Source organism: Prionailurus bengalensis, chromosome C2 (genome assembly GCF_016509475.1).
Source record: "Prionailurus bengalensis isolate Pbe53 chromosome C2, Fcat_Pben_1.1_paternal_pri, whole genome shotgun sequence".
Lineage (NCBI taxonomy): Eukaryota > Metazoa > Chordata > Mammalia > Carnivora > Felidae > Prionailurus > Prionailurus bengalensis.
In genome coordinates, this window is record NC_057350.1 from 114,249,194 (window position 1) to 114,321,282 (window position 72,089).

General features: G+C 42.8%; 1 protein-coding gene across 1 annotated transcript; it reads left to right on the forward strand.

The window, feature by feature from the left end:
• Positions 1 to 6,051: 6,051 nt before the first annotated feature.
• MINDY4B (MINDY family member 4B) lies at positions 6,052 to 42,536 on the forward strand. Its single transcript, XM_043593308.1, has 12 exons — positions 6,052 to 6,158; positions 6,394 to 6,421; positions 8,310 to 8,477; positions 16,564 to 16,683; positions 17,422 to 17,513; positions 20,282 to 20,447; positions 20,988 to 21,053; positions 25,398 to 25,468; positions 27,792 to 27,864; positions 28,462 to 28,623; positions 39,576 to 39,756; positions 42,394 to 42,536. The coding sequence occupies exons 1-12, from the start codon at positions 6,052 to 6,054 to the stop codon at positions 42,534 to 42,536; spliced, it is 1,377 nt and encodes a 458-aa protein (XP_043449243.1).
• The last annotated feature ends 29,553 nt before the right edge of the window (positions 42,537 to 72,089 follow it).

Here is a 72,089-nt window from a genome sequence, read left to right on the forward strand (position 1 = left end):
TGACTCCCTCAACAGAATCAGTAATTTGCTAGAACATCTCAAAGGACTCAGAAAGCATTTTACTTACATTACTAGTTTATTATAAAGAATATAAATTAACATGTAGGTGAAGAGGTACATAAGGTGGGGTTCAGAAGGGTCTCAAGTACAGGAATCTCTGTCCCTAGTGGAATTGGGGTATGCCACCTTCATGGCAAATCGATGCTTAGGAGTTTTACAGAAGTTTCATTACACAGGCATGATTGATCATGTCCTTGGCCATTGGTGATCAACTTGATCTCTGGCCCATATCCCCTCCATGGAGGTTGGAGGCTAAGGTTGAAAGTCCTAGACTTCTCATTAAGGCTTGGTCTTTCTGGTGACAAGTCTCCATCCCAGAGCCATCTAGAAGCCCAGCCAAGCCTCATTAGAACAAAAGATGGTCCTATCACTCTTGTTACTCAGGAAATTCCAAGGACTTTAAAGAGCTCTGTGCCAGTAACTGGGGACAATGGCCAAAAATGTATTTCCCATTACACTACACTGGTCTTTAAGGTCTTTCAGATGAGGAATGGGGCTCACACCAGTGACTAAATGACCAATCAAAGGCCACACGGACTGAGGGACTGTTTGGGACCAATATCTATATTTTCTCACTTTAGGACTTTGACTTCTGGCTCTATGATGCCCATGATGCCACTGTCAAAATATATAAAGCCATGAAAAAAGAAAATGTTTAAAGGAGAATTAGTTTTCAATTTTTTATTTAAATTCTAGTTAGTTAATATATAGTATAATATTGGTTTCAGGAGTAGAATTTAGTGATTCATCACTTGCATATAATACCCAGTGCTCATCCCAACAAGTGCCTTCCTTAATACCCATCATGCATCTAGTTCATCCCCCTACCCACCTTCCTTGACCAACCCTCAGTTTGTTCTCTTATTGTTAAGAGTCTCTTATGGTTTGTTTTCCTCTCTCTCTCTTTTCCCTTCCCATGTGTTCATCTGTTTTGTTTCTTAAACTACACATATGAGTGAAGTCATACAGTATTTGTCTTTCTCTGACTTGTTTCGCTTAGCATAATCAATGCTGTTAGCCTCATCCAAGTTGTTGCAAATGGCGAGATTTCATTCTTTTTTTTTTATTTAAAAAAAATTTTTTTAAACGTGTATTTATTTTTGAGACAGAGAGAGACAGAGCATGAATGGGGGAGGGTCAGAGAGAGGGAGACACAGAATCTGAAACAGGCTCCAGGCTCTGAGCTGTCAGCACAGAGCCCGACGCGGGGCTCGAACTCACAGACCACGAGATCATGACCTGAGCGCCGAAGTCGGACGCTTAACTGACTGAGCCACCCAGGCGCCCGGAGAGTTCATTCTTTTTGATGGCTGAGTAATATTACCGTGTGTGTGTGTGTGTGTGTGTGTGTGTGTGTGTGTATCACACCACATCTTCTTTATCCATTCATCAGTTGATGGACATTTGGGCTCTTAGTTTGACTATTGTTGATAGTGCTGCTGTAAACATCGGAGCTGTATGTACCCCTTCGAGTCTGTATTTTTATATCCTTTGGGTAAATACCTAGTAGTGCAATTGCTGAGTCATAGGGTAGTTCTATTTAAAATTTTTTTTTTTAAAGAACGTAATTTTATTTATAACATATGATGGTTGTGGTGGTGGTTTTTTTGTTTTGCTTTGTTTTGTCTCCCTTTCTCTATTTTTAACTTTTTGAGGAACCTCCATACTGTTTCCCAGAGTGGCTGCACCAGTTTGCATTCCCACCAACAGTATAAGAGGGTTTCCCCCTTTCTTTGCATCCTTGCCAATATCTGTTGTTTCCTGTGTTGTTAATTTTAGCCATTCTGACAGGTGTGAGGTGGTACCTCAATGTGGTTTTGATTTGTATTTCCCTGATGATGAGTGATGTTGAGCATCTTTTCATGTGTCTATTAGCCATCTGGATGTTTTCTTTGGAAAAAATGTCTATTCATGTCTTCTGCCCATTTCTTAACTGGATTATTTGTTTTGGGGGTGTTGAGTTTGATAAGTTTTTTATAGATTTTGGAGACTAATTCTTTATCAGATATGTCATTTGCAAATATCTTCTCCCATTCTGTAGGCTGTAAAGGAGTATTTTTAACATATAGGAAGTAAGAAAACATTGGTTAAAGATTAGGAGTTTTCACATAAGTCATATTCATTATGATTCCATGAAGTAAGTCAAAGGAGCCACAGCACATGAAGCTCAGAGAGACTAACTTTTCCAAAGTTATGAAGTCATGGGGGAGGCCTTGGAACTTGACCCTGAGCCTGACACCCTCTTCTCCTCACTACACCACCGAAGAACAAAAAGAGAATATATCAGCCATCTTCTAGTTTCTATGGATTGGCAGAGTTCTTTTAGGAAGGAATGTAATCAGGAAATTTCCATCTTCACAGAAAGTACAACCAAAGAGAATGAATGATAATTAAAGCATAAAGGATTTAACTTAATCCTAAGGAAGAGCTTTTCAGGGGTAAGGTTAATTAAACACTAAAGAGATTTTGCTTTAAAAAAAAAATCAAAAGGTTCTAAAAGTTTATTTCCAGATTTCTGTCTATGAATCATCATAAGAAAACAGCAAGAAGAAAGTCTGGGAATAATTTTGCCAGCTAGTCAAAACCTTTGCAAGCCCAGCATTTTCAAATTTGACTATAAGGCTGATTGATCAGTCATAGCTTTCTGGGAAACTACAGCAAATGTTAATAACACTAAATTTTTACATACTGATGTCTATGTTTGGAAGAGATACTAGCCTCTCTCATGAAATCATTGGTATTATTTTTTTAAATTATCCACAAAGAATACAAATGGATTCAGACCACAGGTTTCTGCATTTATGTAGTATACTTCCTTCACAGATGAGTGATTTTGGACCCTCCACCATCACCCACTGCCCCCACCACATGGCTGCAAAACCCTCCTTCTCCCCCAACTATCCTTGCTTTGCTCTTACTCCTTCCTTTTGCTGCTGCAGACCTCTTGCTGCCTGAGGCTCCGTATTCAGCCCCAATCCTTTGCTGCAGTGGGGAAAGTCTTGGAACAGGAGTTTTGGGTGATTTCACATGCCATGAGGTAGGGACAAAGGCATAAGACTGTAGAAAAGGACAATCCCAGATTCCACATATTTCTGTACCCCTCCCCTGCCCTGTCCCTCCAGCCTGGCCCAGGATCCCCCAGTCCCATTTTTTCTTTGTACTTCATTTCTTACACCCAGGCCTCCTGCTCTAAGTCTTGATACAATGCCCAAGAGAGTGGTGGCTTCCTCTGGATGTGGCTGAATCACATTCTTGACTCTTGGCATATTCCAGAGGCCAGCCCTTTCTATCCATAGAGCCCTAATCAGTATCCAACTGAAAATGGAGAGAATGGTAAGGAAGTAAAGGCAGCACTTTCTTTATTAAAAAGAGTAGAACCATGAATTCCAACTTGAGAATTAAAGGAATAAGAGAGGTTGAGCAAGGGACGCTTACAAACAACAATGAAAGTTGGAATATGTATCTAAAGTCTTTAAAATGACCGTGCCATTTGGGGTGCCCGAGTGGCTCAGTGGGTTAAGTGTCTGACTCTTGATTTCAGCTCATGTCATGATCTCATGGTTCATGGGATCAAGCCTCATGTCAAGCCTCTGTAACACAGAGCCTGCTTGGGATTCTCTCTCTCTTTCTCTCTCTCTCTCTCTCTCTCTCTCTCTCTCCCTCCCTCCCTCCCTCTCTCTCTCTGCCACTCCCCTGTTCATGCATGCATGCTTTCTCTCTCTCTCAAAAAAAATAAATAAACTTATAAATCAATCAATCAATCAATCAATCAAATGATCATAGCATTGGATTCAGTCATTCCACTTTTGGGAATTAAACAATGGGAAGAGAAATAAGGTCTAAATAAGTGGAGTAGTATACTATTTTCATAGGTTAGAAGTCTTAATATGGTAAAGATATGAAAGTATCCCGACTTCACAGATGAATAAACTGAGGTACAGCAAAGTCAAATAACTTGTCTAAAGCCATACAGATAGCAAGAGGTGAAACCATGACTCAAAACTAAGCAGTTGGGGCCCAGAGGCCATGCTCGTAACCACTCCACTGTCTTGTCCATCTCCTGTGAACGTACTGCCCGCTGAGCCTCTGTTCTCACAGCATTTTCCTCTCTCAATGTGTCTGTTTCCACCACTGGAGAGAGCAGGAACCTCATGTTATTTACCTTGGCCTTTCCAAGTGCCTGGCATATAGGAAATACCCAATATATGTTTATGAAACCCAACAGAACAGTTTATTGGTATGCTGTCTATTCACCGACAGAATTTTCTGTAAAGTAGGACATAGCCACAGACAAAAATACACAGATTTAATAATGATTCTTAAGAAAAAGGTAGCTACTCTCCTTTCTTGGTTTGGGGTTATTAAACAATTTAAATGGCAGATCCAGAATTTATTTTTTAATGTGACTTTCTAAATAAAAAATTCCAAGACATTTCTCATCATTATTTGAGAGCAAGGATCACATAATTTCTTTTTTTTTTTTTTTTTTCTATACTGGGACTGCCTAATAAATATTAAATACTGATGCTACCACTAAAACTATAAAATTATAAAGAAGGGAACAGTAAGGCTTAAAAAAAAGCATTTATGGCTAGAGAAGGGAAATAAGAAAGGAATTATTTATGCCTCTTATGTTTACAATAAAAATACAAAATCCGATATATATATATATATATATATATATATATCCCCTCAGCCCTGACTACTCAAATCATAATAAATCCAAATAGCCTCTTTGCCTTGACCTCTTCACATTCTCGGGATTTTACAAAACTCATGGTCAGAAATGTTCAGAGAGAAAAATGACCTCCTGAGATTCAATTTTGATATTCAACCAAATCAGAGGAGCCAAAAACACTTTTACTGGTAACCAGTGTTTGTTTTTGATAAACACTATTACTCAGGGTTCTCCAGAGAGAGAGAGAGAGAGAGAGAGAGAGAGAGAGAGAAGAGACCTTCCTTTTAGGGAATTGGCTCACAAAAGACTGGCAAGTCTAAAATGTGCAAGGCAGGCCAGCGGGATGGAGACCCAGAGAAGAGTTGATGCTTCAGTCTTGAGTCTGAAGGCTTTTTAGAGGCAGAATTCCTTCTTCCTCCGGAGACCTCACAGTCTTTTCTCTTAAGGCCTTCCAGCTGATTGGTTGAGGTTCAACCACATTTTGGAGGATAATCCACTCGACTCAAAATCTACCATGTAAATGTTAATCACATCAAAAAAAAAAAAAAATAACTTCACAGCAACATCTAGATTGGTGTTGGACCAGATTGGTGTTAGGCTGGCTTCCGTAGCCCTACAAGATGACACATAAGATTCACCATCACAACAATGGACATTCTCTATTATGCCAGTTTATTGCAGCTACATTTCATACAGCCAATAGCACGTGACATAATTTTAGACTTGTCCCTGCAATGAAGCAAACCGGCCCTTTTTCAAACTGGGTGCAAGACTTCTGCGTACTAAACCCTATGCCAAACATCTGTTGGACAGTTTCTTCCTTGGCCTGCATATTATCCAACAGTAGTTAATATGGTTTTTAGATAATCAGCAGAACGGCTCTTACCCAGCCCTTGGCTAAGTATTTCTGTACCACAAACACTTCCACAGAAGCACGACAGCACAAAGTACTATCACATTTCACCAGGATGGTATCCTTCATCAACTAAATTATCCCAATTGCTTTGATACAGAAAAAGTAATTGCAATCCTTTGGTTTATAAGCGTGTGTCTCAGGTTAAACGTTCATAGCATCTGTACAGAGAACAATACACAAAGTATTCCACCTCGAATGAAAGTTTAATCGTGATCTGATGGCAGGGGCTTACAGAGAGCCCAGAGCAGCATCCGTGTGGTGTGACCTCGATGGTCCGAAGAGGCAGAGCTTTTCAGCTCGCCGTCCGCAGAGCCAGCGTCCTTCGTCCCCTCTGCCAGACCTCTCTCTCCCAAGGAAACAACTCCCTTCTTCAGTTCCCCGCATTACCCAAGGGACTATGCAAGTCTCGGACCGGGAACAAAGCTCCCAGGAGCTGGATTTAGAGGAGATAACTAGGAAAATTTCATTTCTTGACAAATGGCGGGAGATCTTTAGTTACCGCGGGTAAGATGTTCTTGTTTTCTCGTTTCTCTAGAACCAGAGGGATTTCTGGTGTGTAAGCAAGCAATCAGCTTTTATGTTGTGCTACATGAGAAGTCTCCATTATGGGTTTACATTTAAGATGCTTCGGGTATAACCATTTGTAGAGAGACGCTGCCCTAGCGAGGTTGGGTTTGAGGAGGTTTGTGGGTTGAGTAAGAGTGAGTAATTTCCTTGATGTTTTCTCTTTCATTTACAGGTTGGGAACCAATAATGCAACTCCTCAGGTAATTACTTTTCTCAAAGCCAGTGTGTTTTCCTCTCGTTGCTTCTTCAAACAATCACATTAACAGCATAATCTGCATTTATCTTACGCACAGAATGTCACTCAGGCACCCAGCATTTAATGTGTGAACACATAAAACTAGAAAGCCCTTTGAAATCTTTTCTCATGCTTTCTTTTTTCACGAAAATCCCTTCCTACTTTTAAGAGTACTTTTCATCACTAAGAGCACCATATGGTTATTATTTTAGAAAAAAGTAATACTAGAATCGAGAGTTCTTAAACTTGTGAAATAACACTAGGTTCTGATAGCCAAACGCTTCAGTGTTCGCGAAGAAAAGTGATTTTGAAAGTAGCCATCATCTTTATTCCGCTTCTGAAAAACTGTTTTCCTTCATCATTTTCAAATAAGGGAAAGGTGACCGAATTCAGGTGTTACAAGGTATTTTTAAATCTGTTATACATTATAAGATGAAAGATATCTCGTGTAACCTGAAAAGGTTAGAAGGCAATGAACTTGGTATTTCAGATATTAATTCAGTCTCTGAACAAACACGGCACAAAATATTAGGGTGATTTTCGCATCACTAATATATGATATGATCAAACAACTGAATTATTAATATTTTAACGGTAACGCTAAAGCATCTTCCTACAAGTGACCCGTAATCAAAAGCCTTATTTGTGCTAAAACTTTCTTAACCATAGTCTAAATTAGAATCAGGGAGATAATGCTTCCATTTTAGTCCTGGAAGCATTAAATGGAAATAGCTACCATTTGGGAGAATAGAATATTCAAAAGATAAAACAATCTTTGAAGGGAAAAAAAATTATAAATGTCAAGTTATGCTTTATACAGGGTGAGGGAAACCCATTGCCACAAATGTAAAGATTTTCTGTTTGATTTACAAAATGCATCATATCCCAATAGTAGTCTGCCATTGGGATGCTGTGTTTCTGAGATAAGAGAGCATCTTTGCCTCTAGGAATCCAGAAAACTAAGAAGGCAGTTTCCTTCATGTTTTAGCTACCAACAGGGCAGATTTGTTTCATGACATTAGTATAGAAGTAAACTGGAAGAAGGGTTGATTCTAACATATTTAAATGCCATAAGAGGGGCGCCTGGGTGGCGCAGTCGGTTAAGCGTCGACTTCAGCCAGGTCACGATCTCGCGGTCCGTGAGTTCGAGCCCCGCGTCGGGCTCTGGGCTGATGGCTCAGAGCCTGGAGCCTGTTTCCGATTCTGTGTCTCCCTCTCTCTCTGCCCCTCCCCCGTTCATGCTCTGTCTCTCTCTGTCCCCCCAAAAAATAAATAAATGTTGAAAAAAAAAATTTTTTTTAAATAAATGCCATAAGAATCAGTCAAGAAAAGAAAAAGTAGATTTTTTTTTCCTTAAAGGGAGGGGATGGATTTTTTTAAAGAAAAAAAAAAAAAGATTATACTCACTTCTTAGGGAGCAGGAATCTGAGAGAATTAACAGGAGGTAGCCTGACTTCCTTTATCGGCCAGTTAAAAACACAATGAGAAACATCGCGTATAGACTGGAAAGATTCAATGTTTATAAAATGTTGTCTTCTCGAAATAAGAGACAGTGACATTTACATTTTTCTCTAAACATAATTTCAAGTCAAGGTCTTGATAGCATTAATTATGTTTCCATAGTTACATTTAACCTCTCCCAGCCACATAAAACTTGTGAGAAACCCCTTTGACACAGACACTGGGATTTTCCTTCCTCTTTTATTGCTATTTATCACCATTTTCAGATGTCTTTCAAAGGGAACACAATATTTTCTGAACACTGACTTTTCAGAGAAAAAGAGAGAAGAGAGGGAAAACAGGTCGTCACCAGCTCTGTTTGCTTTGTTTTTTGGTGGTGGCATTTTATACAGAATCATGACGGCAACCATGTATCAGCTGATGAAACTGAAAATGCAACAGGGATACCTCAGCCCAGGGGACAAGGACATTTGCCATCCAGTAGCCTTTGTTCTATCCCCAAACCCTCTATCATCTCTTCAAAATCAGCCGGCTCTCCTATCTCCCTGGCAATGGCCACGGTAAGTATAGCTTGTCAATTAAACATGAAAGGAAACGTAATCTTCCCCCAACAACAAGGCTGGGGAATCTTATCTCCTGTCATGTGACAGTATTATTGAAGATAAGACTACACACGGTTGTTATTGGTAAAGGGAGAATATAATTAAAATGACTTATTTATGGTGTTTTTCAAGGACACTGGTGATGTTACAGTCTTTTCCTCCCCAACTCTGAGAGTCTCTCTATTCACTTCCTTTGTGTGACAATTAAATTTGAGGTAGTGAGGGAGTTAATTTCAAATAAGTCACTCTATAGTGTGGGGTAGGGCAGGTGACGAGTGGTATAAACAACCATGCATAAAGCCATGCAGCTGTGTAAGGCAGGACCCTGTCTGTGCATGGGCAGGAGGGAGGGAGGTGAAGCCCTGTGCTGGGCCTGGGCCTGGGCAAGGAGCTGATCTCAGGAAAGAAATGTTTTCTGGGGCTGCCGAATAACATCCAGGTTTGAAAAGAACCTAAGGATCTGGAAGCTACCGATCGATCCCAGGGACCATTTGCTTAGTTCCAAACCTGATGAGTCGGAGCAAAGACCCCCACCAGCCGAGGCACAGACCCAGCTAGGAGGCAAACTAGCAGCATCTCATTGGATCAAACAGGACAAGGCTGGAGGCAATGCCTTGGCAAATGTCCGAAGGCCCAGCTGTCAAGGTCAAAGAGGCGTGATTGGGCACTGGGGAAGCTAAGGCATGTATCAAGCCAGGGGAAAAGTACCAGCTAGGGTGAGAGATTCCTTCAGTTAGATTGCACCCAAGATAATTCTTTCAATCATAGTGAAACTCACGGCTTTTCAGGACCGTTTTCCCACATTTATCCTGTTCCTTCAAACTTCACACTACATTCTGGAGCCTCAGGCAGAGACTTTTCCTGAGGACCCTAAGAACAAGAATTGGAAGAAGCACTTCCTTCCTGAGGACATGCCACCCTACACCAGGGCAACCTTGCAGAAACCACCGAAGACTAGCTTGGTCACATGGGTGAGGACCAACAACACTTGTCCTACAGTTAGGCCCGTCCTGTACATCCAGTTCCATAGTCTGTGCATTGCACACAGGGTCCCTGAGAGGGATGAGTGGGGACTAGAACCCCTTCTGGGGAAATCACACGGTCTCCGTCTTTTTTTTTTTTTTTAATGTTTATTTATTTTTGACAGAGAGACAGAACATGAGCAGGGGAGGGGCAGAAAGAGAGAGGGAGACACAGAATCCAAAGCAGCCTCCAGACTCCGAGCTGTCAGCACAGTACCCGATGCGGGGCTCAAACTCACAGACTGCGAGATCATGACCTGAGCCCAAGTCGGATACTCAACCGACCGAGCCACCCAGGCACCCCTCCGTCTGCTTTTTAAGTTGGCTCTGGCTGTAGTGTTTCCAACGCTGAATATAGCCTTCCCTTAAGGTCCTCACATGGGACATCATCCAATACAGGGTCCCACGTTCTTTTTTATCATGCATTTCCTCACAGGCTTCATAGGGCGACTCTCTTTCCTGTCATATTTGCAGTATAAATGTACTTAGGGGCCCACTGTTCTTTCTCATCACAAATCTCTCTGCCTCAATCCACCTTCCCTCTTTTGCTCAAATGCCAGATGTCACAGGAAGATAGGTCAGCAGGCCTCTCATGAGATGCTGCACCGGGTCATTGACCTCACAGCCCCTGGATAGGGCCTTAACTTGTGTCTCATGTATCTAGTGAATGGCTCACATTTCAGGGAATGAAGACAGGTAATGAATACGTAATCCTGTTAGAGTCTCCCTCCTCAGTGGTGATTCTGCCTAGAGTGGACTATAGCACCAGACGTTAGAGTGACTACCTGTATTTTAATGGATGAGATAATGTTTTTAACAAACAATCTGTAATAGAAATGTATTACTGGCTCTGTAATGAATTTCTACGGTCATTTTAGAATTTATACACAGTGGGACAGTAGGCCACCTTGTCTATGAATACAAGACAAAACTATGATGGCATATTGGCATTTGCCCATATAGGCTTACAGAAATTCTAGAAGACTTCAGTGCCAGGAAAGAGTAGGGCAGGAGACACGGTGGGAGGGAGTTTTCCCTCAGCATACCTTTTTGTACTCTCTGGATTTTGAACCATGTGAATGTGCGATCTATTTTTAAAAACTCACATAGAAATTTTAAAAACAGGAAAAAAAAAAAAAAAAGCATTCGCAGATGTTTCCAAAATCTTCTGGTTTCTCTTTATACTGTGGAAGCAAGAGAGTCTCGGTCTGAGACTTCTCTACCAACACAAACGTGGTGTGATTGCAGACCTCCCCCATAACTTTTCCAAGGTAATTCTCTCCCTCTGGAAGAGCCTGGGGGACAAAAGAATCAGACCACTGTAGCCTGAACCCGAGTCGATGGAGTGTTAAGGAAGTCCCAGAAGTGGAGATAATCGATTTTCTTCTTAAAAAAAAAATTTTTGAATTTATTCCCATTATGTGGGCCAGATGATAGTGTGTCCTTTAAATAGCAGTAGCATTAATTAAACACACCCTGGGATTTCGAGATGCTGAGCCTTGGGATTCTGAACACGTGGATTCCAGGGGGGCGATTTGGAAGCCTGACCAATTCTAATCGAGGACGTTTCAGCCGTGCAGCTGCCTGGCAAATTATCAGAGCTACTGAATCCTAATACTCACTTAAGAATGCCTTTTGTTGTCATTCTGCCATTCTCCTTTCCCTCCCTGTTGAGGGTAGGGATGCATGGGATTTCCTGACTTGAGCACACTCACTCCTTGCTGGGATTCTGCTGAGAAAGGAGGGGGTGGGTGGAGCACCCTATGAACCTTCTCCCTCCCCAGCTCTTTTATTTCTCACCCTTTGTTGCCCCATTTCCGACACTGCAGCCTTCTGCCTTCCCCCAACCTAACATCTTACCGTGAGCGAATGCCCGGCCAAGGCTCCCGGCCCAGGTAAGGTTGTGGAGAAGGTAAGCATCCTCCTCCCCTCTGCTCTTCCCCCAGCACCTCCCCGCCCTTACCCCAAACTGCCTGCCTTCCCTCCAGGGCAGTTTCCCACCCTCCTGCCCAACGAGGCCCTTCTCCAGAACCCAGCCTGGAACACAATCCCGGAGCCTCTTTTATCCACAGTCAATAAACAAACCCTGGTGTCTTTGCAATACCAGCCAGCAGGATGGTATTAAACAATGCAATGCCGGGAGATCAAAATATTCTGGCGGAGCCCCAGAGGAATGAAGCTCCAATGGAGGATGATAGGTAGTGGGGTGGCTTTTTGGAAGCCGGAAGCACAGCCTGGTGCCCCGGCCGAAGGCCTGGCCAACAGTCAGACCTCAGGAGATGTTTGCTTAATTAATTCACTGCTCTGGACAATCCCCTAGAGCCACATCTCAGTGCAGGGCAATGGGTATCATCCAGATGCTCCTTCAGAGGCACTCCACCCTTCCCCAACCTGCTTTCTGCCAAGACTGACCTGTAGGGACCCCATCACTAGGGCTCCCTCCTCCTCCGGCTTCCTACTGAGTTTGAACAATGGGAGCCTTGGAGGGGGCCTGGAGGGAGGAAAGGGAAAGAAGACAGGCTGTGCACAGCTGGCGGAATCCCTCTCCTCTTCTGGAAGCTCTTTCCCCAGGACTCTGTCCTTTCTGCTTCAGGTCCCCCCTCCTCCCTCCTAGCCCCTCCAGGTCTACGGGAGATACTGTTGCTAGCTGTGGGACCCTGCGCTGGCCACTGTGGTTTCCCCACATGCAGTCCATATCTTTGTAAATAGTCCCTGTTTTAAACTTTCCTCAAGTTAATTATCCTGACTTGAGCGTGCCATCTGTTTCCTGCTGGGACTCTTACCATACAAGTCGAAAGGCTTGCATTTGGGTGCTGGAGCTGCCATTTACATACACGTAACCGCTCTGTGTCCCAAAGCTTTTCATTGTAAAATGAAAGGGCTGAATTAGATTGTTTTAAAAATCAGCAACTACTTCTGGCCAGCCTGTTGTGCACCCGGCACTGTACCAGACGCTGAGGAATCCATGGTGAACATGATCAAGCCAAGAATCTAACCACTCTATTTGACAGGCTAGGAGAGAAACGTTTCTTAGGTTTTGCTAACTCGAAAGTCTGATTCCATGATGAGCCAGTAATTTCTAAGGAAAGAAATGATGTAGAGAAGAAGCTTCAGAAAATTATTCTATCTCAGGTTGGGGGTGCGGACAGGTGCAGAGGTGGGAGAGGACAGGATGGGCAAGGTTGTCACAGGGAAAATCTAAGCCCAGGGACCAGAAAAAAGGCAGTCAAGGCAAGGAAATTAAACACATCAGGAAGAATGATCCAGGACCTCTGTCTTCGGGGATGTATGTGTATGTGTGCGTGCATGTGTGTGAGCATGTGCAAGTGCATGTGTGTGTGTGAGTGCATGAGTGTGTGTGTGTGTATGTGTGGGCATGCGAGATAATGATCATCATTATCATCATCATAGCAATCAGGAAAGAGTTATTCATTACAAATCCTGGAAAACTAACAAAGTGAAAAGAGAAAAACTATAAACCGTGCTTGTGTTAAATAATAATGATCATTTCAGTCATTTATTAGGACCATTTACCATTTGTGTCTAGTTACCAGGCAGCACAATGACATATGCATATTACTGAATATAAGCCAGGCTAATCTCGTTAGAAATTATATTTGATATGAAAGTAAATGTTACATAGGTAAGATGAGTCACCTTTATTGTCACACTGGCCAGTGGGTCTGGCCTGAGAGGCCTGCCGCCTCTCTGTTCTAAGTCGGACACAGGTGCATCTGGATGGTGACACTCCCTAAGTTGGAAGTGACATCCAGCAACCAAAACAGGAGCTTGGTTTGGCTGGCAGAGTTGTTTTCATTGAATTTGAATTCTAAGCCTTCTTAGTCTCAACAGTTTTAGTCTCTCACATTTATACACGGCTTCCCCTCCCCTCCTCCTGCCAGGCTCTGGTCTTTTTTCATCTGTGGTGGGGCTCTGTTCCCTACAGCATTCCAGGGCAGACAGGTTGTGTGTTCATAAAGGGAGAACACCTTGCATTTAATCAGCACTTAACGGTCCCCAAAGCCCTTTTCCATATGTCTTCCCATTCAATAATAGCCGTGATGTGGGCCAAGCAAGGGTTGACCCCATTTCAGGATAAGCAAATAAAGTCTTACAGAGGATGGGCAATCAGTCCAAGTTCATGCGGTCAGTGAGGAGCAGAACTGGGCTTCTCAACACAGGAGTGGGGAGTGCTCAGTCCTTCTTCTGTGCTGTGCTGCCTTGATGTCATTTTCAGTCCTCTGCTGGGGATGGCCTGGGTTGGTGGCTCGTTGGCCATGATACACATCGAGTCTGTGTCTTCCGGGAGCCGACTCTATGCCCTTCTACTCCCTCTCCTTCTCTTGCTGTTGCCCTGAGCCACCGGACAAACCATTTGTCTTCAAGTGCACTTCTGGGCTCACACTGAAATGCACCTGCCTCTCTTTCTTTGTAGAGACAATCTTTTCTTTCAAGGGGGGAGCAGAGGTGGCCAGGAAATAAACTCCAGCCACGGAACCAGACCCTGGTCTGACAAGGGGAGAACTTTCCAGATGCTCACTCTCCTGCATCTGTCCTTATTAGAAACCATTAGGCTCTGGATAAATTGGGCTGATCCTTCCTTTTTGCCACAGAGTCTCCTCGTTCCTTTGAACCACCCCCTGTCCTTGGACACTCTGGGTGCTCTCTGTGTGTGTGCGTGCATGCGTGTGTGTGTGTGTGTGTGTGTGTGTGTCTGTGTGTTTGCAGGTCTTCTCTGTCCAGCCTCCCCTCCATTATAGGAAATAGGTCATTATGTGGTCTGTCCCAGAGTGTGGGATGTGTGCCTCTGCTAGAGCATGGCTGCTTTTAGGGATACGTAATTAAGTGACATTAAATAGACTGAGTCACCTTCTTCACTGAGCCCTTCTTCATGCTGGTAGGCCCTGAAGAAAGACTCTGTAAGTGGTGCACACGTTCACACCTCTTTAACACTTCCTACTTCCTTTCTTAATTAAATAGAATGTGAGCTCAGGCAAAGCTTTCATAGGCGATAGTTTCTAGCATAAGTCAATAACATTGTTTTATTTCCATTATTTTTTTTAAATATGGTGATTTATTTTTTTTAAATAAGTGATTTTTTTTTAAATTTTTTTTTCAACGTTTATTTATTTTTGGGACAGAGAGAGACAGAGCATGAACGGGGGAGGGGCAGAGAGAGAGGGAGACACAGAATCGGAAACAGGCTCCAGGCTCTGAGCCATCAGCCCAGAGCCCGACGCGGGGCTCGAACTCACGGACCGCGAGATCGTGACCTGGCTGAAGTCGGACGCTTAACCGACTGCGCCACCCAGGCGCCCCTAAATAAGTGATTTTGATTCCCACTTAAAGATGTGACAAGAAGTGTCCCTATTAAATAAGCATTTTTTAATTTATAAAAGAGTAGCTCAAGCTAATGAAAAATATTAATTAAATAATGATTGGCCCACAAAAAGGACAGCAATTACAGGATGACACATACTTGTTTTTAAATGTTTATGTATTTTTGAGAGAGAGAGAAAGAGAGTGTGTGTGGGAGCAGGGGAGGGGGAGGGGGGAGAAAGAGGATCTGAAGTGGGCTCTGTGCTGACAGCAGAGCCTGACGCGGGGCTTGAACTCACAAACTGTGAAATCATGATTTGAGCCTGTAAGATCATGACCTGAGCAGAATTCAGACACTTAACCATCTGAGCCACCCAGACACCCCAAGGATGCCGCATACTTAAAGCTGGGGAAGCAGAGAAGTAGTGTTGGAATTTGGATGCAAATTCCAGCAGTTTCTACCACTGGGTACTTCCCTGTGGAAGGAGGATAATAAGAGTACCTACCTCAAATACTTAAATTAACATAATGAATGTAAAGCACCTAGACCAGTGTGTGGTACATAGAAAACACTCAATAAATGCTAGATGCCATTGGCCAGGCTAGTTCAAGTGTAGCTCTTCCATGAAGCATTCCTGAGCTCTTTAGTCAGAAATTCTCCTCCCTCTGTTCTCTCAAGGTACTTTTTACTTTGGAACTTCACACATTCTATCTCGTACACAGTTGCGGGGTATTAGACTTTTTACATATCTGTACCCCACATAGGTAGGACCAAGCGCATGCTAAGCAATTACTATGCCCCTGATTGTGGATGGATTCCCCTTTCTTCACGTATTTGATTTATAAAGGCTTGTTTCTTCTGGGAAGCCTTAGAAGACCCTCTCCAATCTCAACGTGCTATAGGATATCCAGCAAAACCTTAAAAATTGGGGGGCAAGAGGACAGAGAATGATTGTTTAGTATCATTTAAAAAAAATCCTTTTAACGTTTATTTTTTAAGGAGAGAGAGAGACAGAGCGTGAGCAGGGGAGGGGCAGAGAGAGAGGGAGACACACAATCCGAAGCAGGCTGCAGGCTCTGAGCCATCAGCACAGAGCCCGATGCAGGGCTTGAACCCATGAACTGTGAGATCATGACATGGGCCGAAGTCGGACAGCTAACTGACTGAGCCACCCAGGCGCCCCTGTTTAGTATCATTTAAATCAATATTGTACTCAAGCTAGAAACAGAGTCCTGTGTGTTTCTCTTTCCTCGAGCAAGAGAGAAGGACTCAAAGCTGGGGGAGGCGAGCACTGCAGAGTCATGGCTGCAGATGGGTATCCCGGATGCCCATGACATGGATCATCAGTGACAGGAGGCAGAGGGGCAGAGCAGTGGCCCAGGCCGGACTGCAAAGCATAAAGGAGAGATGGCTGGCGATGGAAGGGGAGACAGACACAAGGGAAAAAATCAGATGGGGACAACAGGGCACAAGGTTAACACACTGAGCCTTCGGGATACAATAGTCTAAGGGAACCCGGTGTGAACCTTTCACACAAGACTTTACAATTACAAATAGAGGAGTAGGGTAAAATGTAAACCAGGCTGTAGGGAGGGGACAGGCCCACCTCCACAATCCCACCACCTTACTTAAGGCTGTTAGATGAAGAATGTGTCTAAGAAGAATCATCTTTGTTTGAATCATTTCTTTCCCCTCTTCTCAGAAGTTACGGCAGAGCCTCTTTGGAAATACTGTCCATGTCTTCAGCTATGACTGGAAAAAGGCCTATTTCAGGTTCCATGATCCTTTTTCTGACCTGGCTTTCACTTTGGAAGTGGGAAAGGTAATAGTAAGTAAAAATTTTTTTTAAAAAATCCTAATCCCATATTCCCTAGCCATGTTTCCTTCCATCTTTATCCATATGAATGTATGTTTTCACTACAGTCATTTGTCAAAGCATATTTCATGTAATTTAACATTTAGCCCTAAATGATATGAGACTATTTAAAATTACAATTTACTGTCAGGGTTATAGCAAAGTCTCACACTTCTTCCCTGCTGTCGCACACCCTGCCCTCCCAAATTCAAGGTTTCCTGGCTCTTCTCTCCAAGTTCTAAGTATCCCTGAGGATTTAGAAGGCAGGAGGAGATCCAGGAGCTTCTTTCTGGCTTGTTTAAAACCTCAGTAATTCAGGTCATCAATTACTAGTCACACAGAGATTTCAAAGACCAGCCAACAAGTTCTGTACATCCTACAAATCCAAAAGTTTGCTATGAAGCAGGAGCATAGCGAAGGTAGGGTGGAAGAGGACAGATGTCCCCAGGTGCTGGTCTACTGAAGCTGGTCAATGAAGATTCCGGCCCAGCCATGGCATCTGACCACAACCCACGTATGGAGTACAGTGCCCCTTCACTAAGCTAAGGGGATGCTGTATATACCAGGAGGGACAGGTCAGCAGAGAATAGGTCACATCCATTTCCCAGAGTTCTTCTTTGTCATATTGGCCCCAAGAGGTTCCATTACGGTTGTACAGCCTGCCCCCAGCCTCACACACCTCACCATTTATCTTCCCCTTTTCAGGGAGGTGCCCGAAGCATTCAGATGGCAGTTCAAGGATTCATCATCAAAGACTTGTTGTTTACCAGGAAGGGAAAGGACTGTAACTTTCACAGGTAAGAGGCCTAGAAGCACTTCTCAGACACATTCCTCATGTCACAAGAACTGTTATGTGCCAAACGGTCATTATGGAAAATCCCCTGGGTGACCTCAGGAAGTAGACTTGCCTCACGAGACGAAAACGGCTCTGGTTCTCCCAGACGGATGGGATTTTGTGATTGGGGAGGACTTTCCTGGAGTCACTCTCAATGTTTGGTTGCAGGAATAACGTTGACAGTTTTAGTGCTCCACTGCAGACCTTCCTGTCAGCTAAAATGATGCCCCTGGTCTCAGGTGGGCTTACTTGAAAATATTTGATGGGAAGCCCCAAACTGACAATTTCAAGGAGGAACAAAAGGGGTGATTTTTAAAAGCCCCGATAAAGCCCCGATAATTCTCCTATTTAACTAGGCTAACAAAGTACTGTGTTTGGTAGTTGCCTATTCAAGAAAATCGGTTCAGATTACTTTACTTAGAAGTCAAGTCCCTATCATGGGCAAAGCTCTATGCTTGATATTAGAAAAAATATAAATAAGTAAAGGTATATATCTGTCCTCAGCACGGTAAGTTATCACTCAAAACAGGAACTAAATGTATAATTTATTCTAAGGTCATGAATTGCCAGTTTCCTGAAAAGCAGAGCCAGAGATGAGAATTCTTTATGCAAGTGATTTATGAAGGGAAGGCCTTGTTGGAGAGAAAAAAAAAAACATTTTTTTTTTACCCCTCTAGCTTCTTTGGCTAGTCTAATAATTAACTTTACAGAAGACAGATTAATAGGAGGAAAACAAACACGAGCTTAATAACATGTATACCTCGGGGCGCCAAGGTGGCTCAGTTGGTTAAGTGTCCGACTTCAGCTCGGGTCATGATCTCATAGTTCATGGCTTAGAGCCCTGCGTTGGGCTCTGTGCTGACAGCTCAGAGCCTGGACCCTCCTTTGGGTTCTGTGTCTCCCTCTCACTCTGCTCCTGCCCCACTCATGCTCTGTCTCTCTCTCTCTCTCTCTCTTTCTCTCTCTCAAAAATAAACATTAAAAAATTTAAAAAAAAAATAACATGTATACCTCTTGTATACATGGGAGAGACCTAGGAAATCTCTGTAATTCCCCCAAATAGCCAAAGGCATCACGTTAAATACCATCTTTAGCTAAAGACAAAAGAAGATATTGGGGGTGGGGAGTCAGTTATGGGAGGTTACAGGGGAAAGTGCAGTGAACAAGCATAGGGTTGTTTTGCACATTAAGTCTGTGCCTTCTCCACTGATAGGAGTTTCTAGAGATTTAGAGCCATCCCCCTCTTCCCATGAGGACATCCCCTTACAAACGGAGATTTCTCCTATAACGTCTTTTACAAAAGGGCAACTTCTATTGAGTTTTCAGACCTTCTCTTGAGTCTGTAATTTTTTAAAAATAACCAGTTTAAAATAGTCCACATGCCAGAGTGGCATCTTGGGCTGGCAAGATTTGCTCCCCTTCGGGCCTCAGGAGAAACCTGGAAGAGTGAAGGACAAGGAGAGGGAAGGAGAAGCTGAGGAAGAATGTGGTCTCCAGTGACGCCCAGCCTCAGTCTGATCCCATGAGAGCTCTGAAGCCTCAGTGGCCCCATTTTCAAAGAACAAAGTGGGGGCCTTTATACTTCCCACCTCAGCCGGGCACTGGCTTTGACCTGCTCCATGAAACCTTCCAGAACCTTCTCGGTCCCAAGTTCTGTCTCCTTCTTCTTCACTCTCAGAACATTTTGTTTTATTCCCATCCACCTCCTCAAATTAGGCTTTTAGACTATGGATCACTCCTTGTTTCTCATTTCTGTGTTGCCACGGAGGTAGCGGGATTATAGAAATCATCGCTGAGTCCGTTAATAAACCCCATCACGTGTTTCTCCATCGGGACAACAGTTGTCAGTGTTAAATATTTAGAAAACAAGCAGAGCAAAGGTCTACCGCATAAAGATTGGCTCCCATTCCCTGGGAAATCCTGACAGCCCAGGATCGCTCCAGAGAGTATAATGCTTGAGGGCAGGGAGTCAGGAACCAGCCTGCCTGGTGTAAAATCACCACTCTACCACTTTCAAGGTGAACGACTGGGGACCAATTCCTCAACCCCTCTTTCTTTCTTCACCTCTGAATCGGCAGTAATAGTAGTATCTACTTCACAGGGTTGTTGTGAGGATTAGATGAGGGGACGGGTATGAAGTGCTTAGAGCAATGCTGGGGACAGTGAGTGTGCCTGCTATACAAGTCAGGATGGGCAACATGAAGCGGGCCTCCAGTGCCGCGTGGGACAGACATGATGGGGGAGCACAGACATGGCGAGCATATTAAAGGCAGACAAGGGCATGAGAAAAGGCATGGAGGGGTGATACAGAAAATACGTTCAGGGGACTGGTCCGTGCGGGGCAGCAGGTTTGCAGAATGGAAACCTGGGAGATAACACTGGACGGGGCTGCACTTGCAAAGGGTTTGTGTTCCTGGGTTAAAACGTTTGGATCAGTCTCTGCTGGAGTTCGGCGAGAGGACAGCGGTGGGGACTCCGGGGGGGAGGGGGTAACTCACAGGGTGGGACTGGCTAAGATCACCAAGAGAAATAGTACGCTGCTGTGAGGATGCCACTGCCAGTGACAGAGTGTAGACAAGGCCCTCTGCGACCGTCTCACGGGGTGGGTTGATGAAGGAAGCGAAGAGACCCATCTGGTATGCAGCAGGGGACTTAAAAGTGGAGGCACCTCACATTCAGCTAGGTGACTGTCCATGCCAGTGTTCTCATACCCAACCTCCCATATCGCAGTTTGTGTGCAGTCAGCAAACAGGAGCAAGAGCAGGCCCTGGCTGCGGCACTGGCTGGCATCCTGTGGGCGGCAGGAGCGGCTGAGAAGGCCACCGTCTGTCTTGTCACTGAGCACACTTATGTCACCTCCAATCCTGACTACTCGGGCGATGATTTCACCGAGCGGGTGAGTGCACCCCTGCCCGTCCTGCCAGACAAAGGGCCAATGAAACCTGAGAGTATTCTAGACTCAACATGGAAATGAAGGCGGAGCCCCATCGATGCTCCCAGAAGGGTCAGATGTGGCCAAAGGCATCTTCCAAAGAGGTAAGAACCAAGGGTTGGAAGTGCCTGCTGTGAATTTTTCCTTCCAGAATTCACCAGGATCAAGAATACCCCAGACCCGAAATCATCACAAAATGCATTTCCATATCCACTGTCTTCAACATTGCTGAATTTTACCTATTAAGAAAAAATATGTTTATGGCTTTACTGCTCAAGATATCACATTGGTTTAAAACTAAGGACTGTAAAAGGGAGGCCGGTAGCCATCCACTTTCACCATGTATGTTTCACATGGCCTTGTGTAAGATAATCTGTCAGGTTTCAGCAAAGTGATTTTGCAATGAAACAAAAAGCTCCCTTGAGGAAATAACAGTAAGTTGACATCTTATAGATGTAGCTTTCATCTTCCTTTTCATTTTTATCTTCTATTCTTGATTTATAGCTCCAGCTGTTTGAACTTTTAGAGAAAGAAGCCACTGAGAAATTCATCTATGATCATTTACAATGTGTAAGTGTTTAAGTGTTGAGATAATCCCTTTATGTTGAACCGATCTTACAGGAAATCTTCTTTCTTTTACAAAGTGTACTTCTAATGATGCTTATTAAGAAAACCAGGTCATTTTGAGAGCTAAGAAAGGGCCGAATGAGAGAAAGAAAAGCCCACCTCTCCCTCCCCACAGCCTAAAAAGAGGCCAGATCACACACAGGCCATTCACAATTGCCTCTTTGTCCTTGGCTAATCAAACCCAGAGAATAATACTATAGAGGGCATATGCCAAGATTTCTTTTGTGGGAAGAGAATACGTCAAAGCAGTCTTGCCTCATCTAATGGATAAAACACAAAAATGCTAGACAACTGAGGCCCTAGTCTAAATTGCCAAAATGACCACTCACATTGGCTCCAAGGAAATGACTTCTAGTCTGAAAAAGGTGGCCCTGTTTTACCTCTTCTATCAGCGCCTTCCACACAATGTCGTCCTGGCAATAATTCTTCCCAACCTCCCATGTGGGGACAGTGTCGGTGGAATATCTCAGGTGCTTTTTTAAGATGCCTTTGCAGAGAAAGGAATGAAAGCTGATTTCTAAAGAATTAGAACCCTACAGGGTAAAAGAAGAAGACAGTTAGCAGGGTAACCATGAAGCCATACAATGGTGGATTATATAGAAGGAGGAAATGGGGTCCATGAACCTCACTGCTCCATTCCTTCCAAAGGCTATAGAGGTAGAAAACTTGGGCATGAGTTCTCAGCCGCACATTGGCCATACATTCTTGGTTAAACTAGTCACCCCAGGACTACCTCCCCCACCATCTCATATGTCTGTGTGGTAGGCAGAGGAAAGCCCCCCACCCCCAACTGCCCTACAAGGATGTCCATACCCTACCTTGTGGAACCTGTGAATTTTATGCTTTATAGCAAAGGGGAATTAAGGTTGCTAACTCAGTTGACTTTTTTTTTTTTTTTAATTTTCAAAATTTGTGAGATTTAAGTATAGGTGACCTACAATGTCATATTAATTTCAGGTGCACAACAGAGTGATTCAACAACTCTGGGTGCATTACAAAATGCTTTAAAATAGGGCGAGTATTCCAGGTTACTCAGATGGGCCCAATGTAGTCACAAGGGTCCTTAAGAGGAAGACAGAAGAGGAAGTCAGAGTGTACGATGTGAGGACAGTGTTGCCTGCCGCTGCTGGCTTTGAAGATGGAAACGGGGGACACGGCCACTAGAAGCTATAACAGGCAAGGAAACAGAGCCTCTAGCAGGCCTGCTGACTGCTCCATTTGGGCTCAGTAGGAGCCATTTTGGACTTGTGATCTCCAGAACTGTAACATAATAAATTTGCATTCTTTTCTGTGCTTTTTTTTTTTAACTTTTATGAAGTTTTAATTCCAGTATAGTTAACATGCAGTGTTACATTCGTTTCAAAATTTCTATTATTTACAGTACTAAATTTATGGTTACTTTATAATATATATTTATATTTTTAATATAAATGTATAATTAATATAAATTATATATAATATAAATTTACAATAAACCTGTATAATGGATTTTAAAGACCTAGCATGAAATATTAAGTTAGAAGCCTGCTTAGGGACTCTGTTGTGGGCAGATATTGAATGAAGTCACACAGATAGAGAGGCCATGTAAGTAATGAGCCTTCCAGCACAAAGAGGCAAACCCTTTCCTTTCTGTCTTCCATCTCCTCAACTCAGACCTGGGGCAGTCTGATTCAAAAGGAAGGTCCCCACATCTGCAAGGGATTCCTTAGTGTCGCCGGAGTTGAGAATCAGAGGATCAGAGCTGAAACTCTACACAGGCTTGTTCTATCAAAGGCTAAGAGTCAAGCTGGAATAAGTAACAAAGGCCTTATGCAGAGATCGACTGTACGGTGTGGGTGAGCCTGACGTGAGAGCTGCCCGGGTCAAACAGACCCATGGTGACTATTGCCATAGCCACTCTGAGGAAGCGCTGGCACCGTTTCCTCAGTGACGGGGGCACTTGATGGCAGGTTCCATCAAGGGCACTTGATGCTCCTCTCAAGGGCACCCCTGACCAGGGCCCGCACATTATGATGTGCTTCACCGAACCTTTACCAAACCCCACTCACTCTCAAAATGCACCCATTTTGAGGTCCCATTCCTGTGTCCCATCTTAAGACAGAAATCCCAAGACAGAAGTCTGAGGGCTACATGTGGACAGTAGACCTAAGTTTATGGGTTGAATTTCATCCCCCCAAAAGATATGTCCCCATGCCTGTGCATATGATGTTATTTGGAAAAGAGGTCTTTGCAAAGGTAATCAAGTCAAGGAAACGTCACGCTGGATTAGGGCCGGCCCAATCCAGTGACTGGTACCTTTACAAGAAGAAGGACACTTAGACGCAGACACAGTCATGTGGGGAAAACACCATGTGATCATGGAGGCAGAGCTTCCATGATGGGATGTGTCCTACAAGTCAAAGCACTCCAAGGATTGCCAGCAGCCACTAGAAGCTAGAAGATGCAAGAAAGACTCCTTCCCTTCTGCCTTCAGGGAAAGCACGGCCATGCTCCCACACCTTGATTTCAGACATCTGGCCTCCAGAACTGTGACAGAATACATTTCTATTGTTTCAAGCAATTCAAGTTTCTGGTAACTTGTTACAGCAGCCCTGATACACCTATCATATGTGTGATCTGCAGCATTAGTCCACCCAGTGTTGCATTTTTAAACATTTGACGCAGCCACTCTTCAAAAACAACCAGAAGATTCCACATAAAAACCTGGATTTTTAGCTTTTTCCCAAAAGAATCAGAAAACCTGGCCGCACAGGGCCTATATGCTGGCACGTTCTCAGTTAGCTGACGTGGGGGCAGTGATTTCTATTGGACAAGTTGTGATAGGCTGAATGATGCTTCCTACCTGGTGAAAGGACTTTGAAGATGTGATTAAGTCAAAGACCTTGAAATAGGGAGATTGTCTTGAATTTTCCTGGGGGGGGGGCAATTAATAATAAGAGTCTTGTCAGGAAAAGTGGATGACGGGAGAGAGAAAGTGGTGTGACGAGGGAAGCAGAGAGAGAAGAGGGATCACATGTAGGGTCACAATTTGGGGTCATGAGCCAAGAATAAGGATGGGTTCTAAAAGCTGGAAGAGGAAGTGAAAAGTCTTCCCCACAAAGCCTGCAGAAGAAACATAAGCCTTCCAGCAGTTTGAATCAGACTCATGAAGTGGCATCCGTGTTGGGACCTCAAACCTCCAAAAGTGGAAGACAGAGAATTCATGTTGTCTTATGCCACCAAGTTTGTGGTAATTTGTTATGGCAGCAACAGGAAACGAATACACCAGGGTCCCCAACGTGCCTCTGGACCCACCTCTCCTCATTTCTCTGACACCCATTTGGGTTCCTGTCTGATGCCTGTGGCACTGGAATTTGTTCCTGCCTGAGGGTCCTGCCCCTGCCAGGTCACAGAGAGTGATGGGGACAGATTAATCCATAAAAGGGAAAGCACCTGCATTTTAGCAGAAGCCTTCCCAATACAAGGCCTTTAAAGGAGATGCTTTAACCCTGGGAACCTTGAAAGCCAGCCAAGGAGCTTCTTTTCAGCAGGCAGAATATTCATACAAAGCTAAGACCTGCTACCTGAATGTTAGTTGGGCAATTTGGATTTGATCCTGGAAATCACAGGGCACCTTTGGAAACTCTTGAGCAGAAAAATAGCCTTCCCAAGAAAAGAGAGAGGGGAGAAGCGCCTTAAAGAGGGACAGATAATAATTTTGTTGTGGTTCTAGCATGTTCCAAGAACTAAGGTAGGTACTGTGCATTATTTTCATTTAACTTTTGCAACAAAGCTGCAATTTATCCTCAATTGCAGATGCGGTGATTGAAACTCAAACAAGTTAGTAACTAGGAGTAATGGTAGAACTGGTTTTGAACCTAGATCTGTGTAAGTCCAAAGGTATTTCTAGAAATCAATGAGGAGGGAGAGATGTCCCAACCAAGGAGAGGCTGGGAAGGGGGCCAGCCAAGAGCACACCAAGGGTCTGGGCTGGGATGGATGCTGGAAAAATGGAGAGGAAAGATACACTACATCGTAGCCATGATTTGAAGACAATCATGAGATAGAAGTGGAGGAAAGAAAAATAGGTCGAAAAGCAAGAGAATGACAGCACCAAGGGCAGACCTTGAACAAGCAAGACAAATGCATTCGATAGTGAAGATGGCCTAGGGAAGCTGTACTATCAGCCGGAAAAAAAAAAAAAAAAAAAAAAATCTTGGGCTATAAATCCTCGAATTCATGCCTGGAGATATACATAGCTGCATTGCTTTTAGGCAAACATGCTTTTGTTTTGTCCCCCCCAAACAGTTCAAAGAGGAAGGAGGCCATGGTGTCATCTTGTTTCTTTACAGCCTGATCTTCTCCAGAACATTTGAAAGGTAAATTCAACAAACATTTGCCCAGGTATTTCCTATAGCTCTGCGATCACATACGCAGAGTACTCTTACATCGGAAAATATTTTCATGCCCTGTTGGAAACCTGAGTAGTTTTTCCCAGTGGCTGCTCTTCTGTTGATTCATCCTTTTCTGTAGTCAGTTTGGCCATATTAATGGGTGAGTGGATGTCGCCAGAAAGGTTTGAATCTGTTTTTCTCGTACAGTGGTGGCTTCCTTCTACTTGTGGTTATAAATATTGACGGATAATACCAAAATTTATTTGTATAACTTTCATAATAAAAGTATTTTATTATTGGGGCGCCTGGGTGGCGCAGTCAGTTAAGCGTCCGACTTCAGCCAGGTCACGATCTCGCGGTCGGTGAGTTCGAGCCCCGCGTCGGGCTCTGTGCTGACAGTTCAGAGCCTGGAGCCTGTTTCTGATTCTGTGCCTCCCTCTCTCTCTGCCCCTCCCCCGTTCATGCTCTGTCTCTCTCTGTCCCAAAAATAAATAAACGTTGAAAAAAAAATTAAAAAAAAAAGTATTTTATTATTTATATGCACAATAAAATATACCCACAGGTATTTATTTTGTCTCTATGATATGCAAAGCCCCTTTCTTGGCACAATGGGAAATACAAGTAAAAGAAGAGATGGCCTGACCTCCTTCAGGGTCCAATCTGGGAAAGATAGGAGTTATACATAGAGATACTGGGTATGTCACAGGGGGTACTTAATGTACCAAATGAGGTATAAAGACGAGGAGTCTGGAAGATTCCAGAGGAGGAAGGGTCACCAGTGGATAGACTAATCAAGGAAGGCTTCTTAGAAGAAGTAGACTTTCTTTTGGGCTCTGAAAGGAAAATAACCTTTCAGAGAATCACAGAGAGATACAGAGTCTCTAGAAAGGAAGAGTTACAAGCCCTGAAGCAAAAATCTCCTAACACTTGTCTTTTGCATAGCATCATCACATTTTTGTGGTCTGTATTATTAGCTGCTTAACAGTTTTCTTTAAATCAACACAAATTTAAATATTAACTTCTTCCTAAACATTAATATCTTTTAAATCATGTATTTGTTGTGCTAAAGAAGAATGTATTAAGCACATCCACCACACGGTTTTTTTCTTAAAAAATTTTTTTATAACATTTATTTATTTTTGAGAGACAGAGAGAGACAAAGCATGAGCAGGGGAGGGGCAGAGAGAGAGGGAGACACAGAATGTGGAAGCAGGCTCCAGGCTCTGAGCTGTCAGCACCAATCCCCACGCGGGGCTCGAACTCACGAGTTGCGAGATCATACCTAGGCCCAAGTCAATGCTTAACCGACCGAGCCACCCAGATGCCCCCACCATATGGTTTTTTAAATGCTCATATCTACACCACCTAAAATCATGCCACACTTAAGACAACACTGCCCTGAATTATATCTGATGCCACCAAGGCACTCACCATGCTGGACCCAAGCTTTTAGTTCTTACTCAGGAAGGGCATGACTCCAGAGGCGCCTGAGTGGCTCGCGTCTGACTCCTGGTTCAGCTCAGGTCATAATCTGACGACAGTTCATGAGCCTGAGCCCTGCATCAGGCCCTGCGCTGACAGCGTGGATTCTGCTTGGGATTCTCTCTTTCTCCCTCTCTCTCTGCCCCTCCTGCAGGCTCTCTTTCTCTTTTTCTCTCAAAATAAACAAACTTAAAATTTAAAAAAAAAAAATTTTTTTTTAAATAAAAGAAAGGCATGACTTCAGTCCTGTGAACAGGTTCCCTCAAGAACACTTTACAACTCATATACCAGAACTCAGCACCTCTCCCTAATCGAGAGCAGGAGCCACATCCTGCCTGGACTTTCTATCGCCTGGGGTGGGACCCCAAGCCCCGGTCCCTGGTGAAATAGTAGAGGCAGCCCTTCTGCAGTCAACAAATGGGCTTACCCCCCAAACTAGTATTTTCCACTTGAACAGTCTGTTCAACTCTGTCTTGAGCCAGGACTCTCTGTGCCACTACCCTAAGCCAAGCGTCCCTTGCCACTCAGAGCAGTTTCTCCACTGAGCCCAGCACCCACACAGGGATCCTAACATGTGAGATCTGTCACTTCACCCTTCTGCCTCACCACCTGTCAGCATCCCCCAACTTCACCCATAGCTTTTCCCATCACCTCTGCAGCCTGGGTATTAGAAGCTTTTCCGGTGAGAGACGCAAAGGTGCAAGGCACATGGGCGGGACAGTGACTAGGCAAACCTAATGTTGGGAGGTGGAAGAAGGAGAGGCCGTGGGTTCCTGGTGCGGTCACTGTCTCTGACTGAAGGCTGATGGCATCTTGCATCCTACAGGCTTCAGAAGGACCTAGATGCTTCCAGCACTCATCTGTTACAACCACATGCTGGGGGCTTCCTGTGCAGGCAGGTAGGTTGAGAGGCTTTGTCTTTCTATTATAGAATCTGAATTAGGCTTTTTTTTTTTCTTCAATTAAGCATATTCGCTCCCCAAGTGAAGAGTGATTGGATTATCTTTGAAAGACTAAGAAGATGCTAATGTGAGTTTGCTCTCAGAGTCTATGTTCCAATTTCTATTTTACCTCTGAGAGCCCCACACTCCTGACGTTTTACAGACCTGTTAGGAAATATCTTGACAGGACCTACCAGGAATCCCTAATCATGGAAAGAAAAGTACTATAAAAACATCTTCGCTTATTGCTTCTTAAATCACAAGTATGGAAACCAGAGTTTATAAGAAATGTAAAGGGAGGAAGGGCAGTCAGATCTAAGTGGGGCCCGTGGGGAGTTATTGTGTATGGCTCCAGAAACAAAGTCAACAAACTTCTGTTTTAATCCTACCAAATGTTTACGACATGTTTTTCCTGAATTATGTATTAGGTGATTTCCATTCTTTTAAGTAAAACTGGTGACCTTGCAGTGGTTATTAAAAAAAAAAAAAGAAAGAAATTAAGGCCTTTTGTCATTGCTACCTAAAATATAAATATTTGTAAAATGTGCCAACTAGGCAGTTTTGAACATGATTTTAACTGGAAGAGCAAGTCCGAATGTCTTCAATGGCTGTCAGAAAGGAAAGTCTCAAGAAATATTGCACGGGGTCCTGACCCGCAGTGACGTTGGATATTTGTGGTGGGGTAAGGACACCTCAGAGAATGACAGGCTTTCACAGGTGAGTGTGTTTTGATTCTCAACCACACAGCCAGAGTGTCAATATTTTGACTGTTTTTTAGGGTCATTATTAAGGCAATGAAAACCTGAGCTAACTTTTTCCTTTACTTATTCCTGCACATCTCCCACCCCCCACACATATGTACACCGAGAGACTTTCAGAATCTAAATGTAAATATCTAAGTCTACTGTACTTGTGTCATATTTTATTTTATACATTTTTATGCATATAGAGGACAGGTCATACAAGTAATATGCAAATAATTTTTTGAAAAACAATACTTGATATATAACAAGATAAAGGGAGGGTCCCCTTTATCCCCACCCAGCTTCCGGCTTCCTTCTCAGAAATCAATACTGTCAGCCACGGATGGGTATCTTCCCAATCCTTCATTTATGCAAATGAATGCATATTTTCTACCTATTGCTTAAAGATTTAAAAAAAAAATCACTGGGGAAAAAAGGGGGCCCCCTCCTCAGGAAACTCTTCTCAAGAAGATTTCCAACTCAAAGGATCGACAACCTCTGACAACGAGAAAGTAGAATGTGCTGTTGGAAAACATAACCAGAGAATTAAGTAAGATGTGATTCTGCAAAAATAAACAGGAGAGCGGGTGAGAAAGCAAATATACCCACCCCAAACCACAAATCAAAGATGCTCCTGTGATATTTTCACAGAGATCTTCATCCTAAAACCCAGGGAAGGCGAGGCAGGTTCTGTGAAAAGCGACACTTCTCTGGAGTGGCTATGAAATTAGCTAGGATGTAATCCAATATGATGGTGAAAACGTCCCCAACCTCTCCCAATCACCAGCACCGAATGAGGGCCCTGCTGCTCAGTACCTTCCCGTCCTTCACTCTGCCAGTTGAGCTCAAAATCCCTTTCGTGTGCACAGGACTCCACGCTTTATAAGATCCTTTTATATCCAGAGCTTTGCTAGTCTTTCCCACTACTGTTGGTTCCAGCCACGATGCCTTATTCATGAAATCCATATGCCGTTACGCCTACAAAGTCATGAGTCTGATGTCATCAGAAAAGCAGAGTTTGACCACAGCAGAATTAAGTACATTTTGCATACAGGCGTGTTTAAAAGTTTGCTTATCATTCCTTGAGTTTGAAATCTAGGCCTATCATAGAAAAACGAGAAGTGACAGATAAGCTAAAAGTAAAAGAAATGAACCCAGTCCCATCACCCAGGGGTCAATCCTTCCAGAAATGCTCCCTTCTCTTTTTCTTTCTTATATAAATATGTTCTATTCTACTCTTCTGAAATCTGCTTTTCTCATTTAACACAAATATCTGTACATACAGCCAGTGAATGTATGTCCTTCATTATATTTAATGGATGCAAAGAGTTCCGCCGTATGAATGTGAAAGGCCGTACTTTGAATATACCCTGGACAGAGACGGGATTTGTTATTGTTACAAAATTCCTAATCACTTGGTCCCAGATAATCTAGAAAGTCCCCTTAGAATTTGATATGTATACTAAATAGGAAAACTAAGCCACAAATAAGGGACTTACAGATTTCGTTTTACATATTTTTCTTCTTTTTCAACCACGCATGGTCACTTGATGTCCGTGGTCGGGCACTTTGTACCCATCCTAGCCCGATAATATGCCAAGACTTAGTTTGGAGAAAAATGGAGGGGTACACGGAGGACAAGTTTCAAGGAATGGGGGCACAAACACCACAATAGTAATTTTACTGCTTTGTTTATTATTACAAAGCTTTTTTCTGCTATGTCACTATATTCTTATGATCAACTACAAGAGTTAAAACAGTGTTTCTCACATTTCAGTCATTTGAGTAGGTAATTCACAGCTTTGTCATCTATCCACACTTGCTCCACACTCTATTACTTGATTAATATTGTTCTTTAAATCAACTCACTTTAAAATTTTAAATGTAACCTTTTCTGCAGCGGTAATACAAGCCACAGACTTGACGTATGATTTTGTTTCTAATACATTTTTTTTTTAATTTTTTTTTTTCAACGTTTATTTATTTTTGGGACAGAGAGAGACAGAGCATGAACGGGGGAGGGGCAGAGAGAGAGGGAGACACAGAATCGGAAACAGGCTCCAGGCTCTGAGCCATCAGCCCAGAGCCTGACGCAGGGCTCGAACTCACGGGCCGCGAGATCGTGACCTGGCTGAAGTCGACGCTTAACCGACTGCGCCACCCAGGCCCCCCTCTAATACATATTTAAATAAATGTTTTAAAAATATTTTTAATGTTTATTTATTTTTGAGAGAGAGAGCGAGCGAGCATGAGGGGGGAGAGGCAGAGAGAGAGGAGGATAGAGGATCCCAAGCAGGCTCTGTGCTGACAGCAGGGAGCTGATGCGGGGCTTGAACCCATGAACTGTGACATCATGACCTAAGCCAGTTGGACGCTTAACCGACTGAGCCACCCAGGCCCCTATATGTTTTGTTTTAACGCTCATCCCTGTGCCACTAACTTTCCTGCCACAGGCCACCAATTGGCAGTTTGCCACACTTTGCAAACCTAGCATAAGAGTGAAGGAGTTTCTGTAACATGTGGGAAACAGCTCTGACCAGAAACCCAGGAGACAGAGTTGGAGGCTTTGCCCCGCCATCACACGGGTGTCACTTGGACCAGTCACTTAACCCCTCTCTAAGCCTGTTTCCTTATCTTACAGTAGTGTCCCAACACCTGCTCTGCCACCACAGGACTGAGGTGAACAGCGAACAAAATCATGAATGCCAAAGCCTGTTGGAAAGGCAAAATGACCTATACACGTATAAATCTACAATAGGTGATAACAAATGACACTATAGTGTTTTCTTTGGCCACATTCACTCACCATCTCCTAACTGTGAAGCTCTGTGTCCAGATATGGTGATGAGTCCTACGTGAGCCAGTACCTGTATATACACTGATTACTTTGGGAAGGATATAGGCAATAAATGCTAGAGAACAGCGAGCTCAACACTGGTTGCACATTGAAATCACCTGGGGAGGTTGGGTTTTTTAACTGACTTCATTTTTTTGAGCAATTTTTTTTCTCAACAAAATTAAGCAGAAGGTACAGAAACTTCCCATATACTCCCTGCCCTCACACATGCATAGCCTTCCCCATTATCAACATCCCCCACCAGAATGGCATGCTTGTTACAACTGATGAGTCTACACGGACACATCATAATTATCCAAAGTCCATAGCTTATATTACGTTACAATACTGATGTTGTATAATATATGGATTAGGACAAACTTATAATGACATGTGTCCACCATTATAGCATGATACAGAGTAGTTTCATTGCCCTAAAAATCCTCTGTGCTCCAGCTAGTCATCCCTCCCTCCCCCAGCCCCTAACAGTAACTGATCTTTTTACTGTGTCTATAATTCTACCTTTTTTCCAGAATGTCATATGGTTGGAATCACACAGTATTTAGTCTTTTCAGATTGGCTTCTTTCACTTAATAATATATAAATTTGAGGTTCTTCCATGTCTTTTCATAGGTCAATTGCTCATTTCTTTATGGTGCTGGATAGTATTCCATTGGAATATTATAAATAATATTTAATTGACTAAATAATATTCCATTGATGCGTCACAGTTTATTTATCCATTCACCTACAAAAGACATGTTGATTGCTTCCAAGTTTTGGCAATTATGGGGAAAGCTGCTATAAACATCCATGTGCAGGTTTTTATGTGGACTTAAGTTTTCAACATCTTTAGATAGATATTACGGAGCATAATTGCTGGATACATGATAAGAGTGTTTAGTTAGGGTAGCTCAGTCGGTTAAGCGTCCCAACTCTTGATTTTGGCTCAGGTCCCATGGTTCATGGGTTCGGGCCCCGTATCAAGCTCTGAGCTGACAGTGTGGAGCCTGCTTGGAATTCTCTTTCTCTCTCCCTCACTCTCTCTCTCTCTCTCTCTGCCCCTCCCCTGCTCACACTTGTGTGTGCATGCACACGCATGCTCTCTCTCTCAAAATAAACTTAAAAAACACAAACAGTGTTTAGCTTTTTTAAGAAACTGCCAAACTGTCTTCCAAAGCAACTAGGCATTCTCATGTTCCCACTAGCAATGAATGGGTTCCTGCTACCCCACATCCTCGCCAGCCTTTGGTGTTGTCAGTGTTCTGGATTTTGGCCATTCTCATGGGTGTGTAGTCATATTTCTTTGCTGTTTTCATTTTCATTTCCCTGTCATGGCCATCTGTATATTTTGTTTGATGGAGTGTCTGTTAAACTCTTTGGCCCACTTGGAGAGCTTTTAAAACTACCAATGCCCAGGTCATCCCCAGAACAGTGTCAGCTTCCTGTGTATTGGAGCTGTGGAGACACACAGGGCCCCGCACTCAGAAGGCCTTGCCCTTGGTTTAATGCTTTGCTGTCACCACCCTAAAATTCTTAATGATTTTTTCAATAAGGGTCCCTGTGTTTCCATTTTGCACTGGGCCACAATTGCCTAGCCAGTCCTAGCCAATGACCTTGTTCTGTTTGGTCTAGAGAGCATCTGAGCTTTGGAATTTTTAAAGCCCACAAGTGATTCTGACGTGCAGCCGGGTTTAGAGGCCTCTGTTCTAGAGCAGGGCTGTGAAGCCTCAGCGTGGACATTTTAGACGGATCATTTCTTTGTGGTGGTGGCTGGCCTGTGCATTATGGGCCGTTTAGATGTGTCCCTGGCCTCTACCCACTAGATGCGAGTAGCTCTGCCCTTCAATGTGACAACCAAAAAGGCTCCAGACATTGCCCAATATTCTCTGGGGGAAAAATTGCCCTGGTTGAGCTGATATTTAAAGGAAGGGGGAAAAAAATAATCTCGTTAGACTTAACTGATTAAATCCACGTGTGTAGAATTGGAAAACTAGTTATTGCAACTAAAATTACAAGAAAGAGTCTTTTCTTTCAATCGGTATCAGAAAGGTTGACAGGTTTCGCCTTCTCTGCAAGGCTTTGGGGACAAGTCTCAGACCTCATCTTAAATTAAAATTAAATAGATGTTTGCTAAATAGCTGCTCAGCTGCTCTGAGAAAAGGGACTATGTCAAAGAGTATGCCACAAAAAGACAGAGGGAGACCAAGAGAAAGAGAGTGTGTGCCTCAAAGGGTCAAGAATTTACAGAGATCCCGTGCTACCATTTTCTCTGGATCCTATTTCTCTCTATACAAGTCGGCTCAGCTGCTAAATCATGCTCTAAAGAAAATTACCTGCAGAGCCTAAAATATCCTCCAATAATAAAGTGGATGTTCTCAGGGACCTTAAAGTAAGTCAAAAGGCCAAGGCATAAGGTAAAAAAAAAAAAAAAAAGGTTTTCCCACTGAGAAGAGGGCAAAATGTGCCAGACACGGGACCACCATCCAAATGCTTGCTCACAAATCGGAAGTAGGACAAAGCATGGGAACTGCGCAGGTTAGCTTTAAAATCTACATAGAAATCAAATCTGCAATGCTTCTATCTTTTCGAAAAGTGACTCATGTGACTTTTCATCCTTCCTTCTTGGACTCAGTGTTCTCTCCCCGGGGAGACTCCTATGATCCTGCCCTCAGTGAAAATTGCCTGCAATTGTACCCTAATGGCTTGAAACCCTGAGGATGTTTATTATGTTGTCTCTGTCATGCACTTGGAAGTTTGGTTTCAGAACAAATGTATTAAAGGGCGAATCCTGGCTGGCGGTTAGTTTTCTTACTTGAACCACTGAGATATAGGACTATGTTAGACGTATACACATATACATGTAAACTTTTTTTTATCAGAAGGTGCCTGTTTTATTGTGTATATCAGCTCATTATTTGGAGATAAAAGCAATCCATAACTCGTCATATTATTAAAATAATTATACATACATACATATGTATATATATAATTCTACATATATTTTCACATCCCTGAAGATGGTAACTAAAGTATATATATGAAGCTCATTTACTCATTGGAATGCTAACAGCCTCTTGTATAGAGCACACACTATGTGCTAGGCTCTTTCTGAGCCACTGCAATGATGCCTTATTTCATTTAATCCTCACTCCTACTCAAAGGTGTAAGTGTTAGGTTTAGTCCAGTGTCTGTTGTTTGGCCATTCATTTTAAATACGAGAAAATCTGGGCTGAGAAAGGTGTGGGAACTTGCCCATGGCCACCCGCTAGGCATCAGAGCTGGTGTCCGCACTCTGCCCACTGTGCCATGCTGCCTGTCGTTATCTTTTCTCATCTTCTGATAGAGTGATAAATACAAAGTGCCAGTTGTTAGAATTATATCCCATCCTAAGTGCTTTTATAATCTATCGTATCTATGTACTTACATATAGATGTAGACTTATTTGTATGACATCACCTGTAATATCTATTATAGGTACACAGATGTTAGACTCTAACATTTAGATGGTGGCAAAAGCACAGCTAGGGTTTAGAAGGCAGGACTCAACAAGCTAGAGCTTCTTACGTGGACTTCTGTGTTAAAGCACTTGCTTAGGTTGATCGTGGACTACCTGTACTTGGGGCACAGTCTGAAAAGTAGCTGCTCCCCTTCACCTGCCGGTTTGGCAGGCCAGGTCCGTCAAATGTGTGTCCGGAAGGACAAGCTTGGTGGGACTCAGAGTCGTGCTAACCAGAGGACCCACGTGACTGTGGTGCATCCAGAAGTGTAATAGTTCAGAGTCCTCTGCCCTAGAACTGAACAAAAGTCTGCTCAAGAAAGAACCAGATATGTGCTCGCTTCGGCAGCGTGTATACTAAAAAAAGAAAGAACTAGATGTGGTTCTAGAACAGTGCTCTCCGGCTCACTGGATTGAAGACCCCCACAGCCACTCGCCTTCCTTTCTTCTCTGAGTAAGGTAACCCCTCCACAGAGGATTCATGAATGTGCCCACTGGGTACATAAGCACTTTATGGGTATTTAGGGGCTCCTGCCTAGGCTGCGTGCTTCATATCAGCGGATTATATGTATCCACTGATAATAAAAATCCGTAAGAAAGGTTTCCGAGTTCAAAAGAAAACCAGCATGCCAACAGATTCTGCTGTCCTGGTGAAACCCATCCTGTAAATGCTGTGTCTGTCTTCCTAAAGTAAATCTCTCCTTACTCTGGGATAAAATTGCAGAGGCTGCAAAAACACATGTCTTTCAGTCCCAATGTCACAACCCAGTGGGTGAGATTTAAAAAAAAAAAAAAAATGGAGTTCTCATTAGATGACACGGCAAGCCCCCCCCAGAGCCCACCAGACTGACAGTTCTTACGGAACGCAGCCAGCTACCTACAAGATGAGGCACTATTTCGAAGCCTCCCGTCACTTTTCTATTTGAAGGTACAGGTTGGAGTGTGAGGTTCCAATACCTAAGTGAGAACATAAAGCAGTTTGAGTCTAACACCATCTGGAAAGCCTTAGGAGGTTCGCATTATCTTCGCACCTGCCACGGAGAAGAAAAAACCAACTCTGATTTTTAGAAGGGACTGAAGCCATTTAGGTCTTGCTGGAATTACTCCCCTGGTAGCCGTGGCACAGGGTACCACCATCCCCGCCGTAGCCTCTGTCCTCTCGAAAAACCCTTTAAAGGGACCGGTAGGAAGAAATCCAACCACAGAAGTACCACGTGAAGCTCCACCCACCACGTGAAGCTCCACCCACCACGTGAAGCTCCACCCACGGCGCTCTATCGCTAAGGTGCTGACCCTGCGAACACGACGACCTACCTGCGCACTCGCTGAAGGAAGTTACATCAACTTTGTGTTCCAGGTGCAGAGACGAGAGCCAGACCACTCGTGCACACGAATCTCCACCAGGAATCAGGGCAGAAAGCACAAATTTCCAACACCTTCCTCCCGTTCCAATTACCAGACTGGACCCTTGGGACTCTCAATATCAAGCTCATTATGCAAAAGCACATTGTAAGCACCATTGTTCTAGAAGACGTTAAAAAAAAAAAAAAAAAGAATTACACGGACTCAATCCTTGCCCTGTAGTGTTTAGAATTTGTCCATCCCTCATCCTGTCCTTGTAATTTTACACTGGCTTAAATGATACATGTTAGGAAAGGCTTCATTGCTGGATGTAATGCTAAACCTCTTGGGCTTATTATACAATGAGTGAACTTAAGGAGAAAGGTATTTTATTTATAGCACTACTGTATCACAAGTTAATTTCCTTTTTACCATAGCAACATGAGGCAACATGCACAAATTCTGCATTTGGGGAATCTCACCAATAAAACATATTTAGAATGCTGCTTTTGGGGCTGGGGGTAGCTGATAAACTGTCTACCCAAAAGCAATACAAATTCTTAACTGAACGTTCCAGTCAAACACATAATGTGGTAAGCTAAGAAAAGAAGGGGATGGGGCATCTGGGTGGCTCAATGGGTTGAGCCTCTGACTTCGGCCCAGGTAATGATCTCACGGTGGTGGGTTCAAGCCTCGCGTGGGGCTCTGGGCTGAGAGCTCGGAGCCTGGAGCCTGCTTCGGATTCTGTGTCTCCCTCTCTCTCTCTCTTCCCCTCTTCAGCTCATGTTCTGTCTCTCTTTCTCTCAAAAATAAATAAACTTTAAAAAAAGAAAAGAAGGGGATATATACTTGGCTGGATTCAAACAGGAGGTGCTTGGCTTTGTTTTTGCAGGAATCGCTTTTTTTTTTTTTTTTTTTTTTTAGTTTATTTATTCATTTTGAGAGGGGTGGCAGAGAGAGAGAGGGAGGCCCAAGAAGGCTCTGCACTGTCAGCCCAGAGCCCAGTGCGGGGCTCAAACCCACAAACTGTGAGATCGTGACCTGAGCTGAGATCAAGAGTTCGACCCTTCTGACTGAGCCACCTAACGCGCCCCTACAGAATTCACTTTAAACCAGGTGTGTTCTCAGCCGTAATCTTAAGGCTTGACTCTTAGAGTTAATACCTACACTGCCTTGACAGTCGTGCATGACATTTTCCTTTTCACCGGCATCTCTCAAGGCAAGTAAGGAAGGCTCTGCTTGCTCAGTGTGGAGTCTCTGTACGGTTACTTTGGGAGCTGGAGACTGTTGTATTTATAACTACTTCATTTTCCTCCTCCTCTAATAAAATCTTGAGGAGCTGTGAGTTCAGAAAACTGTTGCATTGTTGCATAAAGTAACAATAGTGTGCTGTCAGCACATTGCTGAGTGTCACCTGAGTGCCAGTTGATTTTTGCCTACGTTACAAAAACTCCAATGTCATACATGTCTATATTCTATTGCCTCCACCTAGACACAATTTACAGGAACTTTCATTGGGGTGAGATCATCCAAAATACCATTCTTTTGACTTTCAAAATAAGTGACATTTTATTCCAAATAGCCCTCAATTTCCCAATTAGTTTATCCAAGTTTTCCAACCTTCATACTTCCATGTCCTGTAGATCATATTTTGATTCCATATAAACTGAGTACCTAAGGTACCATGGCAAAAAGGTCTAAGAAAGAAAGTGCTTATTTTATAACTAATGAATGGTTGCAATGTTATTTGCAACTTGTGGGTGGAATCTTGGAACGTAAACGCATTCGGCTGCTTCAAGGGCATATCCTCTGTGTTTTATTTCCAATGTAGCCAGTGGGCGACTTGCCCGTTAGATATGTGAGATGCTCATATTACACTCAGCCCAGAGGGGCTACTTCTAATGAGACCAGACAAGCAAATCCTGCACCTACAATGATCATGTCCAAATTGGGATGCTAGGCTTGCAACCCTTTTTTAAATTATTAACTAAAACTGAACTCTTGTCTTTCAAACACAGTAATATAATTTTTCTATGGTAGCTAAAAGTGAAAACCTTAAAGACAAAAGCATCTCTGATTCACCCACTCACCCACAACTGAAGAATTTAAACTAAAGCAAAACGAAGAGATTTGAATAGAACTATTGAGAAATCAAAATGTCAAGTTATTAGCCTTTAATACTTGGGTTTATGAAACGTGATAATTTTTCAAAGCTGGATTTTCCATAAAACAGAATCTGTTCCTGAACACACAGTACAACTCTAAGGACTGAGAAGAAAAGAAACAGAATCAGATCCTTCCATTATGGGAAGCCACACCAAGGCTGAAGGTCCATAGCTTTCCCTGGCATCACATGAAAATGATGGTTTTTTTCTATGTAGCTCAGGCTTATTTCTCTAAGTAGAAAAAAAATAGTTTTTAACGTTAATGAATTTTAATAGAAATCTTTAAAAATATGTGCTTTCCTGCCTCTTTAAACAAACTGGCAGATACCATAAATAGAAATGCACTATAATATCACTCAGGGGCTATGCCTGTCAGAGTAGTACTTTTGTCCATCTAATTCACGAGTTGCTAAATTGACAGCTGCCTGGGAAAACTAGATAAACTAGTTAAAAGAGTAAATTTAATATTATTGTGACGCTAAACTAGTATATTCAGCTCTAAATATATCTTCACATTTGATCTCCATGTTAACATGTAGATATGTGTATATATGCACGAGTGTGTGTGTGTGTGTGTGTGTGTGTGTACTCCCTTCATTTCCCTGGAGCTATTTCCTATGTTCAAAATAGTCTATATTTTTGCATTCTAAATATTTTCTTTTTCCTATATTCTAAATGGTTTCCAAAAGTCTGACCACCTGCTGAATGAAATACTGTCCTATCTGGGGGATAGGAGTAAATACACCAGTCAATGACAAAGACAGATTGAAGTCCTCTTATTCCACCTGTACACTTATAAATTCAGTTTATTTATTCTCTACTTAACTTCAAAACCAAACTGAGGTGGTTCTATGTTCTCCATGAGGCCACCCAATAACAGCGTGACCACCCCACCACACCATTCATACAGGCAAATTCGTTCGTAAGGAAGCCTTCACTTCAAACCTTATTGCACACAGAGTGCCCTGCGCGGACCAGCTCAACAAGACGCCTCGGAGCCGTGTTTTGATCATGATGATGCATCAGTATCTGCCGCGATGTGACTAAATCTCTGTCCTCATCTGCATTCCCCTCTTCCCTTCCAGGTGGGCAGCAGGCTGAAGACTCCCAAATTACCTATTTGGCTATGCAACATTAATGGAAATTCCAGTGTCCTTTTTAGCACAAACAGGCAGCTCTTATCAGACTGGAAAGTGGAGCGTCACTTTGATCTGTACTTTTACGGAGGCCAGCCCCCACAGAAGAAGCCTGTGCAGCTTACAGTAGGTGAGCATTTCAGACTCCAAGTGCCGAGTGCTTTAATGCGCTCAAAAAGATGCAGCAGCCGGTGTTTCCCAGCTGTGCAGATATTCACACTGGCTTTGCAGGAAAAGGTTTAGGCTTGATTTCTGAAATGAAACCTATGCATGAGTCCCACAGTCCTAAACCCAAGCTTTGCAACCTGGGAATTCTGAAGCTGCTTTAAATAGGAGCAGGGGGGTTTACACACAGCACAGAGGAACAAATGAGTTTTAGGTAAGAGAAAAAACAAAAGGGGAAGAACCAAATTTCCAAAAGGCCCTCTCTAGGAACTTTTATCTGTGAGCATAAGGCATTTAATGCCTGAGGAAAGAAATGGAACACCAGAGGGATTGGGGCAGAAGGTGTGTTCCATTTGGTCGATTCTATCCTACAACTGATCGGATGATCATCCAGTGACAGAAGTAAGCAAACTGAGAGTGCATTTCTGTTGCGGTTAGTTCAGAAAGCATTTCTGAGGCTCTATTAAGTGCCAGGCAGTGTGGACAGACACTAGGAGAGCAACAGTCACTAAGGCGCAGTCCCGGCAAAACTCGAGGTTCCACGCCGAATGGAAGAAGCAGACAACCGCACAGGTTATTTCATTTCAATTACAACCATATTCTTTTAAACTCAAAAAGAGGGGGCGCCTGGGTGGCTCAGTTGGTTGAGCATCCGACTTCGGCTCAGGTCATGATCTCACGGTTCGTGAGTTTGAGCCCCGAGTTGGGCTCTATGCTGACAGCTCAGAGCCTGGAGCCTGTTTCGGATTCTGTTTCTCTCTCTCTCTCTCTCTCTCTCTCTGCACCTCCCCCACTCGCACTCTTTCTCTCTCTCTCAAAAATAAGCATTAAAAAATTTTTTTAACTCCTAAGGAAAAAGACTAAACCTAAGATGTCTTTAAGCATTGGCCCTTTGGACAAGGGAATAAACATGATGAGACTTGGAGTCTGTACTGGGCACCTTGGTTTTACTGGTGGAGGCTTCTTGGTTTGATGTTGGACTCGGCATTTAGCATCCCAGATCTGGCGTTAAGCAACTTTTCAGTATAATGAAATCTGGAAAAGTATCTTAGTGACTGTTTTATCTGTGCAGCTCCTAATTCTTTAATTTTGAGAAATATATACTAGCCCACTTAATTTGGGGAGACAATGACAATTGAGGTGATCTCAGCTCAGGTCTTGATCTCAGGGACGTAAATTCAAGCCCCACATTGGGCTCCACACTGGTATGGAGCCTACTAAAAAAAAATTTATTAAAAAAATATATATGTTTATTTATTTTTGAGAGACAGAGAGAGGGGAGGGGCAGGCAGAGAGGGAGAGAGAGAATCCCAAGCAGGCTCCACACTGTTAGTGCAAAGCCTGACATGGACTTAAACTCATGAACCATGAGATCATGACCTGAGCCAAAATCAAGAGTCAGACGTTTAAATGACTGAGCCACCCAGGTACACCCCCGCAAAAAATATTTTTTTAAATATATATTTACATTTAAAAACATATTTTTAAATATACACATTTACATTCAAAAACATGTTTTTAAATATATATTTACATTCAAAAGCATGTTTTTAAATATATATTTACATTTAAAAATATATGTTTTTAAATATATTTTTACATTTAAAATGTTTTTAAATAATATTTACATTTAAAAACATTTTTAATATATATTTACATTTAAAAATATATATATTTAAAAATATGTACAGTAAAACCTTGGTTTGTGAGCATAATTCATTCTGGAAACATGCTTATAATCCAAAGCACTTGTATATTAAACAGAATTTCAGAAACCATTGGCTCAGTGGTGACCATATGACGTTTGCCATCACATCCTACTCATCTTGCAAGACATCACTCATTTATCAAGTTAAAATTTATTAGAAATGTTTGCTCATCTTGTGCAACACACGCAGAACAAGTTACTCCCAATCCAAGGTTTTGCTGTATATGTTTGGGTCTACTTTACTCTCTTCCTTGAGGAGAGCATCATGTTTGTATCAACTCACATGCATTGCAAGCATTCTCTTCTGGGCACTGTATTAGAAGCTTTACAGGTAATCCCATTATGTTCTCCCAAATGTCATATGAGGTAGATACTAGAATATCTATTTTCACATAGAAGAAACTGAGGTAGCCAAGAAATACTCAGTGAATAAATGAAGCTGAGAGATGTTAAGTACCTTCTCAAATGTCAAATACGACAAAGCTTGCCCTTGAGCCCAGTTCTTGACTACCCCACTGGACTACCTCACCCTTCACCCAAAAATGTAAATGTATTCTTAGAAGCACTGGGAAGTGAGGAACTCTCCTCTTCCTGGTTTTCCGGACAACATGCTGTGATCTACACCTGGCCCTATGTGTCGCATCATGGTGCTGGAATGTACATTTCATGAGTTACCAATATTCATGTTCCAAAATACACAACCACCCATGTTACCACACATGTTTTGTATGGGGCATTTTTACTGACCATCTACTGGAATCCCCTGGGTTTAACCGGGTCTAGGAACACAGCTTGCTGAGCCCAACTCCTGTCCACCCATCCTGTTTCCCTTCCTTCCTGGCTTCCTCTGGAATGCTGTATAGAGGGCCTAAATGCTAGCTGTTCCTCACCCAGATACTCACTCCCATCACTGGGAAAGAAACCAACCTGGAGATGGACATGTAGCAGGAAGACGGTTTTCTCCAGTGGAGATGCTAATCAGAACCAAGTGGAGAGAAGCCACCATCAACTGGAATGGAACCATTCCCTTTTTCTAAAAAGAAAGCCAGTATGCACAATGATGTCTGAGGTGTCAGAACTGCTGTCATAAAAGCCTAATATGGGGGAAGACCGTTTCCCTTCTATGGTCCTCATTCATGGGAACCCCACTGAAAAACCCCATCAGCAACTTTTTCTCTCTTTTTTTTCTTTTTTTGTGCCTCTGTTAAGCCCTCTGCAGTTGCTTTCAGTGCTATAGAACAACAAGATCTGCAAGGTGTCTTCTCTATACTTGCATAGATGGGCTCCTTCATTTTATTCAATAGAGCAAATGAAGTGTTTCTCCTCTATGTTATTTTCAAATTAGCCTTTTGTTGGTGCGATTCTCCCCGAGGATTATGGAAGCAGGCAGCTAGCTTTCATTTGGGGATGAAGTCATCAGTAATGCATCATCAGGTTTTTAGTTATGGCAAGAACTCAAGCCTTCTCAAAGACTTCCTGGTATGGAGAGCATTCCTTCCCAAGGTTACATTTCACATGCCCACATTAGCAAGTTCTGGTCATTAAAATAGTAAATGGGATTTTTGGGGCTTGAAGCAGGGACTATTCCTGGTAGTCTGGCAGCTATAACAGTTGACTTACGGGTTCAAGCAGTCAAGCCAAACACACAGAAGAAGGCATTATTTCTACCAGTGCTATGCTTCTTTTCTTTAAAAGCTAAACATAAATATATAGACAGACAAATAGATAAACTTAGAAAGAAGACTTACTCCTAGATAAAATGTAATTATATATAAAAATAGAATCTTTTCTTATGTCATTGTTAAAAGGGGAAAACAATCCTTTTTAGGATGTGATCTTTCCCTGTCCTGTTGAATGCCTGCACTTTTTCTGAAGAATTACACAGAGTAAGATACAACGTATTCTTTCTAAAGAAAAAAAAAAAAATACATGGGAACCATCTAGACCTTTTTCCTACCCACCCCACTTGCCTGCCAACTCATAGACTTAGGGCTCTGTATTCACAAGCCAAAGGTTAGATTGCTAAGAACAACTTTTCTGCACCCATTGTCCAAATTAATTTGTGAAATGCACTTTCATTTGGCTCAAAGAATAATATTTTAACTCAAGGAGCATGAAGAAAATGAAACTTCAAGGTGAATAATAAATTATGTCAAAAGAGAAAGCCAATTTGGCTTGGATTGCTGATTACAGTATCTTTATTACATTGTTGTTTTCATGTGGGATTTTAAACACACTGGGTGAATATGTGGATCCTATTAGACCTTTATTTTATCTTGTCTTAGTCTTAGCAATATTGCGCCTTTCCTTAGGTACAGGCCTGGGTTTCTTTTTGTTTGTTTTATGGATACTGAGTTATTTCTAACCAAATGTCCCTCTTAGAGTGGACTGCTAGAAAGCTTAGAGACAAATGAAACACAATAGCACGTGCCTCAGTGAGAAAGCTCCTAGCCACAAGTAAGAGATTTCACTAAAGGCATCTCAGACAATAAGGAGATTCTTTTCTAACGGTCCAGCAAGGGATCCATGACTCTCTTAGGTCAATCATAATTCATCTTCTAGGACAGAGAACAGGACCCTTGTTACCACAACAGAGTCAGGGCTCTGTAGAAGGAAGAAGGGCAGGAGGACTGTTGTATAGACAACAGCAGCACTGCCTGGAAGTGTATCAGTCCTTACACAAGGCATTTTTTAATTGGCCTCATTTCTGAGTCTATTTTTGGTCCCTATCCTCTTTTGCCTTTGCATTTTTAATTTATTTATAAATTTGTGTTATTTTGCTGTATTTTATGTGTTATCATCTGTCTTAAATTATTCCTGGAACAAATCTATAAATAAGTAAAATAAGAGAGGAAAGATTAAGAACCTGTGTTTTGTATATAAAGGTATAAGAATTTTGATATGTAAAGGTATTAATCACTTTGCATGTCAATGTTGGAAAATGAGTTTTTATTTTGTCCTATAAACAGGGCACCCACTAATTTTTTTTTTTTAAGGTGGAGAAAATGTTATTTAGAAGTAGCTACAAATGTCCTGGGATAATCGGTTCACCTTTGAACTTTCTGTGTCTTGAGATAAATGACTTTAATTGTCCTGTCAGCTTCTTAGACATACAGGAAAAGGCTATTTGCTTGAAGACAGAGAGAATAATAGTTACCTAAACTAACTGTATCTATAGTGGAACCATGACCCTGAGAAGACGACAAATACTTTTTTTCCCCTCAATATTGTCTTGGCCTGGTATGTCCCTCAAAATTAGCGTTTGTTCTTAGAGAAGATGTATGTACGATTTTTTTCAAGCACATGTTCCCCAGTAGCACAGGACCGGGTGGGAAATGGCTGGAGGGCAGGCAGGCTGAGATTCCCTTCACTCACGCTGGCTGGGTTTGGCATTACGCTCGCCAGATGCAGCCTTCAGTCACACCCGGACCTGATTTTATTTACAAGTAAGTAACACAAACTACAGATATATACCGTTGACTGTTGTAATTGCCTTTTCAGGGCCTCAGAGACACAACCGTTTGTTCATTCATCCAGGGAACTTCATCTCCTATGTGCCAGGCACTCTGCTGGGTGCTAGAGAAATATGGTGGGCACGATCAGCCCTGGGCCCTCTTCTCTCATGGCGCTTAGGCTCTTCTGAGGAGATGGCATTAATCAGAACCCCCCTTTAATGAATGTCATCTTGAAAAGTGAGGTAACAGGGGCACCTGGGTGGCGCAGTCGGTTGGGCGTCTGACTTCGGCCAGGTCACGATCTCGCGGTCCGTGAGTTCAAGCCCCGCGTCGGGCTCTGGGCTGATGGCTCAGAGCCTGGAGCCTGTTTCTGATTCTGTGTCTCCCTCTCTCTCTGCCCCTCCCCCATTCATGCTCTGTCTCTCTCTGTCCCAAAAATAAATAAACGTTGAAAAAAAAAATTTAAAAAAAAAAAAGAAAAGTGAGGTAACTGTTCAGTGGGAAGAGATTTCTGATGTGTAATATCTTAGAATAAAGAAGTTCCTGGAAGTTCAGGAAAAGGCTTCTCTGAGAATAGATGGTTAAGCTGAGGTAGGAAGCTAAGGAGAAATAACGAGGAGAGGTGTAGAGGGATGAGCAGGGGCAGATCCCTGTGGTGAAGGCACTTGAGGAACAGAGAAGCTAATGGGGCTGCGGTGTAGGGAGCAAGGTGTTGAGTGAGTGTGAAGAAGCTTGTGTGGGGGTGGGAAGGACCCACCACAGGGCATCGCAGACTATGAGGCAGGGGCAACCTTGGCAGGTTTTAAATGGCCTGGTAATATTTGCATTTTGAAAAAAATGCCACAGTGTGGAGAATGGGCTGGAGAGAGCCCGGAGTGGATGCAGAGACCAGTTAGGAAGCTATAGCTGTGGTATCAGCAAGAGATGACCAGGAAGAGCAGTGGCGATAAAAGTAGGCCAAAGAGGGGTCGCCTGGGTGGCTCAGTCAGTTAAGCGTCTGACTTCGGCTCAGGTCATGATCTCGCGCTTTGTGAGTTCGAGCCCCGCGTTGGGCTCTGAGCCTGAAGCCTGCTTTGGATTCTCTGTCTCGCTCTCTCTCTGCCCCTCCCCTGCTCACACTCTGTCTCTCTCTGTCTCAAAAATAAATAAAACATTAAAAACAAAAAAAAAATTTTTTTAAAAAGTAGACCAAAGTGGGCCACTCAGGAGATAACTACCAGTAAAATGGACAAGAGATTAATTGTAAGGATAGGCAGAGGAGGGACAGGGAGGACTCAAGAATGGCTTCCAAGTTCCTGATTTGAAAACTGGTCGAAGACTGTGCCATCACAGAACAGGGAAACACTAAAAGAATGGCAGATTTGGAGACGAAGAAATCCCAAGTTCAGTCTTGGACGGAACATTCACCTGGAGAGGTAGGACAGTGGATTAGAAATAAGGACCTGGAACTTAGGAGCAGCAGGTTGAACAAGAGAAACACATCTGGGAGTCACTGATGGGAAGTAGCATGAGGGTTTGGAATAAACGTGCCTAAAGGAGAATATGAACCAAGAAGATGGCTGGGCCTGACACTGAGCAAATTCCAGGGTCAGTGGTCAAGTAAGGTAAGATGAGCCTAGGAAAGAGTCAGGGAAGGAGCAGATAAGGTAAAAGAGGCGGCCATCAGCTGATAACTAAATAAAAGATATTTGAGTCAATGACTCTTGACGTTAAAGTCAAGCAGAGGGGATCACGTTTGAATAAATCCAGACAGTTAGTTTCCGGATAGCCAGTTTAACTTCAATTCTGTGGCGTGTACTTATATCCCATCTCCTTCCAAGAAGGACTTGGTGCAGCTGATAACTGGTAAGCCTCTCAGAACGTTGTGTCTTTTCTCGGCTACTGAACCCAATGAGAAAACTTCTCACTACTGTCCACAAGGTGGTGCTATAAGAGTGACTTTTTTCAATCTCATTATCGACTCTAATTATCAAGTAAATGTGGGCGATTCAGTCACACAGATAAAAACAGAGTAAATAATTATAAAATTGATATAAAAGGATATTTACTCTTTAACGGATACTTGGAACTGGTGTCTCTAAGCATGGTGGGTAGAAGTGCTCTAACCTAGGAGTCTTCTTCTCTCTTCCCCCTCTTTCCAAGAGGGGCAGCAAGAACTATAAATGCTAACTTCAGGGGCACCTGGGTGGCTCAGCTGGTTGAGCGTCCAACTCTTGATTTTGGCCCAGGTCATGATCTCATGGTTCTCATGATCTCATGGTTTGGGAGTTCGAGCCCTGCACGGCACTCCATGCTGAGAATGTAGAGCCTGTTTGGGATTTTCTCTCTCCCCTCTCTCTGCCTGCCCACCCCCATTTGTGCTTTCTCTCTCTCAGAATAAATAAGTGAACTTAAAAAAAGGAAATGTTAACTTCAAAATAGCTCCATCCGCACCACCCCCTTCCTCGTGCAGGCACCACTTGCTGTCCCCTGGACTAGTAAAATAGCCATCTGAGGGGTGCCTGGGTGGCTCAGTCGGTTAAGTGTGGGCCTCTTGATCTTGGTTCAGGTTGTGATCTGGCAGTTGTGGGACTGAGGCTCACATCTAGCTCTGCACCAAGCATGGAGCCTGCTTGGCATTCTCTCTCTCCCACTGCCCCTACCCTGCTCATTTGGGCTCTCTCTCTCTTTCAAAAATAAATAAAAATAAACATTAAAAAAAAAAAAGCTATCCAAGCTCTCTCCTGTCCCCTTCTAGTCCTTTTTCTTTCTTTCTTTCTTTTTAAGTTTATTTATTAGAGAGTGAGTGAAAGAGAGAGAGAGTATGCACAGATGCGCATGAGTAGGGGAGGGGCAGAGGGAGAGAGAGAATCCCATGCAGGCCCTGTGCTGTCAGTGCGGAGCCTGATGCAGGGCTCAGTTCCACAAACTGTGAAATCATGATCTGAGCCAAAATCAAGAATCAGAGGCTCAACCGACTGAGCCACCCAGGCTCCCCTAGTTCTTTTCCAACACAGCAATCAGTTTTCTTTTTTAAATTTGAATCTGATCATATTATAGTAATTCATATTATAGTCGTTTTTATGTACTTAGGACAAAATGCCAAAATCTTAACATGACCGACAAGGGCCTGTAGGATTTGGCTCCTGATTCATGTCATGCCACTCTCCTTCTCATCACCACACTCCACCCAAGCCTAACTCATCCCTACTTCAGGGGCTTTGCGTATACTGTTCCCGCTGCCCACAATGTTCTTCACTCTTGTTCTTCAGCTCTCTGCTGAAAACCACTTCTTTAGAGATGGTTAGATGCCTTCCCCCTTCTAAGAGGTCTCCCTGGTCCATTTCTCTTAGCGCCTTGTTCTTCTTTATATCACTAGCCGTGATTTCCAATGATTTACTTATTTCAAAGCTTATGTGTTAAATGCCTAGCTACCCACTAGACCAGGGGATCTCAAAGCTTTTTGGTCTCAGCACCCTTCTATGCTTTTAGAATTTATCAGTGGCCCCAAAGAGCTTTTGTTTATCTGAGTTGTAACTATCAATATTTGTCCTATTAGAAATTAAAACTAAAAAATTATTTAACTATTTATTAATTCATTTAAAATAGCAAAGCTAAAACTTATTACATATTAACCTATGACGGTATGTTATGACAACTACATTTTCCAAAGAAAAAACTAGTGAAAAGAGTGTCATTATTTTACATTTCTGTAAATCTGTTTAATGCCCAGCTTAATGTAAGATAGCTACATTCTCATATCTGCCTCTGCATTTAATCTCTTGTGATATGTTTTTATGTTAAAATGCATGAAGAAAACCTGTCCTCATATAGATATTTAGCGGGAAAAGGAAGGAGAAATTTAACAGCTTTGTGGCTATTCTTCTTTGATACTACACCAAAACTCTACAAGTGGTCATTTTTGAAAGTTAGTTGCAGTGTAGAAACTGAAATCATAGCACTGAATTCTTCAAACTCTGTTACATAAAAATCCATTCATGTATATTGCACTTTAGGTGGATCTTTCCCATGCATTTGTCATTTGGAAAATAGTGCTTTGTTGAATTACGAAGATCCTTAAGTGGCATATTTTTTAATACAGTATTAAAAAATCACAGTAGTTACTAATAAACTATTGCTACATGAAGCAACATGGATAGAGTTCACAAACATAATGTTGAAGAAAAAAAAAACAAACAGGAAAGAGCACATGCTATATGGTTCCATTTATATATAGTACAAAAACAGACAACACTAATCTATAGTGATAAAGTCAGGAGGGTAGGTACCTTTGGGGGCAGTGACTAGGAGGAGTTCAAGGGGGTTAGTGGGTTAGCAGTAATGTTATATTTGCTTTTTTAATTTACTTTTTAGTGTTTATCTATTTAGGGGGGTGGGGAGGAGCAGAGAGAGAAGGAGACACAGAATCTGATGCAGGCTCCAGGCTCTGAGCTGCCAGCAAAGAGCCTGATGTGGGGCTCGAACCCACGAACTGTGAGATCATGACCTGAGCCAAAGTTGGACATTTAACCAACTGAGCCACCCAGGCACCACAGTAATGTTATATTTCTAAGTCTGAGTGCTGGCTACACAGCTGCATTCCCTTGCAAAATTTTTCAAAAATTATATGCCTAAATTTGGGCTCTTTTGTATACGTATATTGTAGTTAATAAAAAGATTTGTCTGAAGAGAATGTTTAGGATAGACATATGGATCAATGGAATGGAATTATTGGCCCAGAAATGAACCCTAAAATTTATGGTCAATTGAGTTTTGACAAAGAAGCCAAGACAATGGAGCGAAGAATGGTGTTTTCAACAGATGCTGGGACAACTGGCTATCCACATGCAATAAATGATTTGGGATCCCTACTTCACACTATATACAGAAATTTAACTCAAAGTAGGTCATAGATTCAAATGTAAAAGCTAAAACTATAACACTTTTGGAAGAAAGCATAGGAATAAACCTTTGTGATTTTGTATTAGGTAGTGATATTTTCGATGCAATACCAAAAACACAGGCAATGAAAGACAAGATTAATAAGTTGGACTTTCTCAAAATTTAAAATGTTTGTGCTTCAAAGGACACCATCGAGGAGAGACAACCCATGAGCTGGGAGAAAATATTTGAAATCACCTATCTGATATTTTGTATCCAAAATATACAAAGAACTTGCACAATTCAATAGGAAGAAGAAAATCCAATTTTTAATATGCAAGTAATTTGAATAGGCATTTCTCTAAAGAAAACCTACAAATGGCTAAATAAGCACATAAAGTGCTTTCAACATTATTAGTTATTAATGAGATACTATTTTACACTCACTAGGATGGCTCTACTCAAAAAGACAAGTTGCTGAGGATGCTAAGAAATTGGAACACTCACACATTCCTGGTGGAAATATAAAATGGCACAGTCACTTTGCAGAACAGTTTGGCCATTCCTCAAAATGTTAAACATAGAGTCACCATATTACCTAGTAATCCTACTCCTAGGTATATGCCTCAGAGAAACAAAACCGTATGTCCACACAAAAAACTTGCACGCAAGTGTTTATATCAACGTGATTTATAATAGTCAAAAAAGTAGAAACAACTTAAAGGTCTATCACTTGATAAATGAATAAGCAAAAAATCATAGATCTCTATAATGGAATATTCATCAGCCATAAAAAGGAATAGCATACATAGATAACTATATCATAATTGGCTATAACATAGGGGAATTACAGAAAATTATGCTAAATGAAAGAACTTAGTTGTAAAAGACCACATATTGTATGTTTCCATTTACAAAGAATGACTAGAATAGTCAAATCTCTAGAGGCATAAAGTAGATTAGTGGTTGCAGTGGTTGCCTAGGGCAGGGAAGGGGGAGGTGGGGAAGGGGAAGGGAGAGAGGGTGGGTGGGGAGGGGGATGGAGAGTGGCTGCTAATAGGTACAAGTCTCCTTTCGGGGGATGATGAAATTTTCTAAAATTAGATTATGATGATGGTTACACACTCTGTCCGTATACAGGAGAACACTTAAACAGGTAAACTTTACGGAATGTAAATTATAGGTCAATAAAGCTGTTGATAAAAAAACAAAAACAAAAACAAAAAAAAAAAAACGGCTATTTATAAAGGGTACCAAAACCATTCCTGTGAAAGGGACCACAGTAAAATAATAAGGATCTGATAGATTTGCAGAGACAAAACATCTCTGCCTCTAAACAACACCTTTGGAAAGGCCAACCTACTTCTGGGGAGGGAGGGGGTCAGATTTCATCTCCACCCCACCATCCCCAACGTAACCAACACAGCTCCCTACAAAGAGACTGGCATTTTGCCCTGTCTCATACCCTGAACTCAGACTCTCCTCAGTCTGATCAAGTCCTTTCACCTCTAATTAGCTTTTGTTTTACGTGAGATTATAACCCCACAGGAGGGATGCAACTGGCCCCTTCCTGTCCCTTGGGTGCTCCCGGTGACACCCAAGTTCACTGCACTCTTGCCTCCTCCCCTTAGTGCTTAAATGGCCAGTGCCGGCATGGGATGTGCTGCAGGGAACACACAGGTTGCCCCTGGGCAGCAGCTCCTGGAGGCACGTTGTGCAAGAACTAATCAGACTTGACCAGGCAGAAAGACGAGCCCCCGATGGGCAAAACAAAAGTGGCAGGTGAGCAACCCGCTTGGCCGCTGCTTAAAAGTAAGACAGATTCACTAACTAAGCAATTTAAAACCACCGGGGAGGGACAAGGTGTGCAAATGAGCTGGCTAAGTGAGCTCAACTGTCACTGTCATTGAACCCAATTGCTATTGGGTGACTCACAGGACACTGTCAGAACACAAGCAGTGCCAGATCACGGACGAGGTGTGTGTGCCAGTGCACGCTGAGTCATTTCCTAACTGAATCCAGTTCAGAATAACATCATCGATAATATACTCCAAGGCCTGAATTTAACAAACTTAATAAACATGCAGAAAGCTGTGTACGTGGCTGTAATCACTACTTAAAGTTAGTTATAGCCGCCCGAAGCTATCGGCATGTAAAATGAGGAGCCAATTTGGAATTTCTTCTGTGGAATGAGATTTCCCATTTCGAAACAAATGGTACATCACAGAAAATACTTTGCTCCTTGTCAGGGTCTGGGTCACTATGCCCTGCACACTCAGGTTGAGGCTGCTATGCTAGCATTAAGAGAAACGATGAAATTGTTGTCCAAGAATTTAATAGCTCCGGGGATGTGAGGTACGATGGATCTCCTTGTTCTGCCCTCAGCGTGGCACCCCTTTCCAGGAACCAGCAAGGAAATTTACGTTCCAACCAACAGGCCACATCTGAGCTGTTTTTTGTGTGTGTTCCCCCCCGCCCCAGCTGCTTCTCCCCAGAAATCGTCAGGGAGCTTTTTGATAGTTTTGATTACATGGAGTCTGCTACTAAGTAAACAATTCTTAGAACCGTAAAATGCAGTGCCTTCCATTTTTCTCTGCTCCTTTTCACAAACTTCCTCGTGAGTCATCTTTTGGCCCGAGAAATAGATTAAATCGGTCCTTTGGTGTTGATAGAAAGGTTATCTTTTGGTGATCTAATCAAACAGTTCCCTCTTTTGATGAAAAGAATAGAGATTGAAGCAGGGGTGACGTTGATGGGTGTGTGGAGGGGGGAGAGAAAAGAGGAGGTGGAGGATGATGAGAGGGAGAACGGACAGACCCTCCAGAGTGTCTCAAGACAGACTGATAAGGAGCAGGCTTCCCAGAGAAGACAGAAAACAGGATAGCCTAGTAACTGTGTATGTTTTCTAGAAAACCGTAACGTACCTGTTTAGTCAGAAAAGCAGACTCCTGGGGCGCCTGGGTGGCTCAGTCAGTTAAGCGTCCGACTTCGGCTCAGGTCATGACCTTGCAGTCCATGAGTTCAAGCCCCGGGTCGGGTTCTGTGCTGACAGCTCAGAGCCTGGAGCCTACTTGGGATTCTGTGTCTCCCTCTCTCTCTGCCCCTCCCCGGCCCATGTTCTTTCTCTCACTCTCTCAAAAATAAATAAACATTAAAAAAAGAAAAGAAAAGAAAAGCAGACTCCTTGTAATAAGTCTGGCTTGTCATTTTGTTTCAAAAGAAAACAGTATTCCCTTCCTGAGCTTCAGTTTTCTCATTTTTAAATAACTACAACCCACAATCTATTTCCAAAACTATTTAAGAAGATAGGAATTTCATTAACTACTTAAAGCTCCCTCAGACAGTAGTGAAACAATCATCAAGGAGAAAAAAAAGTGACTCAAACTTTAGTGAAGTTTAATAGCTAAGAATTTAGCTTGCTTGCTTGCTTATTTATTTATTTGTTTATTGATTTATTTTTAAGTAGCTTCATGTCCAAAGTGGAGTTTGAACTCATGACCCTGGGATCATGAGTCAGCTGCTCCACTGACTGAGCCAGCCAGCTACCCCCGACATATATTTTTAAGCACAATGTGTCAATAACACTTTCAAGATATAGTAGGAAAGAATACAGATGTTTCCCAACAATGTTTTAGGTCCAAGCTTTGTTAATTGCTGTCTCTCTCCTCTGCACTCCGCCTCCCCAGCTGTAAAGATTTCTTAATTACCGAATTTTAAAACTGCCCATTTCATTCATGCAAATGCCTTGACATAAATTGGATGTTTTTAGAGCATCAATAAACATCCCGAGCGTGACCCAAGAAGGTTGCCTATAAAACGATGGTAACGTTGTGGCATCAGACAAACAAATTAAGTTTGTTATTTGGTTACAACCAGGGGCATCTTGAATGTACAATTCACAACTATAAGAAATGGTGTTCCCCCTGAATTCCATACAACAGAATTTGACGCGAGACGGCAGGGAGGTTCCGACTTGTACAAGGCCACGATCCACATTGACTAAGGCAGTCTTTCCTCCAACACTCCTGCACCTGAACATTCTGTCACCCACCCACTCCACCTCCACCTGAGCGCCACAGCATCCTGGGAGCCCCTTATTCCTTCCAGCCACCAGGCACAAGGAAGTACCCACTGTGACCTTTCTATTAGGTCAAATCCCAAGAGCCCTCTGCCACAACAGACAAGGTTCACACTCACACAGAAGTCTCACACTACCACTGCCAGCTACTTTAGATGCTTCCTTAATATTGGATTTAAATCCCCACTTGAGGGGCACTTGGGTGGCTCAGTCAATTGAGTGTCTGACTTCAACTCAGGTCATAATCTTGCAGCTCATGAGTTTGAGCCCCACATGGGGCTCGCTGCTGACAGTATGGATCCCACTTGGGAACCTCTCTCCCCCCCCTCTCTGCACCTCCCCCACGTGTGCTCTCTCAAAAATAAACTTTTTTTTTTTTAATTCCCACTTGAAAATAGCTTCAGCGTCTACTATTGTACTGGAAATGCCATTTACATAGCAAGAGAGAGAAAGAAATGACAAAGTTCCAGACTGACTCACATCGGTCACTGTATGTTTTAGCTCATGATCAAAATAATATTTAAAAGATTGCATTTAAATGACGTGTTAGGTTTACAACATGCTTTCCCTTGTATCAGCTATTGGAAGCTTCTCAACGATCTTGAAGTTGGATTTAGTAGCTGTTTTCCAGGTGAGGCTATAGATTCAGGGAAGGTAAGGAAGCTACTTGAAATGTTACATGTGGTACCTTGCAAGGCCAGGACTTGAACCTGGGGCTTCGGGTTTTATCTGGGGCTCCCTCCCCTCTTTGTTCCATGGTCACCTGTGTATGCTACCTTAGTGCAAGATATGAGGCTTGGTGGGTGAGAGGAAAGGACACCAGCCGCTGTTTCAAAGGGCCCTTAGACCAGGGTGCCTGGCAATGTTCCCAAACCTCCGAGTTTGAGTCTTGAGGGGCCATGGAAGGTGTGGCATCAAAGCTGCTCCGGATCACTGTTCCCCCACCTCCCGGAACCCAAACACTGCGCTTCAGGAGTGTACGGTGGGATAACCAAGTCTTGGAGTCTTTCTGTAAGACTCCAAGATTCTTCTGCTTCTTCTAGCAAAAAGTGAACACTGCCTCAGCATGGTATCGGTTCTTGTTTGGACGGCACTCATTCATTCATTCATTCATTCATTCATTGTCCGCCCCTCCTCTCTACATCGTAAGCTCCATGAGGATAGGAATTTTGTCTATTTTGTTCATTGATAGATGTCAGCACTTAGTACACTGCCTGGCACATTGTAAGCTCGGGATAAAAATACGTTGAATAAAAACAGGGATCTTATAAGCTTCCCCTATTTTGACTAAATTTTATCTCACCACCACATGTGTTGAAGGCCACGGGCAAAATCCCCAGAAGACAAGGGAAATGTGGTGGGAAGAAGCTGCCCCAGAAGGGGGCCCTCTCTGTGCCAGGAGGTGGGGCCTGGGGGCAGACTAGCTTAGCACTGTCATCTTTCAAAACAGCCACTGAAAAGAGGGCAGGGGATGATTATAGTATAACTTGGTATTTCTTTGGTTTTTGTTTGTTTGTTTTTTTAATCCTGAGATACTTTTTTTTTTTTGAGTGTTGGGTTTTTTGTTTGTTTGTTTGTTTGTTTTGTTTTTGTTTTTGTTTTTTTTTTTTTGAGAGAGAGACAGAGAGAGGGAGCAGGGGAGGGGCAGAGAGAGGGACACACAGACTCTGAAGCAGGCTCCAGGCTTTGAGCTGTCAGCACAGAGCCCGACGAGGAGCTCAAACGCATGAACCACGAGATCACGATCTGGCCAAAGTTGGATGCTTAACCGACTGAGCCCCCCAGGAGTCCCCCGCGATACTCTTTTGAGGCAATTTTGATATTAAAGCAAATGTATATCATAATTTATAAATTGAGATCCCTAAAGGAAACTGATGTCACCAGATACTGATTACAACCTCTGGCTTAAATGCTTAACAAGAGGTTCCTCTCTGAAATATCACACAGCTTCAGGGGCATCTGGGTAGCTCAGTCGATTAAATATCTGACTCTTGATTTTGGCTCAGGTCATGATCTCACAGCCATGGGATGGAGCCCCACATCAGGCCCTACACTGACACATGGAGCCTACCTGGGGTTCTCTCCCTCTCCCTCTCTCTCTGCCCCTCCTTCACTTGCACTCTCTCTCTCTCTCTCTCAAAAGAAATACAGTTAAAAAAGAGAAAAAAAGAAATATCACACAACTTTAAACAACATATAAAACCCGAGTCTTGGGGATCTAGGAATGGAGTCCAGCCTGCCTGCACAGTGGACGTGGCTTCTCAATGTCTCCTTTTCCCCAGCAGTGACAAAGGAAGGCAGAAGGAGGGAGAGAAGGACAAAGGGAGGAAGAAAGGACAGAGGTAACGGAGTTGGTTACAAGGAGGTGCTTTAAGTGATGGGCATAGTTTGTTTTAGCCTAATAATTAAACACACAAAAAATAAACCTGGTTCTCCAAGGTGTTTGATAAGTACAGAAAAACTGGGTAGCAGAAGCTTTATTTTGATAATGTTTAGAGAATATACTGTTTGGTATATTCCCAGTTTGTAGGTATATAACGGAGTGTACTTTACTTATTTACTTACTTAAAAGATGCTTCCAGCGGTTCTCTGGTAGCAAAGACGAGAGGTGCCCTCAGAGCAGATGTCTGTTATGCCGGTCACTTGAGGCCATGGTGTCCTTGAGCTGGCCAGACTCCCCCGAGCAGTGTAGGCCAACTGTGTGCATTGATTCCCATCTCCATGTCCACTGGCATCACCTTGGTAGGATGAAATTGGCCATAGTAAGACTATTTACATCACACCAATTGGCAAACAAAGAATCAGTGGTTTATATTTTTTCAACGATCTGGTACTTATTTACCAGTGTGTCACTGCCTGAGATGTCCTTTTTTTAAAAAAATTTTTTAATGTTTATTTATTTTTGAGAGACAGAATGTGAGCGGGGGAGGGGCAGAGAGAGGGGGAGATACAGAATCCGAAGCAGGCTCCAGGCTCCGAACTATCAGCTCAGATCCCAATGTGGGGCACGAACCCACGAACCACAAGATCATGACCTGAGCTGAAGTCGGACACTTAACCAACTGAGCCACCCAGGCGCCCCTTGAGAGGTCCTTTTAATAATAGAAATGTAGGGTGGTGGCCATCCATGGTCCTGAAGAAAGGGTATAACTGCTCTCTATCTTTTGTGGAGCTTAGTGAAAGCTCCCTCCTCCTGGTAAGACTGGAGGATTTGGGGGATACTTAGATCTGTAAGCATAAATCACCCAAACTCCTCTGGGTGAAAAGGTATGGTGATGCCCTACCCTTGCTCACTGAAATTCACGTCGGGGACATTTGTTAGGAGAATCACGGTGTGATTCCAAGCAACACCCAGTATTAGCAAAAGCCAACAAGGTCATGATCTAAAATGACCCTGAGGAAAGGGGCTAGCTTAGATCTGATCCAGACTCAACACAAAGGCCTTGAGGGTTTGGGTGGGGACTATAGATTCCCCAGCTGTTTCATGCTTTGAGAGTCCATGACTATGAACTTGAAGCTAACACATGAATCACCTCTGTAATGCTTTCAAGAGCACCCGAGTCATCTGTCCAATAACACAGAATTGGCTGGTCTTTGTCTTTGAGAGCAAGACTGTGATACATTGAGTGGCAGAGGAATGATCACTGCTTTTGGTGCTACTGACACCTGGCATCTCCAGGCAGGACTAAACCACTCCGCCCAAAGAAACTCTTGAAGCTTTCAGCAAAAAGAGGTGGTGGGGAGGCGGGCATCCTCTAGAACATAATTCAAGAGAAAGATACCAGGCTCCGTGCTAACGAGGCAGTGGGGGTGCTCAAGCAATCACTCAGTAAGCAGAGAACATTTTTTACATATATACAGAGCAAACAGAATTCAAGTAGTAAGAATGATTATCACAACATGGTATATTGCAGATGATTTTCTTCTTTACACTTGACTTTCTAAAGTTATTTAAGAAAAGGAAAGCCTAAGCTCTTGCGTTTTGCTATTGTCTCAAAAACATTCATGTTCCCCCTAATGGCAGGAGGTTGGTCCCACACCCAGAGGGTTGCCTTTTCCGGGCTAATGAGGGAACCACCCGGATGGCACCCTCCAGTTCAGACCATTCCAGGATCCACTCCACTTAAACACAGGGGGAGAATGGCTGCACTGGGACTTAGCTTGGGGCTGGCCATGGGGCTTGGGAAGGTAATGGGCTGTCACCAGCCGCAGCAGGAGAGGGGAGAGAAGTACAATCACAGCCAAGATCCAGACTCTGAGACACAGGCAGCACCGTGAAGGTCACCTACCCCAGCTGCTCCCAGCAAGTCCCTGGCACTATATTATGTGAGGGGAGACTGTAGCTAATGTTTTATCTTTTTCTTAAATTTCTTTCATGTCATGTTCTTATAATTAAAAAAAAAACAACGAAACGCAAAAGCAAGATTGGTTAATAGGTAACAGATAAGATTCCTCGGAGTATCATTTAAAGTAGCAACTCTACAGTCAAGAGTGTGCCTTGTGCTGTTTTTTCTGCTGAATCTCTGAGGGAGGCTTTGTTGTGGGTATGAGGTGGGGAAGGGGGACTGTTCACCTAACATGAACTCGACTTGAGACATGTCTCTACCTCCTGAAAGGCTTCAGGAATGCCCGATGCCTGCAGCTCTGCCTCCCTGTCTGGCTCCCCGTGCCCATGACAAGCTCCTCTGTGACAGAGGCGAGGACAGGAGGCACTCAACCACAGACTTCAATAACTTTCTCTCTACATGCTAACATGGGATCAATGAGATCTAAATTGAAATGTGTGGTTGAATGGCTTTCTGAAAATGTCCCGTGCCTCCGCGTCTTTGCAGAAGTCTAAATCTCTTCCGGGGAAAGGAGGAAAGAAAGTACTTGTGTGGATGGCTATCACGTACCTCACCCTTTTCAGATATAACAGAGAGGAGAATGGATTTCTGTTGCTGATGGAATGGGAAACGGGACTTAGGGAAACAAGGTATTCTCCAGAAAGCAGAGTCTGAGAAGCAAAGGCATGCGTATTCCTCCTTTATTAAGGATGGCAACTCCATGGAACAGAGGTGGTGGGGGTGAAGCAAGGAAGGCGGGAGTGCCATGTTGAGGGTGCGACACGTGGAGTGCACCTGACTGCTTGACCTCAGGCCACCCTTCTCAGAAGCCATTTAAAATGTGCGTCAGAGGGCACCTGGGGGGCTCAGTCGGTTGAGTATCTGACTTCGGTTCAGCTCATGATCTCACGTGACTTTGAGCCCCACCTTGGGCACTGCTCGCAGAGCCTGCTTTGAATCCTCTGTCTCCCTCTCTTTGCCCCTCCCCCACTTGCACTCTCTGTCTCTCAAAAAGAAATAAATATTTTAAAAATAAATAAAATAAAATGTACCTCAGGACCATTCGTATGGGAGAGAAAGGGGTAAAAAACTATCCATCGCTTCTCATCTCAGGTTGAAGGCCCATTTCACAGGGTATTATCTGCCCTGCACGTTCAGTTGTGTATATGTGGGCACCAAGTGGGGGTCCACAACTTTCCACACCTTCACATTAACAGGGAAGCTCCAAAATAGAAGGCAAGAGGTCTCAGGTGCAAGCATGAGGTTGGGTGCTGCCATATGGCAATGGCATGAAGTTGACAGTGGCCCATGCATAGTTGACAGTGGCCCATGCATAGTTGGTCACCACCACAGATGCTGGACTTGGAGTCACGGGCTCATCTCCACCTGGCTAACTCCTCCACATGTTTTAAGAATCAGACAAGATACTCATCCTCCAGGAAACTTTCTCTGACAAACCTCTCCTCCACCAAATTGATTCACTTAATAATACATACACTGACAAATTATTCCACCAGAAAACGCATCATCTAAAGGCTTTAGAGTCTATAAAATAAATTACTGTGCAGTAAACTAAAAATTCAACAATCCACATGTTGATTTGACTCAACACAGCATTAATATATACCTAAGAACAGTGATTTTAAAATTCTTGTTCACTGTCGCAGAAATCGATAGTTATTCCCAAATATGCAGTCCCTTTCTCCTACAGCAATATAGTAATACTAATAGTTTTTATGTGGGCTCATGCCTTCCTGAATACATTTGCCAGGCTCCCTTGTAGTAAGGTATAGCCATGTAACTCAGTTCTGCCCAATGGAATGTAAGCCGAAGTGAATAGCACAAATGCCAAGTTGGGTCCTTAAAGGGAAAGAGTAAGTGATCTCCTTACTCTTTTCTTTCTTTGCACTGGTTTGAACATGGGTGGACATTGTGGTGACAGTTGACCTAGGCCCACATGGACGAGAGCAGCACCATTGGGACGCTAGAACAAAAAGACAGAAGGAGCCTGGGGCACTTCACCCTGGTGCTGCTAGCCGAGCCCGGAATGCTTACATCCAGACTGTTAGGTAAGAAAAAGTTAAGGTAAACATCACGCATTCATTGCCTAAAAGGAAAAGCTGTATTGACTGTTATACGCTACACTTAGGATTTCCTAAGTTCTAGAAACTCAAGTAGGGATACGGAGATAAAAGATGTAGTTCCAATCTAAAGGAAGCTGTTAGCCTAGTGAGGAGGGAGGCTATAAAAAAAAATTACACACGCAAGTGTGACAAGTTCTAAGAAAGAATTAACCGTAGGTGCTATGGGAATATACGCGTAGGGCTTCCTGAAGGAGGCGATGTCTACATGGGCCTCCAAACGTAAGGTGGCGGGGGAGGTTAATAAGGTATGAAGAATGAAAAGAACAGCATAAACAAAGACAGCGAGGCCAGAGAGGGCATCGTACTGTCAGGTGAGAAGGCACTAGAACCAAACAGTTAGGGGTATGGGGTCTGTGGTCAGACTACAGGGGTTCAAATCCTAGTTTAGCCCTTAGGTGAAGATTTCATTCTGAAGCCCTTGGATTTCATCCTGAAGCCTAAGGGATTTTAAGCAGGAAACTGACACAGTCAGATAGATTTTGAGGGCTCACTTTGACAGTAGAGTGACACATGGGTCAGAAGGGGTCAGTCCTTTGTTCTAAGTGAATCTCAAGCCTGCACAAAGGAAAGCTTTATTGTGCACATTGCACTCCCTAGACAAGTATCTTTTTGTGAATTGTAGATGGTGAAAATGGGTGGCCTGAGTTATGTATAAACAGATTACTTACCCTGTAATGACAATTCACAACTCTGTCTGATGGGGGCTCACTGCCTTGTCTCTGCTTAAAAGGAAAACTTATGATTGCTTTCGCTATGATTATTCAACAACAGCCTAGATTCCCACTTCCTGTCTTGCTAAGGAAAATATCCATGGCCAGGTGACCAAGAATATCATTTTCCAAGGCTCCCTCAGGGTAAATTCACTGAAGCTCTTCTCAAGATGAAACCTGACTTTCTTATTAGTCTGATTTTTCCACACAAGCACATGAGAAAAATACTCAGGACTTTGCCCATTTGTTTACATCCTTCAGAAGACCCAAGTGTGTTGAACAGAGCCTTGGGAGATGAGTGCTCCTATTGGGGGATTCTCCAAAGTATCTCTACCTGGTGTTGGATCACCCAAGCCTCATCATGCAATGATTTTCCTTCCTTGCGAAATGGTGAATACCAATAAAATTGTGACTCTCCCTTAAATAAGGGATGCCAAATAAGGATCTGCACACTTTCTGTAAAATATCTGCGTATCTGCACTAAGGGAGAATAAGTAAGACATGCAAATCCTTGCTGGAAGGTGGGGGAAGTGGTTTCTTCCCCAGGTAAAATCACCATGAGCCAAGATTTAATGGGATTTCCCCAAGGGTAGTGAGTACAAGCAAATTCACCAAAATCCTGAAAGCTTCCCACGTAAGATAGTAAAAAGCACTAGAATACCACTTTCATTTTCTGGAAGGGGAACCAGTCAGGTCTGCAGAGCCTCAGCTCTCAAAGCAACCCTTTGGTCTTTGGATTATACATTTTATAAATAATAGTGATTAGGCACTAAAGAAGAGGAAAATGACATGAAAGTCACACACACACAAACACACATGTTTCCTGGGATATTCTCTGCCTCTGGATGCAGAGATGCATGCAAAACATGCACCCTTTATTGGTTCTCTTCTGATTTCCCAGCCCTCTCTTATCCGAAATTCTAACTTCTTAGACAAGAATTCACAGTTGGTCTCTGAATTACCAGTGACTGGGTCTTGTCTCCTCATTAGCAGGGGCAATCTCCTGTTGTGTCACATGCATGGCTAACGTCCCATTATGGCTGCTCCATTACTTAGCTTTAATTATTCTAAATTAGTGTTTTCCCATGGCACACCAAGAAGGGAGGAGCAGAAACTATTCTCACTCTCTGAATGTCCCCTCTATTCCTCACCTTCAAAACATTCCAGACACAGGTGCCATAGCTGCCCAGGACTCTGACTGCCTTTGACAAAACAAAGCATAGGCAGCGTGACCTTTCCGAGATGGCAAACAATGAAAATGACACAAATTCGGTTGATTCCAACATCCCTTTGTCATGAGCTTACCAAACCTTTCAATGATTTCTGCATTTGAGAACAGAAATTGTTCATTCACAGACTGGGGTAAGCTTCAAGATTATTGTTACAGTTCTTCAATGTCAGCTACTAGAACAGGAAAATGCCCAGAGTATGCATATGTAGATTCATCCCATCTCCAAGTTATCTCTGAGGAATTCGTGATTTATTATACGCTGCCACCGTATTGAAGTTAATTATGTACATGTATTATTTCTTCTACTAGACTGGAAAGTCTGGGAAGGCAGGATAACATCTATTGCTCTTTTTCTTTTGGAAACAAGCTGAAATCTATAATTATGCATACACAAATTCACACACACACAAAGGCACAAATACATGTACACTATGTTGTCTTTCCTATTACACTCTTCAACTATTAAAAACCAAAAAAAAAAAAAAAAAAAAAAAAAAGAGGGGCACCTGGGTGGCTCAGTCAGTAGGTTGTCCAACTTTGGCTCAGGTCATGATCTCGTTGTTCTCAAGTTCGAGCCCCACATTGGGCTCTGTGCTGACAGCTCAGAGCCGGGAGTTTGTTTCAGATTGTGTGCTTCCTTCTCTCTCTGTCTCTCCCCCACTCACACTCTGTCTCTGTCTCTGTCTCTGTCTCTCTCTCTCTCTCTCTCTCTCTCTCAAAAACAAATAAACATAAAAAATTAAAAAAAAAAATAAAAACAAAAAAAATGAGCTCAAAGACCTAATGACAAAAACAAGATATAAAATTGTCAATATAGGTTATTCCTATTATCAAATATAGCTATGTAGAGGTCTATGCAGAAAAAGGAGGTAGTTAGAAAACACCAAAGCGTTAACAATACTTATTCTGAGTGGTAGATGTTTTTTGTCTTTATTCACAAAATGTCCAAGGTGTTGTGGGGGTTTTGTGTTTGAAGAATACATATTATTTTGATAATCAGAAAAATCTCATTCTAAAAATATTTCTGTAACAAGCATTGTAAATCTAAAGTGTTAAATGGATCCATGTATACTTTTCAAGATGCTAAAAGCATCTAACTTTACAACAAGGGCATAAGAGTTTAAAAGAGAGGGGAGCCTGGGTGGCTCAGTGGGTTAAGCGTCTGACTTTAGCTCAGGTCATGATCCTGCAGTTCATGGGCTCGAGCCCTGCATGGGGGTCTGTGCTGCCAGCTCAGAGCCTGGAGCCTGCTTCGAATTCTGTGTCTCCCTTTCTCTCTGCCCCTCCCCTGCTCGTTCTCTCTCTCTCTCTCTCTCTCTCTCTCTCTCTCTCTCTCAAAAATAAATAAATAAACGTAAAAGAAAGAGTTTAAAGGAGAAAAGAGATTCAGATGAAGATACATTACATTCTGTGTTTCCCTGAGACGCCAAATGTTGCTGCCTTCTTACCATGGCTGGATAGACTATATGAAGAAGACCTCCACCCCCACAATCAACACAAAGCTATAGAAGCCTCAAACTGCAGATGATTCTCGGTTCTTACCAGCAGACGCTGATACTAGTCAGGTGATGAGACCGGAAGAAGAATGTAAAGTAAGGACACCCAGGGCTAAAGCCTCCACCAACACTTATGGAGCCCCTGTAAATTACAGAAAACTCCCCAGCTGATGAGTTGCATGGAGACACCCTCCTTGCCAGGCTATAGGCTTGGAGAGACTGGGGCTGGACTTAATGCCCACTGTTGCACACTGGCACGTTTTTTAGGTCACAAACTGCCACCCTATGCTGAGACCTGGCCAGAGATCGCCCTGGCCGTGGCCAAAGAAACAAGACATTTGGCAGTGCTGAGAACCTACACCAAGCTGTAGATTAGCAGTCTTCATGTGAGAGCGTAAGCCTTTGCAGGTTGACAAAGACCTTCCTGGAAGCACTGGAACAGGCATGGATCGTTTTGAGACACCTGATTTCCAGACCCTGTGCTGGCTTTCACGCTCTGCTAAAACCTATCCATCTGGGAAAGGGGGCTGTACTCACAGCAGCGTTCTCCCACACTACCCCACAGCCATCCCAAATATAATGGTTGTGTTGCCCCGAGGTACAAAAACCCCTGAAGATATAAAAGGGATGTCTTTTTAATGAATCCATTAGGGACCTATAACCCGCCCCATCTTTCTCTGTCTCGTTCGCCATTCTGCTAAAGGTGATGCTCAGCCGTATAATGGGCCAGCTGGCATTGGCACTCTAAATTCAGAACAGAGAGAGCCAATGGTTCGAGGGGTCTGTTCAATAGAACTGTAATTTTTAAATTTAACTGGGTATTTTGGCTCCCGTCGAGATGTTAGGTATTAAAATACAGGTATCCTCCACTTTTCAAAAGCTTGAGTTACACCACTTTGCTTTTATGAAAGGCCCACATTAATACCTGTGTTGGCTAACCAAAAGAAGTTCGAAGAAGGCTTTCAGTTTTATGAAAAAAGGCAAAAGGCAAAAATAGCATTCCGGGTTTGTTCTATAGAAGCTGTCCTAGAGGCCGTGCACACCCGAAGCAGCGAGAGTGGCCCCATCGAGCTCCTTCCGTGGGACCTACACTCAGCATCTCAGCATCAAGCCGCCATAGCTTTGAACTGCCTGTGAGCATCTGTGCTGTATCACCATTGATTTTGTGCATCCATTAGCAGAATGTGTCCTAAGGTATCAGAAATGCCTGAGAGAGGTTATTTTGGGGGGTTTGGGAACACTCAAAAAAATTTCCATATAAATTAATGGTAATTGCTTCTTCAATTCATGCCATTTCAGCTTAGGAAAGGTTTCACAGGAATGATCTGCTTTCAGACGGGGGGTTGGGGAGAGATCTATATACGGGAGAATGGAGGGGGAAATAATACTTTTTACTTAATAAGCCTCTATCTCTTTTGTTTCAATTTAAAAACATTTAATGTCTTATATAAACATATACAAAAATAGCACAGTGGAATAAACCCTCAGGCACCCATCACCAAGCTTCACAATAATCAGCATGTTTGGGAGCCTAGAGGGCTCAGTCAGTTAAGCATCCAACTCTCGATTTTACCTCAAGTCATTGATCTACAGTTTGTGGGATTGAGCCCCAAGTCAGATTCCACCCTGACAGCACAGAGTCTGCTTGGGATTCTCTTTCTCAGTCACTCTCTGCCCCTCCCCCACTCATGCTTGCCCTCTCTCTCTCTCTTTCTCTCTCTCTCAAAATAAATCAATAAACTTAAAAATAAATCAGCATGTTGCCAACCTTGTTTCGCCTGTTTCTTTGCACACAGACACATGGACATGCACACACACTGTGGTAATGTGGGAGAAATATCTTGAAGCAAATACCACACCCTATATATCATCTTACCTATAAGTATTTCTGTACACAGCTCAAGAGATAACATCTTTCTACAACTTTCTATAAATATAGTCACAACGTGATTACCACACCTAACAAAAATAATGATTCTTCAGTATCATCACATACCCAGGCTACATTTAAATTTTTCTAATTGTCTCAAAAATGTCTTTTTTTCCAGTTGGTTTGTCGGAATTAGGATCCAAAGTCCATGCACTTTATCTGACTGCATTAATAACAATTTCCCTTTCCTGTTTTTTATTCCTGCCATTTATTGAAAGAAATGCATCATTTGTCCTATGGGCAAATAAAAATTTCGTGTTTTTTTTTTTAATTTTTTTTTAACGTTTATTTATTTTTGAGACAGGGAGAGACAGAGCATGAACGGGGGAGGGTCAGAGAGAGGGAGACACAGAATCTGAAACAGGCTCCAGGCTCCGAGCTGTCAGCACAGAGCCCGACGCGGGGCTCGAACTCACAGACCGCGAGATCGTGACCTGAGCCGAAGTCGGCCACTCAACCGACTGAGCCACCCAGGCGCTCCAAAAATTTCATTTTTATAACTACATGGTATTCCATTGTGAGTGTGTACCAGAGTTATTCCACTAGTCCTTCATTCATTGACATGTGTTTTCTTTCCATTTACACGTATAGTTTGGTGCCACAACAAAGAATCTTTGTGTGTGTGTGTGTGTGTGTATAATTTCTTAATTTGCCAGTGAACCTTTAAAAATGGACTTCTAGAAGTAGGACAGTAAAGAGAGTAGGTCAATGTATATGTAATATTGCTAGATCTTGTCAAATCCCCTTCGTTGGGGTTGTGCCATTGCACATTCCCTCCAGCAATGAAAAAGAGTTTGTTTCCCTAGACACCTGCAACAGAGTTGTCCAGCATCTGATTTTTGGCCAGTTTTACATCTCGGGGAGTGGTTATCATTATTCTTTTCTGGCCTTGAGTTTTGTTTTTAGCTGCTCTCGCATATCACTAACGCTTGGAGTATGTGTCCTTTTCATTCATCATTGCCACCGCGAAGCTGGGGTCCCTCTCTCTTCCTTGAATCCCAACTCTGAATCTCATTACCCATTTTCACCACCTACTGACCCATCACCTGCCACCACCACCACCCCCCCTCCCCCAGCCTCTCACTTCTCTGGGACTTTCATGTCCCTCGGGGCAGTTTTATTTGCATCTCCCTTATTTTGAATGAAGTGAAATATTTTTTTTCTTAAGGTTAGAAGCAATTTTCAATTCTTTTCCTGTAGACTCTTTGTTCATATCTCTTGTCCTTCCCCCATCCCCCTTTAAATGAACCTATTTTCAAAGGATGAATCAACTAAGGGAGAATTTCACGAAAGCAAAGCAAAGAGATCATCAATTAGAATTCCTGAATGCTAAAAATAACTTTTCTTCATGTATTTAAACACAAGCAAATATTTTCTGCTATTCTCAATACTCATCCTTAGAACTTGTCATTAGCTGGGAAGAAAAGCAACTTTGAGCAGCCAAAATGGTAAAGCTTAATGATGCTGCTTCTTTTAAATGTAACAAGAATATTTTCTAGGTTCGTCAGATTTTTAAGACACTTTGGAATTAACCTTTAGATAACATTTTCCTAGATTCAGTGTATATTTTAATCATCCAATTAAAACATATTTTGTTATATATCATGAAACATTTACTTAGAGTAAATTTCACTTATTTCATTTTTTTAAATAGTATTTTTAATTTCCTATTAACAAATAATAAAATGGTATGCTAGCTATTGGGCCAATTAGTTTTTACTGATATTTACCTTTCTCTTATTATTATTTTTTTAACATTTATTCATTTTCTGAGAGACAGAGCATGAGTGGGGGACGGGCAAAGAGAGAGAGACACAGAATCTGAACCAGGCTCCAGGCTCTGAGCTGTCAGCACAGAACTCACAAACTGTGAGATCATGACCTGAGCTGAAGTCGGACGCTTAACTGAATGAACCACCCAGGCACCCCTTTAACTTTCTCTTATAAAATGAACTAGAAAAGTTTGACCACAGTCTACAAAAAGCATCAAAATTATTTCTGATTATTATGCTAAATTTGACATAATTATTCTCCAAGACAGAACACCAGGGTTCCTATGTATTCATTCGCACATTCAATTTCAGAAGGAATACCAGGCCTTTATCAGACAACTGGCTTCAACAATAAAGTAACCTATAACGTAAGCCACAAATTCCATTGCATTATTACAAACTTTTAAAGATAGCATATTTAATTTATTTTTGCAACTTACCACACCAGTCAGGGTTCTATCAAAGAAGTAGAATCACTAAGATGGGGTTTGTTATAGCAATTGCATCTCATGCAATTGTGGGAGCTGGTTAAGTAATCTTCGTTAAGTGTATTAGTCTCCAAATGAACAGAACCAATAGGAGTTATATATTGTGTTATAGACGTATATATGTATATGTATATAACACACATATATATAAACACACACACACACAAGTACAGAGAGAGAGAGGCAGGAGGTGGGGGGGGGCATAAAAAGAATTGACTTATACAGGTACAGATGCCAAGAAGTCAGTTTCCAGGAAACCAGGAAAGCTAGTGGTATCATTCGGTCTGAGTCTGAAGACCTGAGAATCTGGGACTAATGGAGGAAGTCCTGATCTAAGTCCAAAAGCCTGAGAACCAGGAGCACTAAATTCCAAGGGCAAAAGATGAATGCTTCAGCTCAAAGGGAGTGAGAATTTGCTCTTCCTGCACCTTTTCGTTCTATTCCAGCCCTGAGTCCTCATCGGATTAGATCATACCCACCCACATTGGAGAAAGACGGGCTGCTTTACTCAGTCCACCAATTCAAATGCTAATCTCTTCCAGAGACACCCTCACAGACACACCCAGATATAATGTTTCCTGGCCATCCCCTAGCCCAGTGAAGTTGACACATATAATTAACCCTCAGAGTAAGGCTTTTGTTATTCTGACTGATGCTGGACAGGCAATCAGGAAGAGAAGACGGATGTAAAGTCCGGGAGAGCAGGAACAAGCCTGAATCCACAAGCACCAGCTGGATCCCACAAAAGCAGACAACGGCCTACGGCATTTCTTGTTGCATCTGACCTTAATGGCATCCTACAGAAGCCAGGGCCTTTCCTCACGTAGCTAAACACACGTAAGAAGTCAGAAAAGCTCATTGTTTTTGATTGATTTATTTATTTTTAACGTTCATTTATTTTTGAGTGACAGAGAGACAGAGTGGGGGAGGGACAAAGAGGGACGGAGACAGGATCTGAGGCAAACTCCAGGTTCTGAGCCTGTCAGCACAGAGCCTGATGCGGGGCTGAAACCCACAAAGCGCAAGACCATGATCTGAGCTGAAGTCAGACGCTTAACCAACTGAGCCACCCAGGCGCCCCTAAGTCAGAAAAGCTAAAATAGACCCAGTTGCTGCCTCTTGCCAACAAGGTGAATCCGCAGATAAATAACCACTTGTGTGAGCTACAAAATAGCGCTATTTCACTTTCACCCTCCAAATCCCCCAGGCATCTCCCTTGGGGTGCCCCCTAAGGGGAGACAGAGAGGAAAGGGAATCCTAGGGACTGTATTTCAGCCTTGCCAACTTGACACATTCCAAAGCCACGGGGGCCCACCCGTCACCTTGGCACTGAGACACATGTCTTTAAACCATCCTTTATCTCCAAATAAAGACAAAAGCAAAGTCATGCTTCCACCTGACACAATACAACTATCAGACACACAACTGATCGTTTCCCAAGGAGGGGATGCAAAGCCCCCTCGCTTTGTCCTTGGGTGATGTTTGTTCTTCTCCCAGCTGATTCACACTCCCCTTTGGCTATCCTGTAACCGACATTCTGAGATAGAACTATCTCAGTTAATAGTCAAATACTGTTGACACATTTTGTGTTAGATGATAAAGGGATAAGGGAGGAAAAACAAAAAATATTTGGCTGATGATGTATCAAAATAAGAAACACCCCGTAAGTATTACATTTTTGCAACTGGGCATGAGCTTATCCTTCCTACCTTTCATTTCACGTTCCGGTTCCCTTCAGCCAACACCTCAGCTAATCGTGGTTCCTTGCCAAGTGGGGTGGATAAGCCAGTTCTGTCAGGTCCACGTGATTTAAACAATAACCTCTCTGCTTTCACTATCTAGCTTACAAGTTATTTCTCAGCAGTTGTCATAATAGCTCTTGAAATGTGCAGAGTTCAAAGAATTGAATGCTGTTGCGATAGCAAGACTCCTTCCTCTCCCATCTACGTATATACATGAATAAATGTGCTCATTTCTTGTATCAATAAAAATAAAATTGGGAAATAATTGATGATAAACCTTGTCTCATTCTAGAAATGAACAATATTTATCCAGATAATGGATTAGTTTTTAAAATCATATTGCTTATTTGTGAGACAAGTTTAATTTTTCTTTAGTATGTATTTGTCAAAATTTGTAATACATTTATATTATCTTGATCAACTCTACACTAAAAAATGAATGTAAAGATAAACCAGTCTAAATAATGATTTTAACCTTCAGAGCCTTAAGGTAATAGGAAATAAAATGAATGATGAAACTTTTATTTACATGCATAAATTTGTGGCAGAAAATATGACACAGCAATCAATAAAAGTCTTTTAAGCATAAAAATATGCTAAAATAAAATTTTGTAGGGTGAGTGGAATGGAAATACAAGTTCAAGGAGAGAAAGTAAAGAAATAAAATGTCCTGCTTTAAACGTGACAGAAGAGCTTCTACGAGAAAGAGAAGCTTGTTTGTGTGTTTTTAAAGTAAGGATAGTGCATCAAATCATCGTGTTATTTAGATTCCATTGGACAGATTTAAAGGACCAATACATCAGTTTTAACTACAGGTAATAATTACTACATGCTACAAATGATTTCCTTTGCTATTATGCAGGTCTCTAATAAAAAAAATTTAGATGGCAACTTCAAAGTGTTCCATGTGTACACAGTTTTTAAAGAAGTCTGCTTGGGCATATCTAAGCAAAAAATAACAATGATAATATCAGTTAACACTTTCTGAGCCGTTACTACTTACCAAACATTATACTAAGCTTTCAGTATAATTCAGTATAATTGTACAGTCTGGTGACAACTGTGTGAAATAAGTATTATTATTCTTATTTTGTAGGAGAGGAAACTAAGGTGTGAGAGGTATTGTGTCTTCTGCAGTGTGCTTTAAAATAGGTCAACATGAAGTGTGCTATAAATGTGTATATTAGTTTAGGCTATACCCTTGTAACACTCATGCCCTAATCAGGAATATACACTCCAGGGGTGGTTTGATCAAAAGGCCCCACTGGGGCGCCTGGGTGGCGCAGTCGGTTAAGCGTCCGACTTCAGCCAGGTCACGATCTCGCGGTCTGTGAGTTCGAGCCCTGCGTCGGGCTCTGGGCTGATGGCTCGGAGCCTGGAGCCTGTTTCTGATTCTGTGTCTCCCTCTCTCTTTGCCCCTCCCCCGTTCATGCTCTGTCTCTCTCTGTCCCAAAAATAAATAAACGTTGAAAAAAAAATTAAAAAAAAAAAAAAAAGGCCCCACTCCAGGGGGGGCTACCATAAATTCCTCAGCTATTTTTATCTCTAACCAGCACTTGAAGTTTTTTTCGTTAACATAATGGACACTAAACATGAGTTTCCATTAGTAACTGAACAGTTTGCTCAACACATATGGACAACTAAAATAAAAAACCCAGGGGCACCTGGGTGGCTCAGTCGGTTAAGCGACCGACTTCGGCTCGGGTCATGATCTCACAGTTTGTGAGTTCGAGCCCCACGTCGGGCTCTGTGCTGACAGCTCAGAGCCCGGAGCCTGCTTCGGATTCTGTGTCTCCCCTCTCTCTGCCCCTCCCCTGCTCATGCTCTGTGTCTCTCTGTGTCTCAATAATAAATAAATCTTAAAAAAAAAAAAAATTAAAAAAAAAAAAAAAGAATCCACTTGCGTGAATGGCACACGAGAAACTTAACCCGTATCAATGACCCCTACGGCTAACGAGGCCTTGTGACAGGTCCTATGCCCACCTGCTGATTCCAGTGGAGTTCTGGTTGCCCAACTCCCACAAACTGCTTCACAGAATCCTGCCACTAGAACATAGCTGCATTTGTCTCTGAGGCAACTTTCACCCAAGGGGCCCCTTAGAAGGAGTCAAGAGCTGGGATTCCATCACGGTCACTGGACAGGGAGTGTGCGTGCTCCTTACCTACCTGCTAGTGAATGTCTACATGCAGCAGAAGTCAGCCTGACACCTCTATCCCTTGCCACTCAGTAGTGAGGTGACAGCGGTTCACGTAATGTGGTCCCCACCCCACCCCCAAATATCAAAGCGGACCCCACCCACATCTACCGGGAAAAGTTTGTGCTTGGCCCACCTGGGTTTGGAATATTGGCATAAAAGGT

Excerpts from the sequence above, each read along its gene's own strand:
- MINDY4B (XM_043593308.1), top strand. The coding sequence starts at position 6,052 with ATGCAAGTCTCGGACCGGGAACAAAGCTCCCAGGAGCTGGATTTAGAG. Across the intron at positions 8,478-16,563 it reads TCTCCCTGGCAATGGCCACG|AAGTTACGGCAGAGCCTCTT; the intron begins GTAAGTATAGCT and ends CCCTCTTCTCAG. Across the intron at positions 25,469-27,791 it reads TTCTCCAGAACATTTGAAAG|GCTTCAGAAGGACCTAGATG; the intron begins GTAAATTCAACA and ends TGCATCCTACAG.